This window comes from Alosa sapidissima, chromosome 7 (genome assembly GCF_018492685.1).
Source record: "Alosa sapidissima isolate fAloSap1 chromosome 7, fAloSap1.pri, whole genome shotgun sequence".
Taxonomy (NCBI): Eukaryota; Metazoa; Chordata; class Actinopteri; order Clupeiformes; family Clupeidae; genus Alosa; species Alosa sapidissima.
In genome coordinates this window covers 25,620,343-25,674,543 of record NC_055963.1, presented here as the reverse complement: position 1 = coordinate 25,674,543, position 54,201 = coordinate 25,620,343, and the positions used below count along the sequence as shown (strand labels likewise).

Genomic DNA, 54,201 nt, shown 5'->3' with positions numbered 1-54,201 from the left:
ATGTTTACAAAATGGGTTCGCCAAAGACAGTATAGTGCAAGACACAACTGGGTGTTTTTAGAGAAGAGGAAGACATCTGTCGAGATCAAGGTGCATGGAGAAGCGATCTATTGCCCTCAATTTCTGCAAGTGCTAAAATTGGTGTCAATGGCTTGGTCCTGAATGAATGATAAATATTCAATCATCTGGCTTTTAAATCATCTTGGCTTAAATAATCTCAGTAACTGATTTACTTCTGCTGATTGTATGTGACTTTTAAATTGTCTGATTGATTACTTACTACAAAAATGTAAATCCATATTTACATTTCAAGTCTCAGTTCTGACTATGTAGAGTCAGAACTGAGACTCTATGGGAAATTCCTTTAGTACACTCACATTAAATCAGCTGGATGTGTTTGGAAGAAGAATAATGGAAATACACCCCACACACAAACTTGTGCAACCCATAAACAGCTACATGGATGTCAGAGAATATGGTTAACACTTTACTTGATGGGTGAGTTCATAACACATTCATAGCAGCTGTCATAAACTGCACATAAAGCATTCATGACTGTTTCATGAGACATGACTCAACATACCAAACCTTTTATTGTGGAAGACAGAACGATGACAACTTGTCAAAATAAAAGTCCAACAATCGCAAAGCAGCATTGCCGTTTTTCTCTCCAGCCTTTGTAAATATTTCATGAATATTTTATTAAGTCTACATTGAATGTCACTTTACTATACAAGTTGTGAAGTATTCATAATCACTGAATTTAACACTGGGAGGTAAACTAGCCTACATTCAGCTGACCCATATTTGTGTACCCTGGAACGGTTGGACATTCCCAGTAGCAAAAGATAAGAAATCATCTGCAAAGGTGTCATAAAACAAATACATTTTTATGAAAAAAAAATTATTTGCTTGACCATGTTCTGTCTTTTTGGCACTGGAGTAGCCCATTGACTAGTGACGTGATCAGGTAAGAGGTTTGGAACAAAAACGGCAATGCTGCTTTGCAATTGTTGGACTTTTATTTTGACACATTTTTGTCGTTCTGTCTTCCACATTCATGAAAGGTTTGGTATGAATGTTGAGTCATGTCTCATGAAACAGTCATGAATGCTTTATGTGCAGTTTATGACAGCTGCTATGAATGTGTTATGAACTCACCCGTCAAGTAAAGTGTTACCGAGAATATCTTCAGTGGGAAGAAGTGTTTTTTCCTTATGTCCTTCACAAGCACATGCTCCTACATTGTCTTTAGCATCTTGAGAGATGGTAAGTAAGCCACAGCTGTTTGCGGTGAAGCATCACTCTCTCTCAACCTCTCTCTCTCTAACATTACCACTAGCCTTGCTAGAACTTCCATGACACTCCATTCCACCACATTTTATGGCAAGATTCCAAAAGAGTAACTCACCACTGTGTATCATCATTGTGATGGCTGCTGTCACGACTTCTGGATATATGGCAGTTTAATAAAGGGTTTTTGATTTTCTGGTTACTAGCCTAGCCCTCAAAACTATTTAGAAAACCGGATAGGCCTACTTGGAATGGCTTACCTGCGAAGTTGAATAGCGCGTGACCTCCTGAGGGTTTTTATGACTCGCGTGCTTTGAGGTCTAGCAGTTTTGGATGTGGATAACGTGAGAAATGCAATGCACCACTCAACTCTCCGTGCAAACTTTTCAGAGACTTGCGCATCCTGCCGTTCAGTCACTGGAAGATGACGGTTTCATCGGAATGCGGGGCTCCGTTTCAAAGGGATAAAGCTGTGATTACACGGATGGCAGAAGCATCCGAACTTTCCCAAGTAAGATCCAATAGGCCTACCGCGGCCTTACATAGGCTACACCGAGCTCATCAGAGCGAGGGCTCAGCCAGCACGTCTACTGTTCCTTTGCAGACAGACACAACAGCCCCAGCTTTCAACGACTTATTTGTTTAAGCTCCTTCAAAGCCAGAATTCGTTATATCCTGAGATTATTATTCAACAACAATTTCTTGTTTTTGTTATGGTATTTATTTTAAATAGCCAACTCATATTTGCTTGAACAACAAGTGAGCAGTTTTTTTTTTATTTATAATCAACGATTATCAAGATTGTGTGGCTGCCTAAGCCTATAGCTGTCTCTGTGTGTCGGTCTTTCTTTCTTTTTTTTCCTCAGGTAGGCTTGGCCTATGTAAGCTGTTACCGAGCATCCGAAGTGCACATAGCTTGTATGAGAGGAACAAGGGGTTGCTGACTGCTTTCTCTCTCAGTAGGTTTTTAGAGGTATGAGGAAGGATACATCTCCGCGAATAATAAGCATTTTTCTTCCTCACCAGTAATTTCTCCAAGGCTCCTTTGGGGCTTCAAAATTAGCCTTATCGGATAAGAGAACTACAAAAATAACTGCAGTTTCATGTGTTAAAACTGCAGTTCTTTCCTTGAAGTCCACATGCAGGAATGCCATATGTTAGATCGTTTTTGTCCCATAACAGTTTTTAAAAGGACGTCTTCAAAATAGTATCTCACAACTCAAATTAGGACCAATGCGATTCTAGAAAAAAACTAACTTCTAACATGTGAAAAGTAAAACAATATATATAAAAGTATTTGGTTTAATACTATATTACATAGTTATGCATTATTAACAACTGAACTGTTTATAGTATGTAAATGTTTATTTAAGAAGCATAGAACATAAGCAATTTGACATGTGAAGTAGCAAATAAATTAAATTTTCATTTCAACATCTGAAGCACATAGCTTTGGTAAATGCAATGCAACAAGAAAGAAAGTGTTTTCATCTAAAGCAGTAGCCAACTAGAATTATGTTTTCCACCATACAGGCTAGATGTGCATTGTGCATGTATAGAAAACTTCACTGGTTGGTTCTTGAGCCCATGACACAGGACATGCATTGCATTGTGTGCCCATAAATAGCCTAAATCTTTTGGCCAACATCAAATCATGTAAAATGCTTGTTTGGGCTAAGAAAGCAATTATTTTTAAGGTGTTTCGAGCTGACAAGCCATACTATCACAATCACCTCTCTGGTAGGGTGGCACTTGGGGTGGTCGATTGGATTCTTGGGGTGGCCTGTGCTATACCCTGTGTCCCCCATCTGGCTCTGCCCCTGATTAGGATGGCATACAAAAGATGCACTGGCCTACTGAGAGGAAGTGACAACTCTGTCATGTGTAGGCTACAGTCTCGCACCAATAGAATTGTCGTCTTTGGCTGTTTTTAGATTTTGTCCCTTTAGCCATCTCACTAGGCTACCTTCAAACTATGTCAGTAGGCCTAGTAAATTTATGCTCTGCCCTTAGGAAATATATCAAACATTTCATAGGACAGTCGGTCTCTGTTGGGCTAGTCTTATACAAGCACATTGGACCCAAAGTTATCAGTCACAGATGTTTGGCAGAATGGGATCACTTCACTTGTAATTTGATCTGCTTGAGTTGCAATACTGCCACCTCGTGGCTCTAGATGAGCCATTTTAAAACTCTGAAATACTTTTGAAAAAACACAATCAAAACACAATCATAATTATCAGCAATGTCCGTGGTTTGATTGATAGAATTATGTTCACCTCTTTAAAGGATTCCAGATTTCTTGCATATCAGCTGAACCATGGCTGTCTGAAATGTTTGCTCAGTTGTTTATGCATTTTGATTGCAAGGCATGGCACATAGCATTGTTTTTTTTGTTGAGAATTTCAAAATGCTCTATCAAATCACAGCCAGATGTCTCAGAGGCTACACATCACAGTTAATGCAAATCAATACAGGGGCTACATGCAAACAATGTATACTGCAGCCTAGGACTAAAGACAGGGGATGGATCTCCTTGAGGTACCTGAATTTGGTTTTACAACAAACACATGAGCATTTTGACATAATCACAGAGACCAGTGTTGGTTAATTCAATTTGTCTGTGACTGAACACCTCAAATGTATGACAAGCTGATGACATCTGCATGATGTGATGGGAAAGCAGAGCTTCAGCAGAATGGCTTAACGATATTTTCATTTTTGTGATTACAAACCATTACAATATGCAATTCACATTGATCATACAAAACAGAAATACATGAATAATGATTATTCTTTAATTCACCTCACATGTTTTGTACACACACAAAGCCATGGACAAGCACATGGTATTGCGCAAGCATTATGGCTTTAGAGGTGTGTTCAGTTCAAACCTGTTTGCATCTCTTTACTCTTCGATTACAGATATTCCCCTCTTTCTCAACAGCAGAACTACGCATACATAATGTTTCTCAGCAAGAAGCTCTGGGAATGATCTCTTATGGACTCTTCAGCTGGCTCTAAAGCCAGCACATCTGCTTCTTCTCAATTCTGGGCAGTTTCACTGATGCAACTGCATGTTTGAATTAGGGCTGTCAAGCAATTAAAAAATTGTGATCAATTAATCTGAATTAATAGCATGCATCCATTTGTATGAACATATTTTTAAAAATTATTCAATTCAAAATTTGGCAGATAAGTGAATCCATCCAAGTCAAACCAACATTATAGACCTTTTTTCTATTATGCCAATTTTTGTCTACATTGTCATATTCATAGTGAGGGACAGGGGCGGAGCTTGAGAGGATGCGGGGGGGGGGGGGGGGGGGTGCGGCACGCCCCCGGCCCGGGAGCTAATTTTTTTTTGTAGGGTGGTAGCGGAAGACTGTCTGTGATTGGCCAATACCGCCCTACTCTGTCTGTGATTGGCTGGGATATGCATGAGAATACGCCCTACTCTGTCTGTGATTGGCTGGGGTTATGCCTGATTGACAGTTGCTGCTAAATCGAACGAGAACGTTAAAAAATCAAAAGACAAAACAAACTGATGGGCTTCTATCACTAGTATCAGCCAGAAATTAAAAAAATAAATTGATATAAATAAAATTAGTTGGGGGGGAAACCCCCCAAACCCCCCTAATACAAACAACCTATTTTACAGTCTTTGGCTGACAACTTCAACTATTAAATTTAAAATTGTTAAAATTGTTCAACGTCCACGACCAGAATGATGATTTGATTACTACCCATCTGCATAGAAACGGACGAGGTAGTAGCCTTCTAGCCTCAGCTGGCCAATCACAGGGCGAGTAGGGCGGGACTCTTCCCCTACCACCCTACAAAAAAAAAATTTGCGGCCCCCGGGACCCGCAGGGGCCCGGTACGAGGGCGCCCCTCCCCCACCTCCGGGTAAGGTGGGACGGGCCTCTCCCACGGCACAAGGCCAGAGGAGCTAAGATCATGCAAACGGTTTCTTTTCAATCATTTTCATCAGAGTGGGACGTATTAGCCTTATATGTTGCCACAGTTAGGACGAGTTATGACTCAAGGTTGCTGAAAAGTTTTGAAATTTACTTTGATGATTTAGTAGGTGTAAAATATTGAATAAAATGTTCTGCTGTATGACTGGCTTTATTTTAACTCTCATATTGAACTTTACGACGTGCAAATTTACAAAATTGGATCAACGATATTGTCTCCTACAGGCGTCAATGAGAGAATACTTACATGATTTTGGTTTCGATTTTCTAATTGGAGTAAGTCTTTGTGACAACACGTCATGATACATTTGATAATGTTTGATCGTTGTTTTGGTATGAAGCATCTTGTACGTAGCCTAATGAATGCACTCTAGAAAGTGAAAGTAGCCTCTAGGCCTATATGCGCTCTGTGTCTGAGCTGTCTGTGCACGTCCGAAATTGATTACGTTTCTCAAATGGAGAACACATCAATCCCATGGTATTTTTGCCCTAAAATGCATGAAACATGCAAGTTCAAAATCCCGCCGGTAGCCACGTTAGGCCTACATCTCCGTTTCATACTTGCCTAGGCTACTAGCCTACAATAAATTGAACGAACTCAACTGACAACAGGTATATCTACTGATTCGGTCATTGAGACTACAGAATACAGACTACAGAATACAGTACAACAAACTTTCTGTCTTTCTGAAGTTTATTTTTGTATTCCGGGGTACAGTAGCCTAATTGCATAATGTCTTGACAATAGTTTTTCTATTTTTACGTTTATGACGTAAACCGCATCTCGGCTCTGGCATTGCCTAAACTCATCGTGTGGGAAATCAGATTATCTGTCAATATTGGACTTTGAAAGTAAGGGATATTTGCTCAGTAATAGTAGGCTACATTTTGTAACATTTATAGAGAAACCGAGGGGAAGAATAGTTGGAAATTGAAAACACATACAAAAAAAGATTCGGGGCTTGAGCCCCCGAAACCACCCCCTCGCTCCGCCAATGCAACCACCCAGCAGTAACTTCTGCATTTAGTGAGATTTGCACCGCCCTAATTTTATTGTTGACTCTTCCCGTCACCGTTGCAACCTCTGAGCGCTCATTCTCCAAGTTAAAGATCATTAAAAACCACCATAGAGAATGAGAGAGCAAAGAAAATGGACATACACAGAGCATCGTGGACGACGCAAGGCTCGTCGTATGCCCTTCAAATAGTGCTGCGTATTATTGTTGTTTTATTATTAGGGGTCATGTAGCCTAATGTTTTTGTTGTTGTTCTCTTCGTTACACTTCATGTACGTTCGATGGACTTCAGAATTACATAGTAGCTCTCCGTGGCGCTGACGCTTGTAAGACCCGCTGTTGCGGGCATGTGTAGCCTATGTTGTAAAATTATGTTATGATGAGTTTAATAAAGGGCCCGGTCATGTGCCCCGCCCCCGGCCCGGCTCTGACTTGTTCCGCCACTGGTGAGAGAAATAAGACATATCGTAACACCCATTGTAGGACAAGACTGCTAGTCATGACTAGTTTCTTACTGTACATTTTTGATGTCCATGTTTGATGAAGCAATATGGTGAACTGAATTATGGACTTCATCTTGCAGTCAGCAGTGCAGCTCTGCACTTATAGGAGTCATCAACCCATGCTCGGCTTCATCTGAACGCAGTCTCAATACCAAAGGAACTTTGTTTTTTACAAAGCATTGTTGTTGTCAGCAGACTTTGGCAATACATGTGCACTGTTGACATGGTGATAGCATCCTCATGGCTTCTGTTACACTTCACTTATCACTTCATCTCTTTCAGGGTATCCTTGGCTTGCTCATGTCAAAGTGGTTGCCAAGCAACTGAGAAGTCATTACCTAGCAACATCCCAAGAATACATGTGGCAAAGAGAAGTTATAGTTTATTCATCATTATAGAATAGGCATCTAACATTATTATAGAAAAAAGGTTATTAATTGCTTTGAAATTCAGCAATCCCTCCAAAATGACTATGTGTGTTGGCCATTAAATATCCTATGGCACTTATTGCACAGAGTAGGGGGTTCATGGGTGTCCTGGCTAAATTCCCAACCTCATTCAATCTGGCCCCCTAATCCTCCCCCAGTGTAATTGGCTTGTTTATTCATTCCCTCAGCCTCAAACTAGTGTGTGGTGAGCGTAATGGTTGCAGTCCATCACCTAGCTGTGTACTATGTGGTGGTTAATGAGATACCCCTTTCACTGTAAAGCAATTTAGGTGCCTTGAAAAGCACTAATGCAAGTTGTTGTTTCCTCAAGTTTGTACAATTTATCACCACTAGATGGCGATAAATACAAGACAAATGTTTGCTGTCAACATGAATGCTGAGTGAGGAAAAGAATGAGGTGCATAAATCCAACAGATTCATCATCTCACTGTTGAATTATTGTAAAGTGCACTAATATACCAGACATTACCTTTCTGAATAAAGGTTTACAATATTCAGTCAAGGGAGGGAATGTGTTATGCTTTATCCTGTACTTGTTTAAGCAGTTGTGCCATAGTAGGCTATTGAGTATAGCCTAGGACACCATACAAATCTTGAACAGAGCCTAAACAATTCAAGCAGGAGCAGACAGAGCTGTTTTGAAGCCCTTCTCCCTGGCTAAAGAGCATCTGCTTGTTCTCTGTACTGGCCTGACAGAAATGTGATTATGTGGTCTGTATTTATGAGAGAGGGCAATCTGTCTTGTGAGGGTAGGTCTGGCTTTGGGAACACTGCTGATGGCAGGAAGACCACTCTACTTAGCTTGATATGTTGCCCTGATATGTGTAGCTCAGCTCTGCTGAAGAGTCTGGGATGTCTGCTGTTTGCATTGTTCCCTGTGCTCTGCTTGAAGACGAAAATGGGTTGATGGACTGATGCAGACGCAATGGGTTGAAACATGTTGAACAGGGAACATATCGCACATCGATTTGGTGAACATAAAATTAAGAGTATCTAGCTTTTTTCCAGAGGAGTAGAGAAGTCCTATGAAGCCTCAGACTGATTCATCATGTTTGGGAAAGAACCCCAACATTACTCTTTGACATTCAAGTTCTACAATGACCCTGTGCATGTGTTTAAATGTACACTGACCTACCTTAATCATGACACACAGACTGTTTAAGTCTACCGGAGAAACATACACCTAAGGACTGCTATAGCATGCCAGAACATATATTACTCAAAACAATTTTGTACCGTATGTGCTGTTGTGTAGATCTATAAGTTAAATTCTGCAGGCTTTTCATATGAGCCAAAATGCCATTTACAGTAATGAAGGGCATGAAAAACAGACTACAGAGGACAACACAAAATGTATATCTGCATTTGTTTTTTCTGAATCATCTAGTACTATGAATATGTTAATATTCATGTAAACCCTGCCAAGAATCGACCTTCTGCTCTTCTGAAAGTTATTCTGCAATTCATAATGATATGACATAAATATCATTAAGTTTTTTTTCAAATGCATTAATTTCATTAATTGAAAATAACATACCTGGACATTTTTAATATAAAATCATTTGTGACTTCAGTCATTAACATTTAAGCATTAAACTATAAGCTATTTAAACTCTTTTGCAATAAAATTCAGGACATATATACAAATTTCTGCTGAAAGGTTCTTGACACTAAACCATAGCATAGGTTTTATACAATCCCCCAAACTTTGCATTGGGGGACTATATATAACAAAGGACAAACAGTTAGCAAAGTACTGTTCCATATCAGCAGTTATAGGAAGCATGTTTATTTGGAAGAGACTATGTTTCTTGTACCCTTGAATCTGTAAAAACGCATGATAGATTGCTGAACTGCTTTAATCTACTGGATCATTCAGAACATTTGGTTCCTAATGAAACTTGATTTCAAATAAGTGATATGTGGGTGGATGGGGGATAATATTGGATGTACTGCAGGCTTTATCACATAGTCACAGATCCCAAATTACTGGATATTTTACAATTAGTCTGATATTCTCACACTATTGTGGCTGAAGCTGACCTTTAGTTCACTATGCTGAGATATCACTTTGGTCATTTACTGTTAAGAGGGGTTGCTGAGTTCTCCAGAACAGCTACAAAACTGCACAGAGGTTAAGCAGGGATTCTTGGGGGCAGATGTCTTGTCTCAATAATCACATAATCACATACAGGCCTATATTTATAATCAAGATTTGATGTATAATACTGTAAAAAAAGAGCTTTTAGGTGCTTGTCAGTTTAGCTTCCCAATTGTAACTCACTAGCGTGGCAAAGGGGTTTACCTCACCATGTAGATTGTCCACTGTGATTAACTAAAGCACTGGCCTTCTTTAAAGGACATCTGGCAACACAGTATAGGTGCTTCAAACAATATTGTCCCTTGCCAGACATTACTTTGCATGCTAACCTCAGCTGACATTTGGAAAAGGAAAACCGTTCTCCATGGTTATTCTAAAAAAATATTATTGCACGACACCATTAAAAATTGGATTACTCTCATTTAGGAATTGAGAGGAGCCCAGGCAGAAGCACAAACTGTGACCCGTTAGTCAGCTCTCTTGACTTGGGCTGAAAGGAGAACTAAATATCTGGAGTAATAAGCAACTAAGAAATAAATTGAGTATTGTGTGTGTGTGTGTGGGGGGGTGTGCATCTCTAATTTCTGTATCTGCATTAGAGTTCTGTGCAGTGTCTTAGCTGTTCCTGTCACCATGCTTTCCTGGAAAGAGATCTTGAAAGTGCCCCCGGTCTTCTGAAGCCACTCTCTAGGTTTTTCAAGGTCATAACCCAAAGTGCTTCTGACAACTGAAGGCACTTTTGCCTTCACTTCAGATAATCTTCCTAATCCTGTTTCCTGTTTCTCTGATTTTCCATATTGTTCTTTCTGCTGCAATCACTTAAGGTTGCCATCACCACTGACATTCTCAAGTTATGTTTTATTATCATGAAGTGTGATCCATTGACCAGGACTGTCTTTTACTTATACAATCTTAGCCCTTCCAATTCCGCACACCTTCTGTATGCCCATTGGAGTCTTTGAGGATCACTCTCATGCTCAGGCGCTACAAAATATCTTCCTGCCATAGACTGTATAAGGTTCCCACCTGCATTTGTCATCCTGTCGCAATGCAATGCACTGGGACCTTCTCAAAGTTTGTGGCAACCTCAGCCGTAAAACAAAGTTGCCAGAAATTTACGAGTAACTCAAAGTTGTCAGAAGTTTACAACTAACTCAAAGTTGTTGGAAGTTTGCGGAGAACTCGAAGTTTGAGGAAAAACTTGAAGTTTGTGCCAAACTCAAAGCTGCTGCTGGAAGTTTGCAGCAAAACTAAAGTTTGAGGAAAAACTTGGAAGTATGTGGCAAATTCAACTTTTCTGGGAGGGTTGGACAAACTACTCCAACTCAAATGTCGATGGAAGTTTCAGTATTTCTGAAAGCTGTCCTCCTGTCCACCCTATTTTAACTCAGCCCTGCTGTCATTGCTATACATTTCATGGGCTTTTCTTCACATGGGAAAGCCCTTCCTATCACATCTGATATTGTCTGAGGATGCATCTGCATTATATCATGATCATTGATATGATATCCATTTCTCCTGAAGTGTTTAGTGTCTTTTCAGTTTTCTCTGTGACAGTGGTCTTGACACCAATACTTAGCCCTTCTCTTTCAGGTACCCTACACCATCTTTGGACACTATGGGGTGTAGGGGAATCCTTAATAACCTAACTCATGAAGACGATGAGCTGCTTCCAAGTGCTTTGGTCAGATATGTACCAGACAAAGACATGGTAAATGTATAGTTTTTATATGGACTATGTATTAGGCCTAATTATGTGTGTCATTTTCATTATTATTATTATTATTATTGTTGTTGTTGTTGTTGTTGTTGTGTAATTACGTTGTAGCAGGTGGTATGTTGTAGTGTGCATGTGCAGTTCAGTTGAATAGTGCAGTTCAGTTGAATAGTTCAACTGAACCGAACTACTAATAGCGACACACTGTAAGACTTCGCTCGCATTGCTGGTGAAATGCACGAAGAATCTAACTACATTCTCTCCTAAACATAACCTACACAAAGATGGAAGGAAAGAAATGGGCTGCATAGAATGCAAATGTTATCATGAAAAAATAATGAAAAAAATATTTCACCCAATGGACGCCCGCTGTACGCAAACAGCAAATCGCCGTATTGTATTTCACAAACCCCCCTTAATTCACCCCGACCATCATTTAAATGGGCGGTCCAGAAGGACTGAAAATCACCCGGTGTTGTTTAGCGCTGAAATTGACAGTCCTCGTGTCTCGTATTCAGCACATTAGATAGCCATTTAACTATTACTACAGTTGAAAGAAATAGTCCGGCTTCACGTATTTAAGACAACTGGTGCAGCAAACATGGGGAAAGTTGAAGGAGGAATGAAATGCGTAAAATATCTTCTTTTTATATTCAACTTCATATTTTGGGTAAGTGTTTAAGTCTTAATTGTAATTCAGTTTAGAATAAGAACTGGTGTGTTTGCTGTATTAAATAAAGGAGTGCCTAGTTTTCTTTAACCAAAACCCGGTTGTATGATGTACCTCAGAGCAAGTGCATGTCGATGCTGACTGAGTGTTTTGTGTTGGCGATGAAGCTCAAGTGAAGGAATTGCTTGCAGGAAGCACCCTATGGTAATGTCCGTATCTACATGTTTATGCCGTGAAAGAGTCGGCGGTATTCCTCAGTCTATTTTAATTTCAGTGTGTGAATTGTGCTGATTCTGGAAAGGATGGCAGGAGGGGGGAGGAAGGTTGAGTCCGGGCTCGTCCAGCTCAAATCAGATTTTCCATTGAGGAAAATCCGCCCCTTTTTCCTACTTGAAGCGTGTTTTGAAAAGGAAAGGCAGCCTAGGCTATACGGGCAGCATGGAAAACCAACTAAGCACTTGGCTCGGCGCTTTATGGGTGTTTTACCCTCAAAGACCGGATTGAGAAATGTGGCAAGTGTAGACAAGGCCATTAGACATAAGAAATGCCCCAATTATTTTTAACAGGATTGGGAGTGGAATCTATGCAATTATTTATTTGTACAGCATGTTGATTTACACAATGTGTTATATTATTTTAGGCCTATATTTCATATTCCAATAAACATTGGTGGCCTAAACATTTGTATTGCCTTAAGTAGGCCTATTAAGATGGTTCCAAACATAATCACTGTATCTCCATAGAATTATCCAGCATTTTCTCCATGGAATTGCTATTGCAAGTGCGAGGCAGATACTTAAAGGCAACTTGTGTTTTTGGTTGCTTTCTCGGCCAAGCATGTTCTTACTTCCTGTGTGTTCCCTCCACCATGTTGCACCTGCGCCACAGAGACAATTGACCCTCCATAACCCTTTTGTCTGTCCCCTGTGACTTACTGTGACATCCAGCACTGCCAGGCGTACATGAGAGGCGTGCTACAGCTCAATCCTATGGGAGCACTGGGCTGGCTAGCAACCAGTCCTGTCGCCAGAGAGTGTAGGATGGGGAAGAGATGTCTATAAATCTATAATACAGAGATGCTTTTTAAGGAATGAGAGCGTGTATGGTATCAGAGCTGCTTCTCACAGTAATTAGCATTTTATCCAAGGATTTCCCCACAATTACCACTTCTATGGGTTCTGGGTCAGCCAGAGCCTGGGAACAAAATTAAGTGCAATTCCATGTTACCTTATCAGGATGTACTTTTCAAGCTCATTTTGCAGTTGAGGAAATAAAGAAATCAGTACTATTAAGCAATTCTGTTGTAGTAAACCGTTTGTAAACAAAAACATGATGATTTAAAGGGCGGAGACCTTATCCAGTGTTGTAGGACATTTCTGCATGCGGTTCTCCTCTGATGGGGTGGTGGTGATGGTGGCGGATATGTAAGATGAAAGATAAGTGAAGTATGTGTGCAAGAGCAGTAAATGGCACTTCTAACACAAATGGTGACTTTTTGTCTCTTTCTCTCTCTCTCTCTCCCTCTCTCTTTTTCTCACACACACACACAGACACACACACACACACACACACACACACACACACAAACACACACACACACTCCTGTCTCTTTGCCCTAATACCCCACTAACCTTTGCCATGCCTGCATCTTCACTTCCCTTCTTTGCTGGCTCCACCACCTGATCGACTGTAACACACTAGGCTCTTGCCTGGGTTGCCGTTTCAGTGTGTGGAGATGCGGAGAGGTGTAAACCCAGGCAGTATGAAGATTTTGTTCCACTCTATATGTTCCATATTTACCACATGCACATGCCATGTAGCTATTCACAGCAAGCTTATAGTTATGGAAAAGTCAGCATATCCTCTTCCTCTTTTGTGCTGGGTGTTGCCTACAGAGTGCGCTATAAAAAGAACGTTTCTGTGTTGCTTTGTCTTGTTTATGTGTACTTTCCATTATAGCACCTGTGTTCTGAATTAAGTGTCGGGGGAAAGCCATTGTAAAGACAAAGACAAAAGAAAAGCTTTGATTTTGCATTGGCTGTATAGACTAGTTGTGGCAGCCAAATTCCCAGCAATCCAGAGTTGATGGTACTATAGTGAAACCCAGTGCTAAGATTGCAAGCACATTTTTAGTCTTACTGCAGCTTGGCGCTGCACAGAGAGTGTGTGAAAGCAACAACTGACACACTCCGTCATCATTGGCATGTGGATAGCATAGCGAGAGAGTGTCTGTGTGTGTGTGTGTGCACATGCTTGAATTTCCCCTTGGGGATCAATAAAGTATCTATCTATATATCTATCTATCTATCTATCTATCTATGCAGGTTTGTGTGTCAGTGAACTGTAAGAGAGTGTGAAATGCAGCAGGGATAAAAAACAAATAAACAAATAAAACAACTAACAAATAAAAGCAGGGATAAAAAAGGCTTTGCAAAAGATTGAAACGGGTGCTGTGTGTGTGTGTGTGCAGTGTGTACGTGTGCGTGCGGGTGTGTGGCAGTAAGCTAGCGCGAGAAACAGTTGGCATGATCCTGACCTAAATAGATGAGATAGCGGGAAAGAAAGAGAGCTGTTAGAGAGACTCGTTGTGATCACGTCCACTGTGACTGACTGCCAGGGCCATTCTCTAAAGCTGTCCCACAAAACTGCACAGGCGTTTTTAATAAATTCCTGTGTAGTATTTAAATGGCACAGGTTTTTTTCTAGCAGAGTAGATTTGCCCCTGTCACCCACACTACGTGGTCCTAGAGAAAATATTTTTGTCGCTACGCCAACAATGCCACCCTCCTTAAGTAATCCCTCATCTGAATTGCTTGGGCACGTTACTGTCTGTGCCTTTGGTCGGTCTAATGGACAGAGGCTGAGAGTGGAGTGGGGGAGGGGAGGTCCTAGGGGTGCTGTTGCTCTCAATCCGAGACAGTAGCAGCAGATTCTTCCGTGAGCTTGACCCTGAATGGCAGATTGATTCTGTATTCTCTGAATGGTTGATGGATGGTTGTATAGATTTGATAGATTTGATGTCTTCCCTCCTATGTAAGGCTGAAAACAATCAACTGTAAATGGTTGTTCATGATTGTATGACCAGAGTATTTACAGCAAATTATTTGAGTGTGTGTGTGTGTGTGTATGATGTTTAATTTAAAGCACACTAATCAGCCCTATAGAGTTTACATATCACACACTGAAAGGGTGCTCTACAAGGGGGAGGAGTTCAGCTGTTGATAAAAACACTATTGTTTGCATATCATAATGAATTTGCATGCCCTCTCGATTTCAGCCAGTTCCCAATATAAACAAACTGGAGTGATATTTACATAGCAAGAAACAGGTCCTTTTCTGTAAGAACATGCAGTATTTCTGTACTGCAACCAAAGCAATGACAATTCATGTACCCTATCACTGGTGTCCCCAAAGTACTAGTGTGCAGTACTGTGGATTTAAATACAGCTCTGTAACTTACGGGACTTGGAAAGCCCATGGAAACGTCTATGCTTTGGTGCCCATTGGAAAACCAGTCAGATCGTCAGTCTGCTGCACAGTGCACACGGTATGACCTTAGTTCTTTAGGGAAAACACGAGGTGTCGTGAAGACCTTTTTGTCTGTTCCAGCGCCTCGGGTGCACCTGTCACCACTCCATGGCCTCCACAGGCCTCGCTGGGTGTGTGCTGCAGACGACATTGCACATTCACCTGCTTGCCATGCACATATTTTGTTCACGCCACTCCATTAGAGAGGCGAACTGAGCGCCTCATAAATCTTTAACGATATCGTCAGGCGTTGTCAGTGGACCAGTGGAAGGAACAATAGACAGGAAGCCATTAACTCCAGGACCCTTCGCTGGAAGTCCCTGGCCTGTGTCAAGACTTCTGGAGGAGGAGGTGGTGGTGCTGGAACCAGGCTTTGCTGCCAAGGAGACGGCCACTGAGCCAGAAAATACCCAGGATCACGCTGAGTCCGGCTCAGCCTCTGCCTCCCCACAAAATCTCCAATATTAACTATCTGACGTGTAGCATTAGTGGACCAGGAGCTTTGGGTGTGTGTTTCGCTCACGTTTCAGACAGTTCAGTGGAGAAAACAGAACTCTGTTAAAACTGTTTTCACATGTTTAGCCTGTCTAGACTATTGTGTGTGCAATTAATTATTCATAAATCATTGCATCTTAGGGATTCGTTTTTTAATGTCTTCTGCTTGGCCTGCAGTTTGAGTGTTTTTTATTTCATTTAAGGAAACATCTGCACACAGAATTGACTGCAGTTTAAACAGGAGGCCTGAACAGCAGGTCTTTGTGAAGGGGATGCTTATGGATCTGATGAGACAGAAATGGTGGGAGGGTAGAGTAATTGTGTGTGCTGTGGTTGGGCTTTCGGGAACCCCATGTATTTCCCATGGAGCATTAGGCAGGGCACAGTCAATGCCTGAGCGTCTTTGTGCCCCCCAGAGTGCCCCCCCCCCCAACTCTCCAAACTCACTAACAATGAGATGCACACACACACACCACCACCACCATCTATTTTCCCGCCCCTTGAACTGTCCCACAGACTCCCTCTCCCTCTTTCCCTCCCACCTTCCCTCCATTGCTCTCTCTCTCTCTCTCTCTCTCTCTCTCTCTCTCTCCTTCTACCTCTACATCTTTCCACTCACACATACAATAAAAACAAAGGCAATCAAAGGACCTAATCCCTCATGCTCCAGAATACCAGGGAATGTGGAACAATGTGGAAGAGCACAAAAGAAAAATGCTTTGGAACAATGAGGAACTGTGGGCTGCACTGATCCAAGTATTAGTCACGGAGCGAAACCCGTTCATTATGCGAAGCATTTCTCATTGCTCCTGACATAGCGACTCTAATCCATTTATCTCTTTTCTCCCCTGGAGATGTTTTTTTTTTCTGTTTGAAGTCACAAGCATATTTCTTCTTCTCTGTCAACATCTATCATAACAGGAATAAGTTGAACTTGACCCAAAAATCGGACGGATTTTTGTTATTATATACTGTATACATTGTTATGTAAATTCAAAAAGGTTGCTTTCTTACGTGGTTTACTCCTACAGTTTCACTCAGCTTGCATTGTGTGACTACCTGAGTTGACACGACAGGTGGCACTGACAGCTGTTGATGTTTTCTCCTAGACCTCCTCTGCAGCTGCCAGACGCTATTTAACCTGCTCTCCCACGACAGGTCCCCTGCACTGATGGATAGTTTCCTTCAGTCCCTCGGTCAGCAGACAGTATGCAGATAGCCAATAGCCAACTGCACTGGTTCCTTTAGCAATCCCCTAACCTGACTTTTCTTCATCTCTCAGGCGTCTAAATAAACTGTATGGTTTATACTGTTGAAAACCCAAACCAGCTTTTGTTAGGTCTGGCTTTCTTCTAGCCATCGGGAAAATGAGTTAGTCAGATGTCGGTGTGAGAGTGTGACGTCATTAGTTTTAACTGAGGTTACTCATAATGTTGTTTGGGGTGCCCACACATATAAAACTAATGCCTGCCCCCACCTCTGTGTCTCCAAATTAGTGCCATGAAATTTACGTGGAAATTCCCTTAGTAATACAGCCTGTTTAATAGCGCTATGAAACCCTGTCAATAAATTTAAAAGGGCACAAGTATTTCCATACATGTAAGGAAAGAATTCTGAAAACCACACCAAGGTCTTCTTTGTCTAGAGAAGCATGCCACTACCTCAATGTTCTGAAACTCCCATTATCATTTATGGAGGAGCGTGAAGTGTGTTGTATTTTGGACTTAACAAGCAATGTTTATTATTTAATTTCTAAAGTTTAGAGCTTGGCTTGTTGGAACACAAGCTGTATGAGGTGGCATTTGGTGTCCTGCATGTGTCTGTGTGTGTATGTGTTTTTGTTTTTAGCAGCAATAATGAGTTGGTGACCATGAATGCATGTCCATCATAGTCTATACAGTTGAGCATATACAGTATAGTATGCACGCACACAGACAGACATAAACTCTCTCTCACTCATACATAGAGACATGCATGCATTCACACACACACACACACACACACACACACACACACACACACACACACACACACACACACACACACACACACACACACACACACACACACACAGCCAGCTATGTCAGTCATATATTCCCACTCATTGTCTCATTGTCAGACAGTGGCTCTTTTGTCTACGTTCTGAGGTACAGACTGGGTCATTGTTTTCGTGTGGTGAGGAGGAGGGACTCCGCTGGGGAGAGAGGGTGGATGGGAAGGGTCGCGGAGGAGTGGGATGAGGGTGGAGAGAGTCGAGGTTAAGGAAGGTGCTGGATGATGTGGTCTAGAGGCAGATGTGGGGGGGAACCTCCAGTGTTATTAGTGCAGTAGGCCTTGCAGGGCAGTGCAGTAGAAGCTACACTCCACTCTGTGTACTGCATAAAAACACATTCTTCTATCAGATCCATTCATTTGTTTGATGCTTTTCATGTTTCCATTACCTTATCTGACATTAAGATGTTTTTAAGTGTGCATTAATTTGTTTTTCTTGTGAATTAAAATTAAAATTAAAATGACCTTGGTCTTGTCAGCAACATGTTTTGTGCTACAAGAACACATGAAGGGGAGGGTTGTGTCAATTTGTTGTTAGTCTTGAAGTTGTGTTTGCCGGGTCAATCCCACACTCTGACCCTGTTTGACCTGCAATACTGCTGCAGGATCCGACCCTGTGCCATGTTTTTGAAATGCAACAATGTCTCTTTCTTTAACATCCACTCTTAAGAGTTTTAGTGCAGAACTCACAGAAGCCTGATGGTTGATACTTATTCACCTCCATTATTCAAGATTTAAAATGTACATTACTATCCCACAATGTCAGAAATTTGGAGTGGGTTTCCTTACAGAAAACATTCCACATAAGTAGCAAATAAATGACAGGGTAAGATAGCTAAGAACATACCTATCTAACATAATAATCAAAACACACAAAAAACAAACGCATGCAGTACGTGAAATGGGTAAAAACCTACAACGCTACAGACCAACACTAAACAGGGGCGCTAGAACTGGAAAATGGTCAAGAAGTAAAAATAATGCTCTTGGTTTTTTATATCAAATCCACCCCCATTATGTCTGCTTCCATTCAAAATTGTAAATGAATATAGGGATGAAAGAGTCTATGAGAATTGCTGCTTCCTGAGGGCAGTGCCTTGTACTCAGACTTTTTCCATCTGAAGCACCACAGCAATAATAGTATCAGTATGAGAATTCCTTTTATAAAAAAAATCTCCTTTAACTTTTAAGTGTATATCATCTATAAACTGGAGCAGCAGTAACTCCACATGTACTGTAGATCCACATACTCAGAGGTATGTAGCATGCTAGGTTGTGAACAAGTCAGCTCTTGTTGTGCCTGATTGTGAGTGATGTGAACTTATTGGTCACCTTGGTGAGACAGATGATTACTCAACAGATGATAAGTACTTTTTCCATTGCTGCATGCTAAATTTGTACAGTTTAACATTCTCAGCATTCTCATTGCAGGTCTGTGTAAGCAGAAACGTGTATGTGTTTGGATATGACTTATTGTCACAAAATGCTAAATGCTGAGCATTTTTAGCAGGCCTTAAATCTCTTTAAAGAGCATTTCTCTTTAAATCCCTATTTTTAAAATACAATCCTGACCATCAACACTTCATTTCCATTTTAAAAAATGGCTTGGAAAGACACAAAGACTTCTGAAAATATATGGCTCTCAAGCTGAGCAGAGAAGGCCTATTTAAATGTTTTAAATTCTTTCCTAAAACCTTTTCATGTAGCTCTGCGTAGAACTCTGTGGCAGCCAGAGTAAAGGCTATTCATTCCTGCCACTGACAGAGTGGCAAGACTCCAGACCTAAACGGTTCAGTCAATGGAAAAATCAGATTCTTGAAATAGATTACAGGGTCAAACCCATACTGCATCTCATAATAAATTCGCATCCAAAAATATACTATTTCATTTAAAATATCTTCCATTTATTTTTCCAATATTCTTTCTTTAAATATGTTTTCTAAATGTCTTTTTCTAGACAGTTTCACTAAGCTCGCATTTCTTCTTTCTGACATATTATCTAAACTGAACTAACATCAAAATAGCAAAAAGGTCATAGCAAAAGGTGTGCTTAAGTTCTAATCCACACTGTTTTCTAAGAGCAGCTGTATGTTTGTGTTTGTTCCTGCAGATGATGGGCTCTCTGGTCCTGGCCGTGGGTCTGTGGCTGAGGCTGGACCCAGAGGTGATCTCACTGCTCAGTGATGATAGAGCCCCAGACACCTTCTTCATCGGTGAGTAGTGGAACAGCGCTACTGCCTTGGGCTTCTGATACAATTTCTTGTTGTGGTTTCATTGTCATTACAGTCATTCATATAACTTTTGTAAATGCATCGGTTTGTAGTTGTTGATTTTTTTTTCGAATGCATCCAAAAAAAATGTCATGAGTTAAATAGATTAAAGGTACCATATGTAAGATTGTGGCCAAAACTTGTACTGCAATCACTTTCAAAATACTGAAGAGCGGTGTATCCCCTCCCCCTCCCCCCTGACTCGAGGTTGCACACGCGGATGGCGAAACACTACTGACTTCGTGATTAGTAGATAGATGGAGGGTGGCGCATCAGTTCAAAACACAACATGACATGACAAAACACAACATCAACAACAGTTGTGGGCTGCAACTTCACTTTTTAAAATGACAATATCCTGGCTGGACTACTGTTGTCAGTGATATAAGTATTTGAAATGAACATGATTTCTTAATGTCTAGTGACATATCAGGGGCATTTTATGATTAATTGAAATATTTTTCTTACATACGGTTCCTTTAAATGTATTGTTTCAACTCGGTATAACTGCAATAAATGTGTTCCCTGTTAAAAAAATAATTCTCGTGCAGTCACACCTAAATTTCCATGACCCCATAGGCCACATGTCTCCCATTAAGCTGCATGAAAGTAGCTGTTTCTCTGCACAACAGAAGAGGAGAAGATTGAGGGGCGGGGGGGTATCAAGCAACAAGCAATCCTCAGAGCGACATAGGGTTTTTTTCTTCTGAGGGCCTGGATGGTGGAGTGGAAACCTTCCACTCATCGGCTCTGAGGCGTTCTGTGTGGGTTCCGTTCCGTCCTCTCGGGTTGCCATGGTGAAGCGCGCCACAGACGTGGCCCCGGGTTGCCTCCGGTGTCCGCATGCCGTTTAGAAAAACAGGAAGCTGGGGGGTCTGTGGATATAAATACAGGAGGTGTGTGTGTGTGGGGGGGGGCAAGCTCTTTCCCTGTGGCACAGAGATACAGGCAGGCCTGAAAGGGCAACCTGTGTGGCTCCTTGCCTACCCCCAGACCCCCCAGTCTAACTCAGCCCAGCCAAGCCCAGCCTAACCCAGCCCAGCCCGAACCCAAGAGACAGATGGTACTCCAGGGAGCAGCAGACGCAGAGCACAGACGGTGTTATGATCACAAAAAAATGAACTGCAACTGCTGCAGCACTGGGAAAAGCAGGCAGTGAGTGACTAGAAAGACTATTTCCCCTTTGGTTTCCACCTCTCCTCTTTATCAAGTGTCAAAACTCAGATGTAAGAGTCTTTTTTTGCATCTCCTGATGTATTTAGCTTGGTGACATATAGGGTTGAGAGTTGATGTTATCCTAGACTGAGGGTGGAAAGAGCTGGGGGCTAAAGAAAGCAAGCTGTGAACACACTTTGATCTCTCAGGCATGCTGAGGAGACATGTTGCTTTCATCCCTCAGCAGCTGGGCTGTAGTGTTGCACCCCAGAGTAGAGATTGCAGCTGGATGGGTTAAGCAAAAATGCCTTCAAATATAATTACGGTGATGGTGGTAGCCCTTGACATCATCCAATGTCAAAGTTAGATCTACAGTGTTTTCGTAATGAGCTGAGTGTTGAGAGAATGAGTGTTTTCGAGTTCAGAGTTTATCTCACTCCATGACTCTGAAACTATTGCTTCACTGACCTGAGGCTGTTGCTCATGTTGGTTCATTCACTGAGCCAGTTTCTAAATCTTACTGTAACTGAAAGTGAATCGTGCCGGGTGAGGGGGTGTTCGACGTTTCTACCGGATGAGGAAGTTCGGAGTCTGCTCTGCACTCTACACTGCATCTGCACTCATCTCTACTGGATGGGGAAAGTGTAAAGCCTCTTATAAACTTGAGTCCACTCTGTGTCTGTGCTCATCTCAGCTGGACACAGAGCAGAGGCTTGTGCCCGTACATACAGTACAACTTTCACATATCTCACACTTCCTCCACGTCTGTCAACACTTTGGTTTGCAACACGGCACTGGATGCCAGAAATGTTGCGTCACCTATCCGCTTCCGTGGGTGAGGTGTTGATGTGTCTGCCTGAGTGTGGCCCTGCTATCCTAGATATGCCACTAACCCTTTAGTCGGCCCCATTGGAATGCTGTTGTATGTATCCACTCAGTCATTCAGATGTATTGGCATTCTTAGTTTGTTAGGATCAGGTTGGCCTCTTTGACCTTTTCAGGAACATGGTCTCTCAAGAAAACCTCAGTTAAATGCCATTTTTACTCTTAAGGTTGGGCTTTACATAGAGAGAGACAGAGGAGAGAGAGAGAGAGGATGTGTGTGTGTGTGTGTGTGTGTTTGTGTGTGTGTGTGTGTGTGTGTGTGTGTGTGTGTGTGTGTGTGTGTGTGTGTGTGTGTGTGTGTGTGTTTATTCAGGACTGGTGAGGAGTAGGCATCTGACAGTCACTTCACCTACACATTACGGCAGCACGCTCAGACAAAACAACAGAGTCAAGGATCAACAGCAGAGTACCCTCTCCACTGTCACCACGGCGACCATGTAAATATTGTCTGTCTGTGGCTGGCAGGGTTACTGGTGCAGGGATGACACAAGATGGCCTCGCAAACCCCTCACTTGTTTTGATTTCTCGAGAGGTTTAGTCATCCAAGGAAAATATCAGTGTTTCTTTATGAAATCAGTCTGCAGATTGCTCGCAAGAATAGTAGTTTACTGAATGAAGGCCTTACGGACAAGCTGTAATTCTGTGGGCTTAAAACTAAACCACAATCTTAAGTTGTAATGTCTCTTTATTAAAAACAAAAAATTCTAATAATTCTGTGTGTATTAGGTAGTAATAGATAAATAGCTGTGATTTGAGCCGGATGAAATGAAGATCCTCTCATTTCGGACACTGGAGCCCACTGTTGTGTAATGTCTATGACGTAAAGGCTTTTTTTTAAAGGGTCAGAGAAAGTTTGAGAGGCCTTGTTGCCCCCGGGGACATCTTTCTGTTTTTCAACAGGTAACAAGAGAAAATGCCTTGGAAATATCCGTCTTTTCCTATGAAAGATTTGAATTGTTCTCTTCCAAACCAAACTCTTCAATCCACAAGCAACAGAGAGGCCAGATTTCTATGCTTCAGCTGTCAAGGAAATTGGAGGTTGAAATGTATGTCCTTAGAGTTCACCATATTAGACATGTGTGGACTATGCAATATATAAGTTTTTCTTTAATATCATGCTCAGTTGGTCTTTGTTCAGTAATTGAAATCATCAGCCATCCTGTGCTAAAAGCTGAAGCCATGGTGCAACATGCTCTGATTGCACTGCTAAGAGACTGATTAAATTCAAATTTGAACGCTCAAGTTCCTTCGACAGCATGGGGTATGGAGAGATCATAAAACCAGTCGATGTAGTCAGATACCCGTCGATGTAGTCAGATAGTGGAAGAAAACAAGCAGGTCTGTGGGGGCCACTCCTAACCCCCCCCACCCCACACACACACACACACACCTCTCCAACCTCCCCTGCCTGACGCTGAGATGCCCCCACGGGGCCTGGTTTCCAGCCTCCGCTCCCTCATCTGGGGCGGGCAGAACAACAGTACCAGCACACCCCCCTGGTGGCTTCATTACACATGAGTAACAAGAGATGCTGCACCTCCCAGCCCCAAACCCTGCAACCCTGCCAACTCCCCTCTCAGCATATGCACTCACATAAACACACACACACACACACACACACACACACACACACGCTGACTCCCAGAAACAGACACATACAGCATCACCAATAAGCCTGCTCACTGAAGTAGCCAATGGGATTGGTTGAATCATTTGTGGTTGCCATGTGCATGTTGCTATGTTCTGGCAGCCTATGACCCGTCCCACCCCCCTCCGCGCCAGTCCCCCACCCAGCTCCCCCAGAGGTAATGAAGAGGATAATGAGGAAATTGGGGACCAGGCTTTTTGACATCATCTCTTACACCGGTGTGACCTCGCTGCTCCCTGGCAGATGTTTCCATGTCCTATCCCATTTTCGTCTTTTGTCCCAATCCCACAGAGAGAAACCCGTGAGAACACACTGCCACCTGCTGGAGTTTCTATGTACTACAGAGTGAAGTCTCAGGTTGGCTCATGTTGGCTCTATTGTTTTCTTCCAGGTGTGTACATCCTGATTGCTGCTGGAGGCCTGGTGATGCTTGTGGGCTTCTTTGGGTGCTGTGGGGCCGTCAGGGAATCCCAGTGCCTTCTGGGTCTGGTAAGTCAAAGCAATAGGATGGGAGCTAAACATTAATATTATAATATGCCTTAACTGAATCTGTGCGAATTATAAGTTATTCATTAGTAGTGCCAGTATGGTATATATTTTTTATTTTGTCTTCAGTTTTTTGCTAGTCTCCTGATCATCTTTGGAGCTGAGGTGGCTGCAGGTGTGTTTGGATTCTTGAGCAAAGACAAGGTAAATGTGCAGCCTTTGCAGTGAAATAATCAGTATAATTACACCAGTAGGGATCATGTTGTTGCAAATAATTGTTAGCAATGCTTAAGCTGCACTTCCTTTCTTTGCAGATCATTGAGGACATTCAGAATTACTACACAATGTCCCTCAATGAAAACAACAACAGCACAATGAGTGATTACAGCAAAGTTGTGAGTTCTTCATTTTAGAAAGATTTGTTTCATGCTCTCTGTTTTTTATGAAGACCTCCTGCTGTGACTCACACAAGAGTCCCTCATCTTTTGTGGTGAGTGAGTTTAAAAAGTAAAAGTAGTCAAAAAGGATAAGGAGAATATGGGATCAGGGAAAGTTAGGACAATTCCAACAGCCAGCAGGGGGCCCTCAATGACCATAAAGACTCAAAATATTATCATTGGGTGGCACAATATTATATTCTTTCAGAGAGCCCAAAATATCTTGAGGAAACACTCAGTTAATGAGTAGTGTGTCTCAATAGGGAATCTCAAGGGTGGATCTCCAGAGAGAGTTAATGCAGATACTGCACATACCGTTTCCTATCTGAAAACCCCACATATGACTATTTGAAAAAGCACTAAATAGCCTGATGCCACCTAGTGGTAAACAGTGTTGGTGAATTTGGAAAACAGTTGATTAAATTATTCCAGAGGGGTTTGTACAATAGTACAAATAGTGCTATCAAATTCAACAAAATTCAACAAAAATCCATTTTCCCACAAAATGGACCACATATTCTGAATAAACCAATGTATATTCTCCATAGAAAATCAAGGTTTGCTAAAATATTTTAATGAAATATGAACTAAATGAAAATGTATTCAGGTAATTCTAGGATACATTAGAATATGCTCTAGAACAGTGGTTCTCAAACTGGGGGTCAGGACCCTCAGGGGGTCGCCAACATTATGGGAGGGGTCGCACAATGATTTTTCTAAAAGTTTTTAGACAAACATGTTTAAGAACTGGAATATTCAGTAGCCCTAGACTTACAATTTACAGTGTTTCCGTAATGTTCCTCCAAAAGTAGATGCTCTGTTTATGCAAATCTTTAGGCCTACCTGCGCCTCTTGCAATTAATAGCTCGAAGATGCTGTGTGAGCTTACCAGTGACAGAACACAATGCAGCCTTCTTTTTCCACAGGAGCGCCAGTTACACATTGAATGAGTGCTAGTTATCCATTGGAAAATAATAAATCAGATTGTTAAAGGCTGCCATTGACAGTACCTTTGGTACATAGCCTAGCTATGAAAGAACACATTTTTTGCTTCTGCCAACAATGCCTCTCGCAACATTTTACAAAGTGAAACAAATTTTTGCCAGTTGGAGAGAAGGGGGTGATGAGACTTGGCCAATGTTTTTGGGGGAGTCGCCAGACAAGAAACTTTAAGAACCACTGCTCTAGGACACAGATAAATGATACCTTAGGCTAACTTGCTGAGAGCCTCATTGCGGTTCTTTTCTCAATCACCTGTCTCTTCCTCCCGTAGCTGGGCTGCTGTGGTACCCAGAGTTCCCCATGTTCAGACAGCACTGGCGACACTAAGGTAAAAACATGCCCTGTTCGACAGACATAGGCTACCTCTCTGCCATCTCTAACCAATCTCATGCATTGTAATATCTTACAATCTTTTGAACTTTCTTTGTTTTCTACTTCAGACCTGTGATGTGGCCATCAGTGAGTTTTTTAACAGTAAACTCTTCATTGTGGGATACGTTGGAATAGGAATCGCTGGTGTTATGGTAAGAAAGTCTCACTAGTAATCTCCCTCTATTTTTTCCCTAGAGGAAAGCATCCAAAGCTGACACTAGCCATGTTAAACTGCTTCTGCAAGCAAACCTAATACTTGTTTCAAAAGGATCTTGTTAATCACATTTACAACATTCTAGAAATTCCCTTTGACATAGGTCAAGCTTGAATTTGTCGCCGCCCCTCATGTCCATTAACGGTGTAACCCCTTGACCCCTACAGATTATTGGCATGATCTTCAGCATGGTTCTGTGCTGTGCCATACGGAACAGCAGAGAGGTGATCTAAGCCATGTGCACCACCACACACCACCCCACCCCAGAACCTCTGACTCTGTCCTGAACTCTTGTTGTATCATCACAAGAACCTTGACATGAAACCCACCAGCATGAAAGATCCCCACTTGCCATCAGAGGATCATGTGCCGTCCTGTTTCTAAAATCTTAAGAATGAGACTAGTGCTTGCTTTAGATGGCTCAAAGCCACCAGCACCTTTTTATACAGTATACATAGTTGGACTGGATTAGAGCATGGGACTCTTCTCTTGTGTGTTTGTTTTTTGTAATTTGTTTTTATATATTGTTGTTTTTGTTTTTGTTATATTGCTGTAAAATTAACATATCGTATTTATGGACATTTGTTTTACATGAAAACACACCACTGACTCATCTTAGTCACTGAAAACGGCCACATATCTACACTTACAACAGGAGTCCATGAAGGACTGTGCTCATGTTTTATTCCCATCCTAGATCAACTATTTACTCTGCTACGCCATTCAAGTCAACTCAGAAATTCATTCTCGGCTATATCTGGTGCCCTCTCTTTGGCCTCAGATGTCAGTTTAAAAATATGATGTAATGTGAAACCATGAAGTATCTAAAGTCTCATGGAGAAATATGATTGGTTGAGAGGGTAGTGGTTCTTCTGAGCAGAGAGACATACCCAACTGTACATACTGATACACATGTAAAGAGATACAGTACATACATGCTGTATGACTTCCCCTTACCAACACACTTTGTGTACATAACATGGTTAAATCTCAAAAGCATACCATGTAAAATCCTCACAGTTGGACCCGAACCCCAACCTTTAACCTTCACCCCCCCCAGCCCCCCCCTCCCCCCCGCCCCTTAGACTGGTCCCATAGAGGCCGTATGTGTGGTGAGTGACCCTTACTCTAGGTCACTGTGAGAAGAGTGAACTCTCCCCATGAAACGATCATCAAACCCAATGTCACGTAATCGCTTCCGGCAAGCATAACATACAGTATAATCTTACGGTTGCGTAAGAGCAGATCTGAAGTATACATTAGACCCTGGGACTGCAGCCATGTCTCATTTCTTATCTACTATATACATGTAACTTAAGTTGCCCTGGTTACATATGCTGAAAACACTGTGCTAATGTATCTCTCTTCATGTGAGAGTCACAATTTGCCCAGATGTTGTGCTTCTGAGTCTACAGCTGAATTAGCTTCAGGTTTATGATGCTCTGAGCAAAAGGGCACCTTGGTCTGTGCCTATTCATTGACTTAGCAACAGTCCCTGTCTCCAGTCCATCCACAAACCACCTTAACAAAAAAAGGAAAGAAAATATTTATATAGAACTGTTTGTACATTTCATTTTTTTATGTGACTGTTGCTTTTTTTGTTGCTTGCATGTGTAGCTAGCAGATCAGTAATGTGCTGTGTGATAGTTGCAGCTTAAGGCCAGTGTAAAGTAGTGTTTGATAATAATACTCAAAGGACACTACATCCATTTTAAAATGTGCCTTTCATTTTTAATAAGTTGTCCTTCTTGGCGTTGAATTACTCAACTTTGTTCATTCACATTTCATATTGGTTAGTGAGAAAGGCCATCTGGGACTGTGGGAACATGAAGTAACAGCCAACAGGTCACACAGTGAGTGAGATGAAGCCAGTGAGTGTGGCATTATATTGCGTCCACCTAGGTGCTGTTTTGCATTAGATCATGGCTAATGATGTGTTTGCTCATACGTGTCTTTGATAGGACTGCTTAGAGTCTGTAGGATAAGTTGTGCTGAAGTAGCAACCATCTCCAGTCAAAAGGTAGTGGGAATAAAAGTGAACATGAAGTAATTATCATGATAATTTGTGTACATGATGTTTTTGTACAGTACATGATAGACATGAACTGATTTCCTAGGAGTTTTTTGCTACAGTGCTTTCATAGTATAAACTAGAAAGCTAGTTGACTGGAGATTTTGTTAAAAAGGGAAAATAGTGTATCTTTAAACTTGTGTTCATGCAAGTGGACCAGACAATTTCCCTTGAGTTTGTTGATTTCTTTACACTGTGTTTGCAAGAACATAAATGAAGAGATTTTTTGTACTGTAAAATTTAAGCTGTTGTAGGTATTTTTTGTTACATCTTTTTATGTGTTAATTTATTTGATGAGTTCAAATGTCAATTACGCTTCTCAGGAAGATCAATGTACAAAAACCAATAAAGATTTTGGAAGTTTTGAGTGTTGTGTGGTTGCATTCTTACAGTAAAATACAGAAAAAAAGCTAAGGTTCCAAAAATATTTACTAATATATACTATTAAACTGCTGATACACAAGACAACTGTTTCAGTAATGTTGCTGGGCAGTGTTCCTGAGTATTGTTGTTCTGGCACATTCCTATGATATCGGGCAACATTTTGTTGTGAGGACTACATAAGTAGGAAAATGATCATGGTCATCCAATCAGAACACGTGGAACCAGTTATGTGGTTGCCCAGCCACATTTGCCCCATGTATCGCACCATTAACGTCATTCCAAGGGAAAAAATTATAGTGACACAGCTAAAATGTCAAATAAAGAGACGGAGATGAAACTCAAACTAGCTTCTTATGGAAGCTTCCTGTGTACATCATGTGTGTGTGCAATGCTGTTGTACACACTGATGTATACTGATACATTGAGATTGTGACAAACACAATCAGTATGGGTTTAATTACTTTGGTTTTTATTATAACATGGCTTTGAATTTGTAAGCAAATTTGAATAATTCAGTATGTGTGTGACAGTGTCTAAACATGTCTGTGAGTAGAACGTGTGTGACACTACTGGCATATGAATGTTAAAATAGGAACTGGCATCAGTACCTATGAGGGTCTCCTTTCTTGTATGACAGACACTGATCATAGGCACTGATCTCAAACCTCAAGCTAAAAGTGTCCATTTTCACGAAAGGGATGCCAGTCAACTGAATCACTGATACACCCGCTAGTCTAATTTTAACACCATGGTCTAATGTATCAGGAAATTCTTTTAAGTCACGATCCTAGGGCTAAGGTCAGGTACAGTAGCACACTGATTCCTGATGATATGACTTTTTAACACATTCATAAATTAAAAAGACTATTCGGCAAAAGTTAAGTCATACTGGAGAATACATCCATTTTCAGGGTTTGAGGTGTATGTCAGGAGTATTGAGATGGTAGCATACTTGGGGATCACCCCCTCAGCTCAAGCATGTGGTGTGAGGCTCATCTTTCCCTGTGTGGGAGTGTAGGAGCAAGCTGAAAAAGCTGGTGAGGCAGGAAAGAGCATTACTGAAAGCTGCCGGGGTGTAACCTTTCAGGCCCAGTGCATCGTGGGCACTTTTCTCTGTCACACATCCACCATCCGCCCAACGTGCATTTAAGCATTAAAAGGTCTACACCTTCTTGGACATCCAGCAATAATAGTAAACCAGTTTTACACAACAATATAGTTTCTTTATTCTGTCTAATTCATTTTCTTTTCACAATCACAGCTGAAGTCAGGGATAGTGGGGGTTCTGTCATGTAGCCTACCTGACATGTGATTAGACAAAGTGCACAGTAAATATTTTCCATCATGCGATAAACTGTGTCTTTTGTGCATCTTTGATTTTACAGTATCCACAGTGACAGACGGAAAAGTGAATTAAAGGTGCGGGAATGTTGGAAAATTAACATTCTAAAGAATATCTGGGTTAATTTAATTCAACATGGAATTTTAGCATAATCGATTGTTGCAGAATGGAATCTTTTGCTATGGTCAAAAAACTCACACCTTAGGGTAAGAGCCATTTCTATGGTGGTCAGAGCAATACAAATTAGGGATAAGATCATTTCTCACAAGTATAGTCTGTAAAAAATGTATAGTAATTATTTGTCCTCATAACTGTTGACTGGGGGTGGGGTGTGTATTGCACTGACAACAAAAAGAAACTCAGGATGTATCTCATAAGAAGTCAATGCAGGGGCGCTGCTAGATAACTTGGGCCCTATGACAGACAATAATTGTGGGCCCCCCGATAATATATAGTATTATTGGGGGGGATCTCTGGGGGCCCCCTGTCAGTGCTGGGCCCTTAGAATCGTCTTAACCAACACCCCCCACCCCACCCCGCCCCGCCCCAGCCGCGCCTCTGAGCCAATGGGTTCACTCATTTCCACAGTACAACAAAGAAAGAAACAGAGAAACAGAGAGAACTTTTTATTTTCTCCACATGTATATGAAATTCAAAAATTCAATTTACAATCTCTAAATTCATCCAAATCCAACAGGGGATGGGGGAGACAATGTACTTAATGAAACATCTGGTATAGTTATGCAACTGAAGCTGCAATCCATCATTACATAAGAGTAAGATATGTAGGATCCAAGGATACAAGGAAGTTTATTGTCACATACATATAGTTACTGGGGGTAAAAAGTGCAGTAGAAGAGGGGTTTAGTAGATTAAGTGGCAAGGGCTGCATAAGAAAAGTGGGGGAGGATTGGGATTGGGGGGGGGGCACCAACAAGGAGCACCCAAGAGCAACAGGGGCAAGGAAAAACTCCCTTACTAAGGCAGAAACCTTGGGCAGATCCACGGCTCAAGGGGCTAACCCAACTGCCAGGGGTCTTGGTGTGTGTGTTGGGGGATGACAAGGGAGATGGGATAGTGTGCTGTGTTTGTCATGTGTTGCGTGAAGAGTGTGTATTCCACCGAGATGAATGGATGTGGAGATGGGCGCAGAGAATAATTATTCAATCCCTTGAAGTTATTTTTCTCGCAAACTGTTTATCACAGCAAATAGTGGCTAGCTAGCACCGTTTAAAAGCTGAGAAAAGGCTCTTTCATGTGACACATGTGTGATGAGTAGCCTACTTCTCGAGGAGTTTAACAGAGAAGAATGGGTGAATTTAGTCTCACTTGCCGAAGTGAAGCTGAAGCGCTGCGCAATGCTGCGCAGGAGACTGCGGCTCACTGGTAGTTATAGGTAACTTCAGATCAGCGCGATTTACCCTTATAGGCTACTGCACATTACAACATCTGTACGAGATGATCCGCAGCACTGAAGTGAGAAATGATTTAACTCTTTGTGTAGCGCATGTGAGCGCTTTTCCCCCCATTTCAACCTGAATATTGGTGGGGACATTTCAGTCGTAATTTGACATTGGTGTGGACACGTCCTTCGGTCCCCACGCAAATCTACGCCCATGCATAAGAGTACAAGTCTAAACAGATAGTTGAGCATTCTATTTATAAATCCTACCTTACACCTGTACAATGTAGAATTTACACAGGAGGAAGTATTAAAAGATCACATTCCCATTCATAACATTGATTTCTTATAACTAATTTATAAGAACTGAATAAAAATAATTACAATGTTAAATACACCACAAAGCCATTGAAATGCTTAAAACCTTCCAGGAACACCAAAGAAAAACTTGGTCCTGTCCTAAAAAGACCAACCTTGCTCAACCTCACTTCATTCCCTGGTTTGATTCCAGCACGTAAAAGAGGATCCCAACTTGATCTGAGTATCTCGGTCCCTGGAATGATATGACTTGAACTTGCCTGTTGGCTACTTGTGCTAAGATGGACAGGAACCAGCTGAAACCTCACTGCAGTATTTTGCAAACGGCACATACAGTAGACTCTATTTGGATTGAGATTCCATTTGGCACCATGGTAACAAAAACTATAACAGTTTCACAATAATTACAATGGGCTATCAACATTCAATTTTTTCACACTGTTAATAAAATGTTCAATCTGCCTGAAAAAGTCACTAATGGGAGGTTATTTTTGATAATTTGATATGTGGCTAAGGGTTACTTCACATTATCTGTGACAGGGCTATATAAAAAAAATGTCCTGAGATGGTGATATACAGGAATCTTCCATCCCTCACAGAGGGAGCATTCTGGTACTGTTACCACATGCATCTAACATATTATTACACGACTCTTCAGAGTGCTGCAGAACGTTCCATTCACATGAATGGGCCCTCCAACGTTCGGGCCTATGTTATCTACATAAATCACCGGCAAAGCATTTAATCACTGCTGTCAGTGGCAACGGGTTTTGTGCTTCTGATTAATGTCTTTCATATCACTACGCAAGGACTGGAACTTCATTCAAACGTGAAAGCAGACGGTTGATCAGCTGTGTTCTAAAGAATGTTTGATTCAAGTTCAGCAGCGTGTGTTGCGAACTATTTGTTTCTCAGCAAATGCCACGATGAACGGTAACAAATAGGCTAGATTATGTAGGCTAAAGTCATATCGTGGGGAGTTTATTATTTCGTTTTGGCAAGTAGCCGTATAATAAGCGGGATAATGTATAGAACGCCGGTCATTACTGGGAAAATAAGTCCCTTCAGGGCGGAACAAGACCCCTCCGCTGCGCGTCGGGGTCCGGTTCGCCCTGTCGGGACTTATTTTCCCAGTAATGACCGGCGTTCTATACATTATCCCTAACAGATACTGGACAAGCACTGAGGCCCATAATAAAAGCCATTGTTATTATTTACAAAAAATGTACAAAGATTAAACAAGTCAGACTTTATCAAGTGTTCATTGACTTAATGCACTGGTGTCTCCAAGATGCCAAATACATCACCTGGTTACTGTTAGCTCAGTAACAGAAGAGTCCAAATAAACTCAACCTCTGCTCTGGGTCCAGTAGCCTACACAGAACTAATGAGTGAAAGGTGAGTTGTGATGGCCATTGAATTGGAATCACCACATCTCTCCCAGCCTTGTTATGTTTACAACAGAGCTCTAAGAATAGGTTTGTAGCTGCCTTAGTCAGTTGTTAATATCCCATTGAAAACAATGACGTTTCATGAGGTAGTCTAGGAAGAGTAGAGGTTAAAAGGACTTTGGCCCAGGACGAACTCCCCAACGCCGATGAAGTACACAACTTGTACGATGCCGAAGAGTGGCGCGATGATTAGCGCTCTGCAGCTAGCGCCTTTCAGAAAGGCGCCTGGCCCCTCCTTCTGCATGATCTTACTGCAGAACAGAAGACTCGTTTGAAACAGCCATGGTATGATGTCAAGGAAAACTAAATTGCACTCTAAAATGTCAACATGTCTAAATATTTTTCACATATTGGTCCGCAGCTGAAATCGTTGCTTACCTTACACAATCCACCACTCCACTGTAGGTCTCCTCAGATGTACTCTTCTTCAAAGATTGCAGTCTGGTCTTGATGACTATGAAAGAAGATAGAGTATCCATACATAAATTATTCTTTACTGGATTATGTTTTTCATGCTCTGTCTTTAAAATATTGATTGAATTCCTCACCATCACACGGGTTTACAGCCACAGCGGCTGTACAACCTGCCGCACAGCCAGAGATAAAGGACCAATAAAATGGCGCATTTTCCATCTCCGATGGTTGTCCGAGACGATTCAGATGAGCAAAGAGGGGGAAGTAAACCACTGAGAAGGGAATGTCTCTGCAGAGAAAAATGACAGAAACACTCCATTAGTCATTTGCCCAGCAGTTTATGAAGTGGCTGTCTGTTATGTCAAAGCAAAGATCAAACCAGAGACGTGTAGTACAGTACAGTACAGTATCTTTGTAAGTTTACAGTGAGAGTCTTTACAGTATGAGACCCACCTCATGAGTGTGGCTCCCAGGCCCGTGTAGAGCCCCTGTATCCCCCGCGTGCGCAGCAACTCCTGGGTGATCTGTGTGGCGGAGGTCCTGAGCATCGGCGCTGGGCCCCCACCGTAGGAGCAGCTGAGCACAGCGTTACCAGCCCCCAGCTTCATGGCAGGGAGTACCGTCAACTTCCTCTGCTGCGCAGCTGAAAAATAGACCTGAAAGTTCTTATTTACACATCATTTATGTCTATTTGTTATGATGGCTCAGGCTTCTGAGTTCACATCAAAGAAAGCACTAGACAATTTTACGCTGCTAAAAAAGCATTATCTCTTTTTGCTCACCGAGTCTGCCTGCATCCTGAAGTTGAATCTTCAGCATCTCCATTGGAGTAGTTATGATCACTTGACACATCCCTGCACCACACCCAGCCAACATTTCCTTCAATACAGTAAGCTTGGACCTGCAAAATGAAAAGATTCCTGAAGATTTAATATAATATAATGTAAATATGTAATATAATGTTACTTTTCATCTGTAATGACTAGTGCTCTCCGAAACAGCTACTCAAGAGAAAGGTGGAGTCCTTACCCATCCTGGCTAAGCTTGTGGCGGAAGAAGTCATTAGCTGCCAGTTTGATTGCTTTCTCTGGTGTAACCAAGGTAAGATTGACTGCTGCACCTGAAAACCAAGAAGAATTCATTTTCTGGTTTTGTGTTTCAGCTGAAAAAGTGTCTCACTGAAATGGATGACCTGAGTGGTCCAATTACAAATAAATCTCAGTGTGGTTGTTGTAATATATTTGTGGTTTGTATTTAAACTTTAAATGTTTAGATTCCATTTCCCATATCGGACCATAAGGTTTAATACAAAAAAGTTTTTCACTCTATATGGAAATGGGGTTTGAGAGAGACTGGTGGCAACCCACCTCTGTACATTCCAAAGTATCCCTCTGATCTGACAGTCTTGATGAGGCAATCCATCCTGATTAATCAGAACATGGACAGAGCATGTAAACAGGCATCATGAAAGCTCTAAAAAAGGACACGGCTATGGCAGTAAAAATGTCACTGGCAAAGAACAAGTGCCGGATCACGTGTTACTGTGAAGTATTTCAAAGTAACTGGAAATACCCCATTGCAGAAACAATAAATAACATGTTTCACACTGCAGACACACAACAGAGAAATAACAGAATATAACAGAGAAGGGTACATTTATTAATTTATTTAGTAGACACTTTTATCCAAATAACATTCAGTGCAGAGGAGACCCTAGGCAGGAATTACTGCTTCAGTCAATACTATTACAAGAGGATAAGAGAGGAAAGACAGCTGAAGTTCTGAGAGGTCATATTGCTTCTCAACACAGTCGCAATCTATTGCATCAGCCACTCTGCTCCCTAGGAGAGTATAGTACAGAAAGAACTTGTTCTCACATGTTCCTGTAGACCTGCTGGCCACTCCTCTGATTCTGGAGCCGGGTCTTGGCCAGGTCGATAGGAAACACACAGGTCACGCCAGCCATACCAGCAACACCACCATTGATGAGTTTGGCGGGCAGGCTATCAAAATAACAACAATGTAGTCAGACTAATTGCCGTCGCAGTCTCTCAGATATGGGCAGGGGAAAATGCATGCAAATGACATGCCAAAAAGTACAAACAAAGTATGTGCACATCTTAGTTAAATGAAATGAACTGAATGCAGTTAGAGATTACCCGTTTTACAAACAAAGGTTGCACATTTGAGGTGTGACTTTCATTGAAAACAAACAAGAAAAACCAGTGCTGTACATGCACTACTGCAACATTTAGAGGTACCATAATGCTTTTATCAAATAGCAGTATACAGCACCAAAAACATCTGTGAAAGCTCTCAAAGTATTGCGTCAGTTTCGCATGCATGTCATTGAGAAGTATGAGCAAAACCACATGTACTGTATCACAACAAACACATAATAATTCAAAATGTTCACAGACGTACCTGATTTGTTGTTGAGACATTGTAAGGCTCTGTATGTAAAGTAGCCGAGCTGCTGGCTTTGGTCAGTGAACCCGAGGTAGCAGTGAGGTATAGGAGGCCCAGGGCGTCACTGAGCCCAGCTTTTCAGCGGGTTTTTATAAGCTTGAGAGCTTCCCATGCATGCACTGCCCGCATGCACCTTGTCCCCGCCCTCTTCCCCTCTGGCCTAACCAACTGACATACTTACATACTCATGCACCAGCAGGCCTGAGACACCAGAGGATCCGCTTACAGATAATTCACACACACACACACACACACACACACACACACAAGCATATGGAAAGGGGCGTGTCTAGGGGGAGGCAGTACCTCACCAGAGATAAACCCTGCCTCCCTGGATTGCTCACAAAGTTCTAATCACACTGATATCACATGCATATCACCTTACAGAGGATGATCTTAGCTTTCTGATGGTATTAGATACTAGTTGCTGTGATAAACATGAATTAACATGAAATGTAATCATATTTACATTCCATCTCCAAACCTATTACTCTTGGTGGAATATCTCACAGGCTCTTCACTCAACCATGGCGAACCATATCAAAATAAGTGGCTGACCTTACTGAATATGAGGATATAAAGCATTAATTTGTAGGCTACAATAAAGCTATTCCCGAATAATCCAGTTTTTAAATTGCAGCAACTGGACTAATGTATTGGCCATTTCTACTTGGCTCGGGCTGTAATTCTAATGTAATACCACCCCAAATGAATGAGCTACTGCTTGAATATTTCCACTGGTTTGGTTTTTGAACATTTATTTAAACTAATTACAAAGAAAACATAATGAATTGCAACCACATTCGTATGCATTATGCCTATTTTCCACTAAAACCATGACTGAAGCCTAATTACTCTCACGTTCTTAAAGTGACAGGCACTCAATTTCACCTGCACTAGCCTACAGTGTAATGATGTAAAAGATAAATGTAGCCTAAGTCAATATGACAATTGTATAAAATGTAAGTTAAAATAAAAATCACTATGAATTAGTCAACTTACTATGTATTTTAGCCGGTAATTCGCAGCTCATAAATATTATAAACCACTGTCTTTATGCCTCACTGTTTGCGTGCTATATTAGCACATTAGCACATATGCATAACCCCCCCCCCCTCCATGCCACAGCCGAACTGTGGCCACAATTATACATTTTCTTTAAATAGTTAAATATAGTTATAAGAAACACAAGTGGTGCAGCTTGGACACATCCTCAGTGATGAACCCAGGGTCACAGGGTGTTTCGGGTCTCAGATTATCAGACACCCTCACCTGGGCGACCCAGCCAGGGCTGATCAGACCCCGACTTGTGTCTAAGCAGCGCACTAAGCCATGTGTCGCCCCTTTTGATCCATAGCCACCTAGAGGCTCTCTCAGCTGCCTCGCAGATGTTTCTGGTGGCTTTCCTTTCTTGAGCACCTCTAATTCCAAGCAGCCTGAGTGATCGGTGCAGGCTCTGTCCTGGGAATCCCCTGCAGCCAACCTCGATTGGCTCACAGCGGGCCCTCCACCCTTTCAGCCTGCAGTCCTCCACCAGTTCCAGATACTTCGCCCTTTTTCCGCTCAAACGCTTCCTCAATCCGGTCTTCCCAGGGGACTGTGAGTTCCAGTAGCACCACTTGCTTTGTACTCTCTGATGTTAGGACCATGTCTGGCCTGAGCTTGGTGCTGGTGATGTGCTCTGGAAACTTCAATTGTCTCCCCAGGTCCAGCTTCAGCTGCCAATCTCCTGCTGTGGATAGCAGCCCAGCTGGGACCTTTGGCTGTGACTGAGGCTTCTCGCCGGCCCTGACGAAAGCAATGTGTGGCCTTGCTAAGGGCTGGTGCTTGCTTTGCTGGATTCCCGCACGGATGGTGTCCGCTACGGATGGTGTCTGCTCGGACCTCGCCCTGAATCATCTCCCGTCTGTCCCTTCCCTGCGCTCTGTCATAGCGCAGTGCCTTGTGGCAGCCAAGTCCTGCTCGCCCAACTGCCACAGAGCCTACTAGCACACTGCGCCGCAATCTTGCCTCTGCCTGCTGGACTGCCTCCTGCGCCCTCCACTTCCGTCCAGTCCTGACCTCTATGCCTTCAGAGGAGACTCTGGTGTCGGCTGAGTCTCAGTAAAGTAACACCTCCCTGGCTCTGGTTACCTTGAATTCCTCTGTCAGGCCTGAGAACGGGAGCTGCATCTTGTTGGTGTGCCCATACAGGGCAATGCAGCTTAGGCTCTTCGGCAGGCCCAGCCACCTGCGCAGGAACTGGCTGATGTTTCTCTCCAAGGTCTCCACTGTTGTTACTGGGACCTGATACATCAGCAAAGGCCACAAAAGCCTTGGCAGGATGCCATGCTGATATATCCAGGCTTTAAATTTCCCAGGGAGGCCTGACCCGTCCACTGCTGCAAGCCAGCTTTTCAGCTTCGTGTGCATGGCCTGGATTGGCCCAAGCTCTTCACCGGCTTCTCTGTCAATGATGGGATTTGGAGACCATTCATGTGGAAGCGGAATTTGTCCTCCACTCTCCCCTTCCTCAGGACAAGGGATCGGCACTTAGCTGGCACACCAGGCACACCCTGTGACCCTGGGTTCATCACTGAGGATGTGTCCAAGCTGCACCACTTGTGTTTCTTATAACTATTCTTCTGGCACAGCCAGTGACTTCCGGGAAAGGCTGGATGACAACTACGAACAGTGTAGTGATGACTGGAGAGACAGGGGACAGCTCGGAGAGACGGCAACCGGGTTAGCACCCCAAGCTGCAGCTTCCGTGAGGGAGCACCCACCTAAGCTACGGAAAGCCCTAATGAAAGATACCCCCAGGGGTGCCCGAGAGGGGGGGAGGATGAGCACACGGCACCCCACACGGACGGACCTTCTGGTGCAGAACATGAGCAATGGATTAACGACAACGAGAGTGTGTATGTGTGGCAAAAGCTGCAAGAACCTAAAAGGTCTGAAGATCCATCAGACAAAGATGGGCTGTACGAGGAGGAAGCAGACAACTTATTCCACCAAAAATTTGACCTAACTTTTATGGTGTACACAACAGACCCTCATCAGAAGACCGCAATGGTTGGTTGGGTTAGCAGGTAACAGATCAAGTAAGTGTCCTATAGGCCAAGGTTAGAGATTTACATTTTATTCTGGCCACTGTAGGGAGCCAATGGAGAGTAACTAAGAAAGGAGTTACATGTCCTCTTTGGCTGATTGAAGACCAGACAAGCAGGCAGGCCAGCTAAAAGTAAATTACAGTACAATAGGCAGTTTGGAGATATCCATGACCTGTTCAAGAAGTTGTGTGGAATCTTGTGTCAGATAAGGTCTGATCTTCCTAATGTTTTAAAGGACAAACCATTATTGGCTGCAGTTATTACATTTTTCTATTTTTTTTAACCCAGCCGATAACGTAATCAGCCAATAATGTAATACATTATTGGCAAAACGTTATTGGTTCAGATATTGTATTACCTATTGGCTTTATTACATTTAAATTATTATGTTATTGGCAGTTATTATGTTATTGCAGGTGCGTAATTTGCACGGGGGTTACAGGGGTCATGACACCCCCAAAAATCAGATCCAGTTAATATAACCCCCACAATATCACATCATTCAGATTACTGTGCAACTCACCGAGTGGTTAGTGGTGTTCGTTGATTATTAAAAACAAATATATCGGCGCAATTTATGATTTCAATCCGTGTTATTTGCTATTGTGGGGTAATCGGGAGAATCGGGAGAACTCCCGGTGGGCCGCTTCACTTTTGGGCCGGTCAAGGAAAAACATATTGACATTTGTCACGTTAGTCTATCTTCTCTTAAAGTAGGCTACTCACGTTCCGCAATCTCTCCCAAAAAGAGTTGGTTGGGTCCATATAGCCATAACTTTTTTCCAAAAAGTTTTCTCAGATAGGCCTACCAATAGCCGGGCCGGCCTTAATAAGCGGCAGGGAGGATGGATGGTATAGGCCAGGAGGGACTGAAAAGGTCAGGTTAAAATAGAAAGGAAGGCATTGGAGGAGGACACTGGCAACTGGTAAGAGAGATAGCAATGATTAGCAACGTAATTATTGGGTAATATTGGATGTTAGGGTTGTCAACCTAATCGCAAGCAACTTATTAAATCAGCGGTCTCAAACTCAATTTACCTGGGGGCCGCTGGAGGTAGAGTCTAGGTAAGGCTGGGCCCACAAAAAAAGAGTTTCAAGTATTCAAAAAAAAAGTACAACTGATCCAATCTTCTCAATCTTTACTAATAACAAGTCACAAGCAAGAACAAGCAGAATATGAACAGTTCTTCAGAACATAGGTTTCTCTTACTTCCTCCTACTCTTTGCTGCCAGAGACTCGGGCGTGTGTGTGTGTGTGTGTGTGTGTGTGCTAGGGCATCCAGCAGGTATATAGGCATGTATGGAGTATGAATGGGTATGGGTGTCCTAGGTATATATAGGTGCATGGGTGTATGAGTAACAGAATGTGAATACCCAGATAGCAATTTCCTTTGGGCCGGATCCGCATAAAAGCCTTTAGATCTGCCTGTAGCGGACATACGGTATCTGACTGTGGGCCAGATCTGCTCCTGATAGAGGTTTCAGCTCTGCTAGTAATGCTGTTTTATCACCGGTTAACAGATTTGTCCCAGGTCCGATTTCCGCAACTCAACTGGAAGTCAGGAAATGCGTTTAAAATACAAAACACTGATTTGGCCCAAACCTGTGATACGGATATGAGCCGAAGGACCATTTTTTTCACAGCAGACCCAGGTGGTAATGATATTAATTAAGGTGCTGATTCTGCTAAATTGACTGTCCTTTCCCTACTTCATTGTCAACTGGCTGCTAAAGAAAAAAAAAGGTATTTTGGAATGGCACAAATGTAGAAACCATGGGGGTGCACTATGTTCCCATGGCCACTTCATTTCTACAGTAAGGCTGGAAAAGAAGATATAGTTGGCTCAATATTGATCATATGCTCGTTTCATTATTTTTATTATAACCTAGCAGTGGTAAAATTAGTGTTGTTTGTGTCAGATCAAACAGTGCTATGAGACAACCCCATATTCGTGCCACGCATGCAGAAGTCCAAGCAGTAACGTTAATCAAGGATCTTTGGTTTGCTCACATTTTTTGACATGATTTGCCAGCCTGGGGTTGGACTAGGACACAGCCCAACTTTTCAAGGTAGGCTATCTGCTTTTTATCTCTGTTGGTTTATTCAGAGACAACAACAAGCAGCCGAGCGATTGATAACTTTAGGCTACTGTAAGTTTATACTATTATTTTCCAGCAATATAGGCTACTAGCTTAGCTTGAGCAAAACAGCCATCACAATAACTAGAACCTATTTTGAAAAAACAAACAAAAAAAAAACAGTGATAACGCTAACAGGATCACTGATGATAAAAAAACAAGTGTAATTGTGACTTAGCCTATTTTCAAAAAGGAATAAATGGCTAACTGTTAATGTTTATTTTGTGTTGTTTCAGATTGACCATGGAGATGACTGAGACAGCCTGAATATTGATGGGAACACAATGGAATTAACACGACTTAAACTTTGTCTGGGATTGCACTTCTACTGCCAGGTTGTTGAATAAAAAAAATAATAAGACACTTATGTGTAAAGTTGTGTTTGTAGCCTAGCTTATGTTTATTAGTTGAGCTGTTGGGAAAACGTTACGAACTTTAGCCTGGGTGAACCTATAACGAACCTGTTAGCAAATGTGTAGCAAACGGATTTTTCAGGATAATTAATTACCAATCACATTTCACATGTCAAATAAAGCCAGCTGATATCTGATAAACGGGTCTGTACCACACACAATAAGCGGACCCGTATTGCATATGATAAGCAGATCTGGAACACGTCAGTAACACAGACTATCATACGGAACTGGGCCAGTCTTAGCCCTTATTGGAACCAGATCCGTCAAACGGATCCAGACCAGTTTTGGACCGATGTGCGTTTGGACGCCGGATCAGGTCCATTATGCATATCCGTGCCTGACGTTGTGGTAGTTGTGGCCCAGTTCCGTCCCAGTGTATGTCTGCTATCTGGGTACCATGCCTGAGTAGGATTGTAAATTGATAATAGTTAATATGTCTGTACTGGTATAAGCAATTTCTGTTACATGTACGAAATCAAATAAATATAATTATAAAAAATAAAAAAAAGAGACTTGGCAGCGCTTCCTCTCATACAGCTGAGCTAAATTTGGCTTGAGGGAGGAAGCAACTGAGACCCTCAGTATGGCTTTAAGATGCTCATCTTTAAGTGTGGACCTGAACTTTGACTTATTAAAGTTCATTGTGGAGAAGAGCTTTTCACACACATAGGTGCTGCCAACGAGGCACATGATCCGCTTGAACATCCTGGAAAGTTCAGGGAAGGAGGGGGGCAATTCTCTCAAAAATTGTCCAAGCTTGTCTGTTTTTCCACTCACCTCCCTGAACTTGGCTTTAAGTTCAGAATTACACTGCAGGTCAATTAGCTCCATCTGAAGCACAGGGGTGGCATCTTCCACATCGAAGGAGAAGGGGTCAGCAAAAATGTTAAAAGTGGCTCTGTGTCTCTTGAAATCTGCAAACCTGCTGAATTAAATGAATTAAAATATTAGCTTTTTTGTATCATCCAACATTGCAATTCATAGATTTTTACGAATATTATGCAAATATTGATAACAAAACCCAAGCTTGATCTGTGTGGCTATGCAATGAAAATTGTAGCCTCAGTAGATTAGCCAGTCCCTGATGATGAGCCCGAAATTTGCGAAGAGAAGGCTATAAGGGACAAGTAGAGAGGATAAAAGAGTAAACAATATGAATTAAAAGTATTTAATGTAAGAAAGATCAGTATATGACAGCAGTAATCTACATGATCAACCTATATTTGCTCAGAAGTGAGTGTAAAGGAATAGCCTACCTACTCCCTTAGCCTTAGCCTATCACCAAACACCAATATGATAGCCTACCCACACTGAAAAACATTAGTTCAATATGCCTCTTTGTGGAAGAGTGAATACATTTCAAATGCTTTATTTCTTTTTGTTTTTGGTAACTTATCAACCTATCCTTGTGGAATAGTGGAATATTTTTTGTTAACTTCTCAGTTTAAGTTATTAACCTTTACACATTTGTTGAACCATGATAAAAACTACAGGATAGTAAGAACTGAAGAACTGTTGTTGGGAAAGACCATAGATATTAGAAAGCTAGATACCGCATTGGGCTCCAGAACGTACGTAAATAGCGATGCCATCTTGGTGGGGGCAACAATCACTGGAGGAGCATGTGACTCTGACTGGAAATCAGACAGGTGTCTCTGATTGCCGGCAAGTGTTGTCCATAGACAGTAAAGGTTTTGCCCCCAGCAATATGGCGGCCGCGTTTACGATGCCACCTAATAGAACTCGACGGACAATGCGGTATCTAGCTTTCTAATATCTATGGGAAAGACTACGACCAAATATAAACAGACCTCCTTTCCGTTTCCGGTAGCGCAGTAATATCAACGAGCAATGAGTCTTCTAACAGAAATGAATAGGATTTTACAAAATGGCAAATAAAACACGACAGAAACTGTATTTCGCTACGCTACTTGTTTTGGAACATCAACAAACTTTATTTTTGTAATGTGGTTTGATAGTCTCTTGAACAATGTGTTTGCTTGACCGTTTTATTGTGAGCCCTGTATGTAATGACAAAATGACATTTCATGCAACAACAGTGAATTTTTCATGTAGGCCTAGGCTAGTTACTGTAATTGGGTTCGTGTACTTTTTCGTTCATTTGTAGAATGTAGCAGCTCGCTCAGTTTTGTTGCGAGTCCTGGCTCTCTCTCTGCTGACTGCCTCCCTGGCTCTCTCTCGCCACCTGCAATTTTAAACTGCGAGACTTAATACAAAAAAACATGGCTGACTTGGATGTGGGCTGGGCTTGATGTCAAGCCCGCCTTCCCGCAGGCTGCAGCGAGATGCTCCTCGGAAATGTGGTGGTGGTGATTGGTGCACGGGTTTTGGGCTCAGGTTTTTTAAACCATAGGCTTCAGTGCAAGAGGAGAGGAAATTGTTCACCCCTCGCCGAGTTAAGTAACCCTCCTGTACCTCGGGGTTTCCCTGAACGTTGACTGTCCGTATTGCCTGAGAAGAGAACACTTTTAAATGATTGAGTCGTTCCTGTGGCGTCCATTGTGTTTGCTCTCCCTCCTATTGCTTCTCCTCCCCTCTCTCGTGGCGGCCCACTTTCACGTGTGCTGTGATTGTGATTATAAGAAACTTCTGTTATCTCAAATGGGCCTAAGCAGCGGGGAGAATTTGCTGTGCATAGCATAATCAACACTCAAACACTTGCCCCCGCCTGTTTGGTGGGCCAGGATTCCACACGGGGCACCCTTCCATTCTCCAGCCGTCGTCCAATTAACTCCAAAGAGGACTGAGGTGGGGTCAGGAGCTCTAGACTTGTGTGCTGCCAATCTTGGTACTGCTACCTGGACTGCAATGTGGACTTGGACTCTGACTAGTACATTTTTAGCCTAAAAACAAATAAATATATATTTTATACTGATCTCTAGCCTCTGGCTTTATTGAAGGGTACAGCACGCTCCCCAGATCTGCATAGTTCTTCTTTAAAAACAAACGTAAAGGGTTGTTTTAAGGACATGTTTGTGCATGCCCATAGCCAGCCACTCTGAAACAGTCAAAGGCGATTCAAAACGAGTCAGAAAGTCGAGACAGGACCCATCATCAAAATGTCGGTGTCCACCACTCTAGTTCATCCAAAACAAACCAGAAAAGGGACTAAGGGGCTAAATACAGGAATTACGGAATTATCCTTTAAAAAACATATGAAATATTCTGAATGAATAACTTTTGTTTGTTTTCTTTATTTATTTCATTTGCCAGCAAGATAGTATCATGTTTTAAATCATCTGTAATGAACCCTCCCCCACGCCCACCGACTACTTGGTATTATCCAACTCGCTTTCTCTACCGAAAGTTTGTTTACTATTTTGCGCAGTCGCTGGGATGAATGCTGACATGTGCATGCTAACTGAATGTGGAAAGATGAAAAGGACCATGAAAGGCAGCCAGACAACAATTTTCCATTGTTGGTCGACACCAGCCAAAAAGAGCAAAAATCCTGACCAAACGGAGGTAAATACCCCTATTGTTAAGTTAGCTGATGATTTGTTGACTGGAGTTGGCTGGCTATGTTATTTGCCAGTGTCCTATGAGTTAAGCCAGAGGGTGCAAATAGTCAAGTGAACAGCTGCATTTACATTAAGTTGCCTAAATCAGTAAAAGTATCATAATGTATTTCTAATACAGGAACGGCAAATTAGCATGTTACACAAGAAAAATATTCAATAAATAAATAAATTAATAAATAACCCCCCCAATTGTAGACCCAAAGTTACGCCCTTGTGTTATTGGCTGCTACAGATTGATTTTGTTCTATGTGGACAACATCAAAGAGAAGCAGAGAAAGAAAACATAATGTCTGGACAAGGCAGAAAAACTGGCGTCACTGATGAATTATAGAGGCATTTCTTTGTCACTGAATCTGTGTATTATATTTTGGGATTTTTGGAAAGATGATTTATGTCATACCATATCACTAACAGCAATCTTATGTTTCTATTACAGGAAGTATGGAGTGTTCATAGTGTAGCACTCTATGAATATGGGGCACAAGAGCACATACTATTTTCTAAATTTCTTCACACTACATGTACTAGCTATTAATATGTACTGCTCAATAAAATTAAGGGAACACTTCAATCATACACTGGATCGGTACTCTGACACTGTTTGGCTCTGAGCACAAGTAAAACTTTTGAAGCGAGTGTTTTATTTTGCAAGAACTGTCAGACATTCTGTGAATGTAGTTTGAGAATAGAGAAAAGGTCGGAAGGTTTCAAAAATATTTATTGTGGAAAACTGTAAATAAGTGTTCCCTTATTTATTTTGAGCAGTATATTAACAATTACTTAATAATATTAACAACATATAAACCAACACAAAAAGGACTTATGACTCATTTCAGTGTTATCAAAACCTTCTATTAAAGTGCAGAGCATTTGAAGACAACACAAAGAAAAGCACATGCAGTCTAGGGGCTTTTTATTTAACATATTGTAGCCCATTCACACACATACTGAAATAGACTGAAATGAATACATTGGGGGATTAAAAGATCCTTTCTGGGACCTGTTACCGATGCCACTGAGGTCGTGCTCAGGTCAGACAGGGCGCAAGTGCTTTGAGCAGCGATTAGTATTTCTCCTGGTCACATGGACACACTCCATTCTTTTGGTGTTGCATTTAGCACAGTGGCATTGTCGGGCCACAGGGTAGAAGAACAAGGGATCAGTGCCAGTGGGGCAGCCGGGCATCTTAGCCGCTTGGTAGTCCACGGAGCGTTGTACGCAGCCTCGCTGGGTCAAGAAGTGCTTGCCCACAGACCCCCTCAGGTTGGTGTCCTGAAACAAACACATGACAGAAGGGCAGCTAATTAAGGCTGCGTAACAAGAGCCTCTGGAGCCACTGGCCTGAAACATCAAAGAAGTCATGAAAAAAAAAAAGATGAAGCCAAGATGTTTTATACTGACAGCAAAGATACCTTGAACTCAAAATAGATAGATAGATAGATAGTTGACATTTCCAATCGCTCAGTACCACTAACAGTAGGAAAGCACACCAGAAGATAAATAGTTAAAAAAAATAAAGAAAATAAAAAAACATATATATATATATATATATATATTATGTTTTTTTATGCATAAACTTATATATATGTTGTTTATCTATAAATGTATATATGTTGTTTATGCATAAATAGCTGATAGTATATATGTTTATTTATGCATAAACAACAGGATAGTGTTGTTTATGCATAAATATTTCTGTGGAGATGCATTATGAGAGAGGGCCATCACAAGGTCAATCATAAATTATAAATACTGGTAGTACTTGACTTTAGGTCATAGGTCAATCAGTCCCGCACACTTGCATTGTGTGCATGCTCAGGCCTTTCCTACCCCTCCACACACACACAAATGGAGTTGGACAGTCTGATGGCACAAGGGACAAAGTACATTTTGAGTCTCTCTGTGTTGCCCTCTACCACTATATCTAGTGCTGGATTATTAGTAATCAAGTAAGCATATAAGCATATATATGTTTCACATCTTGCTGATGTAAATCAAGGTGACCCAAGCCAATACACATTTCCAAATGTTTTAGTAAAAGATAAATCATATATTTTTAATATACAGCTGATGTTGAGACATATGTGTTTTGGGTGTTTACAAGTAGAACAAACAAAGAAAAATACAAAAAATAAACTGTTTTGTCTGATTGTTGTTAGCCTTTATCAGGCTGAAAGTAGTAGTATCAAACCTGAGCAGCCAACACTGAACCAAGAGAAAATGAAAACATTACGCTCTATAAACACTTAAGCACGGGAAGTAATTCTAATGCAGTTTGAATAATTCAAGCTGAATTCACCTACATCCCTATCTGTGATACATATGCCTAATTCAACTAATTTAAGAGCTACAATCAACCCCCTGGGCAACTTGCCTTTCAACATTACCTGGGTGTGGCAAAGGCCGCTGCAGATGGTGGTGTTGACAGCCATGCAATGCCCACATTCATGCATGTTCACATATAGGGTGATGTTCGTCATAAAGCACCCACAGCCCATGAGCACTCCAAATTGTAAACAGAAGATTGAGTTTGTAGACAATGTTAAGCCCATCCTCTGCATCTTAGTGCACAATGCAGATGCTAGACCAAACAAAGAATGCCTGGAAAAAATCAGAAGATGCTGAGATATCATTCACGTTGGAGTCACATACACGCTAACACAAAGGGAGGGAGGAAAGTAGTGCTGTGTTGTTTATTCCTTTTTTGTTACACCGACTCTTGATTTGTAAAAGTAAAAACATACCGTATACCTCCGGATGTGTCTCCTAAGGTGTGTGTTTGTCCCCTGCTTCCTCTTGGCCTACTGGTGATAGTCAGAGCCCACACTCATCTTTTATACTCTCCCTAATCCCTCACTGAGCCTGCACCTTCGCGCATCTTCCCCTCAGAGTGGGCACGAATCCTATACTGTCCCATTAGCTGGCTGAGTTTAAGCAAGCACGGGCTGTGAAAGCAGGTAGTTGACAAGTGTGAAATCTAATGCAGGTAGTTGACAAGTGTGAAATCTAATAACGCTCTGCAATTTGACAATAAGGGATACACATCACCTTTCTTTTACTTACTGTACATTATTTTTTATTATTATTTTTCATGTGTACTCCAATGACTTGTCTGGGCCAATCTGTAACCAAGAATCTATAAACATTCATTTTTCACAAACCTAATCTTCTGTGTAAGTTCCTTTGTGCACTGCTGACATGGTGAATGACTTCACAAAAGGCTAAATAAATACAGAAATAACCCCAAACTATTGTGATCAACTCCCCTGACTGATCATCCACAGGTAAAGGAAGAGCCCTCTAAGTTTCACTGTGTTTCAGATGTGCGATATGCTTTAGGAATTCCCTTTTCACGTTCTACTTGATGCCTATGTTGGTGTACCCTGGCTCATATTGATGATCACTAATCGGATCAATTAATTTTCTTAGCTTCAGAGAAGACACACGATATCAGGGCAAGTGTGTGTGTGTGTGTGTGTGTTCGTGTGTGTGTCTGTGTGTGTGTGTGTGTTATGCAGCACTTGACATAATGCTGCTGCCGTTTCACGTGTTCTTGGTCCACCTGGATGGCGGGGATCCTATATTTTCGAACTCTAATCCTTTTAATTCCCCTACCCCGCCTCCTTGCCACTCCTAATGTTCAACGGTCCATGTGCCTGCTGGAGCTTGTGTATGCCTGGACATCTTGGTGACACAAAGCAGCAGGCTCACAGGGCTTTGCAGCTCATCAGGGAAAGCTTGTAATCTGGAAAAAGTTATTAGTTTAACAAACTGCTCAACGAGCAGCGCGAGTACCTGTGTGTGACATGCTCGCACACCTGCTTTTCATTTGCCACTCATGTGCTGTGTCCCTTTCCTTGTCCCACGTTGCCTCTGTTATGTGGGTATAAATCCAGTGTGCATTTAGTTTTTGAGATGGCACATGAATTAAGGTAAAACTGAATAAGTCTCTCAGAGGAAATCACTTTCTTTAAATGTCATTCCATTTTTAATGTGAAAACAATCACTTGACCTACTGGGAGGAAATTACTGACATTATTACATTTTTTGGAGAGTGCTTAAAGTGTAATTCCAGCAGAAATTGACCCAAGGGTGTTTTTCTGCATTAAAACACATCAAACTAGATGTACCGCATAGCTTGTCAATTTGTCTCCATCTTCTACTCCACCCCCTACTCTTGCAACTTTTGTTGTGCGTGCCTGTGCGTGTGTGCCTGTGTGTGTGTGTGCCAGTGTGCTTGCGCGTGCGTGTGTGTGTCTAATTGTGTGGGTGTATGTGGATGTGTGTGTGTGTGTGTGTATTTGGTGAGTGTATGTCAATTTGTCTCCATCTACAATAGAGCCTGACCAATAGGGAATTTTGAAGGCTGATAACCTACCTATTTAGATATTTGAGTTATTCAAAAACTGATATCCGGTATATTGGCCGAAAAAATTAAAAAATTAAAAATGTAAAAATGTTCTAAAAACAAGGTTCTAATCAAGGTGGGGCATTATGTATTTGAATAGGCCTAACTATCTAGATTACTAATAAAAAGGCTCTTATACAGTTATTTATTTAAGAAATAAAAGAGTGTATAAAATAGAAAGAATAAGAATAAAATAGGTCTTTTTTGTCTGTAGTTGTGTGGCATACTGAAACGGCCTTAAATTCGGTACCATTAGCATATCGCTCGTTTTAATTTGGCACCTTGCAGACGGAATTTGTTTATTCAAAGTCTCAAGTACAAAATAGCCTGGGCTATTCCAATTGTCATTTTATTGCTTATCATTTTTTCATCATTTTGAATAGACACAGCATACCCGTTGTTGGCGTGTTGTTGCAAAAAATCCGCGGAATCATTTTATGCAAGCACACTGCACACAGGGAGCCTTAACTGTTGATGTTGGACATGATAATCATCCAAACATCTTGCATTTTTCAGTGCTGCCAAAACTTCGCTACCCCCTCAGTCTCTGGTCCCACGCGCTGTGCTGCTGTGTAAGATGGGTAGTAGAGCGAAGAAAGCCAATGTGTGCTGCTTTTACTGATATATTTAATGATACATGCATTAGGCCTACTAATCCAAACAACGTCAACCTTGGCACTGCACGTAGTCTAGTGAGTGTTTGGGAATGAAAGCTCAGTTGCTCACATTTATTTCGTTTTGACTTTTTGTGGTCTTAATGCATTTTACATAGCAGCTGACAGGGCCACCAAGGACTGTGGGCGAGTCAACAGCAGAAAACCCTAATTAGCAAGCAGAAATATCCTAGCCTGGTGTTTAGGGTGGGTTGTAATACGGGCCGGGGTGGGTAGAGTAGGATTGAAAAGCAGTCACTTCCAATCCATTGCCAGCTGATTCTTCTGCTTTGCATTGCTAGAGGTCTGGGTATATCTTAACCATACAGACAATGTAACCTAAAAACAATGGCTATATTATGGGTAGACCTATTTAAGCTACAGTACATATAGCCTAGGCATATCCACTGGACAGAGCTTTTCACAGCCGACCGTCTCATGTCATGTCCTGCAACATTGAGGCTACATAAACAAATGCTAGGTTTTTTCTAACTTGTGATTTCCAATGCATTTGCTTTGCTTGTAAATTAAATTGTAGGATTACTTTCCTTGTCCAATGTGATCAGGCCCGTCGTGGTGGTTGTCCCCTTAGTAGACATTCTCTGGTTAAAACGGAGCGAGAGGCGCAAACATTCGACAACTTCCGCATTCGATTATTGCAGGGGGGGGGGGGGGGGAAATCACACTTTATGCAGACCAGAGTAAGCCCTCGCTGCACTAGAACTAATGTCAATGGGACACTTGTGGAATTTTACCAATAAATTGGTCATTATGTCATTCTGGATTTGTTAAGGGTTTTTTGGAAACTTGTCATAATCTGTAAGTGTTTAGGATCATTTCAAGCCTAATAGTGTAATTTTTAGGGTTCGGATTTGTAAAAAAAATATCAGACCATGCTGCTGTCAGTTACTGCCCGGTTGTTAGCAAGCTAGCTAGCCTCCTAGCTAAGGTAACATTTTAAATAGAGAAGTGTAATTTCTTTGAAATGACAACTAGCTGAATATTACTGACATTAGTTAAAGTGGATAGTTTATACTCAAGTGAACTTGCAATAGTATATTAAGTTTAAGCGAAGTCCTTCAACTAGGCCTAGTCACTTGTTAGCGCATACAGAGAATGTCTAATAAGGGGGAGAACTGCCACTCTCGGAAAACTTCTGGTTTCTGAACTGGTTGCAGTTCCTTTTGTAGTTCCACATGAGGGTGCTCGTTCACGAGTGCAGAATGAATGGAGGTCTATGGAGCTGTACCCCTCAAAATCCACTTTTCTCGGGATATAATTTTTGTAATTAAGTAATTTGAATATTGTATTCGAAAGTGGAGGCAAAGAAAATACACTTGGTTGAGTATTATATATTTTAAAGTCACTTAATTGTTCTAAAAAGCCTTTTAAACGTGTCGATGACATCATTCATTAGCACAATGCTAGCGTGTTATGGGCAACAACGACCCAACCTGTAAGGACATAAGTACTCGTTCATTCAATTATTGACCTATAACCCATGTTGAAGTTATACAAACTACAATCAAATCTGAGATTTGTCAACGGCAATCAGGTGAAAGAGACAAATTTAGCCGTCTAGCTCCATTGACCACCATTAATTCTGCACTCATGGCGATCGCCCCCAGTGGAACTCTGGTGGAACTGCAACCAAAATTCGGTACAATGGGACTTAATACGGAGTGGCCAGGCTAAATACATAGCTGAAGTCACCTAAGTAAGACCTACGCAACACAGTTTGAACAAAGTTTCTACGTCAAACGGTTGAAGCTGAATTAAACGCACAAATACGTAGAAGAAAAATAATAAGAAGAAATCGGATAACAGTAGAGTGCATTTTCATGCCCTCTAATAAGAATAAATCGGATAACAGTAGAGTGCATTTTCATGCACACTAATAATAACTAGAAATGCAATTCCAAGGAATTACCAGTGCATGAAAATGCTAAAGTTGTGATGTAAAATATCATGTATAGTTAAAACAGATAATACAGAGATGGTTACTACGGTGATGCTAGGATAGACATGGTGGTTGCATACTGTAGCTTAATAAAAGTTGATCGTTTAAAAGTAGACTGTTTAAAAGCTGAATGTAGATAGTTTAAAAGTTGTTGATAGACAGTAGATAGTTTAAAAGTTGTTGATAGACAGCTAGTTTAACCCTTTACTCGCCAAAGTCGCAAAATTGCGACAAACAACGTCACTGATTAAAACAGACGATAGATCCATGTACGGAGACAAATCTCATTTGTACTCTCAACCACTAGTTGGCAGACACCCAGAGCTTCGATTCAAGCTCAACCTTTTTTTCAAAATGTTCAGGAAGCACGGGAGAAACACGTGAGAAACACACGAAGAAGGCGTGCATTTCCTCCATAACGCGGAAGCGATGCGGGCCATAGCTTTGCACAAATGCACAAATTGAAGCAGAAATACACCAAATGTTGAAAAAAAAATTCACGTGTGATGAAGTCTCGGGTCTTTTATTCATCTATTCTGATTCTAAAGGATAAAATCTGAATTTTGGAGGATATGATCGATCGTCTATTGGCAGTGATAGTCACGGAGCGTCTGTGAATGGAGGTGCGTCATTTGCGTCTTTCCGACAGTGTTCACTAAGCATACAATGCTTATTTCGACCCTCTGCCCAACATAGCTGTAGGTGCCAGTGGTAATAGTGATGATAGTGTCCGTAATGGACGTGGTATTACACGCGATTACACACGAGAAACACATAAGAAGACGTGCATTTCCTCCATAACACGGAAGCAATGCAGGCCATAGTTTTGCACAAATTGAAGCAGAAATACACCAAATGTTGAAGAAAAAGTTAACATGTGATGAAGTCTTGGGTCTGTTATTTACCTAGTCTGATTCTGAAGTAGAATATCTGCCTTTTGGAGAATATGAGCGATCGTCTAGTCACGCTGCGTCTGTGAATGGAGGTGCGTCATTTGCGTCTTTCCGACAGTGTTCACTAAGCATACCACGCTTATGTCGACCCTCTGCCCAACGTAGCTGAAGGTGCCAGTGGTAAAGGTGATGATAGTGTCCGTAATGGACGTAGTAAAGACAGCATAGTAAAGACAGCAGGGGTAGTAAAAATAGGGCTCTGAAGAACTACAAAGTCACCCGCGATAGGAACTGATTTGACCAGGCTACTTTATTGTATAGTAGAATAAGGTTTGTGGTAATAGTAATAGTTTACTATTGTTGGTTTACATGTGACTGCTTTTCTGTTCAGGTGTTATGTGGGTGAAATGACAAAAAAGTAAGCAAAACCCCCCTCTCCCTCGGCTAAGGAGCAATATATGTTCAACATCCAGTATTTACTGAAATGTGCATAATTCGAGGTGGTTGTCATCCAGTGACGTCATAATATGCAAATTAGATGTGTAAATTTACCCCCTTCATAAACTTTTGTTCATACTCAATGATTTTCACATTTACAGTAGGACTTTATCTCTGACCACTTTCAAGCCATGGCCTTTTGAAATTTTGATGTAAAAATCGAATGATGTTTTTTTTTTAAAACCTGGCGCCTAAAGGGTTAATAGATAGTTTAATGATAGTTTAAAAGTAGACCGTTTAAAAGTTGTTGACAGACTGGAAGTTTAATGAATGTTGATATTCAAATAGTTTAATGGCTGTGTATAGGTAGATATTTGACGATAACTGAAAGTTGGAATGGCTCTAATGTTTGCTAGCAGTTATGCTAAGATTTTTAACTATGCTAACATGCTACTTAGCTAATGTTTTATAGTAGTGCTAGCAATGCTAACATGCTAACCATGCTACTTAGCTAACTTAACTAACGTTTTCTAGCA

The 54,201-nt window shown here is 41.6% G+C and overlaps 3 protein-coding genes and 1 pseudogene across 3 annotated transcripts; 1 reads left to right on the top strand and 3 right to left on the bottom strand.

The window, feature by feature from the left end:
- Positions 1-11,523: 11,523 nt before the first annotated feature.
- Positions 11,524-28,708, top strand: tspan2b (tetraspanin 2b). The gene is made up of 8 exons (XM_042098632.1): positions 11,524-11,729; positions 19,915-20,017; positions 24,154-24,251; positions 24,378-24,452; positions 24,563-24,643; positions 25,959-26,015; positions 26,128-26,211; positions 26,441-28,708. The coding sequence occupies exons 1-8, from the start codon at positions 11,661-11,663 to the stop codon at positions 26,504-26,506; spliced, it is 633 nt and encodes a 210-aa protein (XP_041954566.1). The 5' UTR covers positions 11,524-11,660; the 3' UTR covers positions 26,507-28,708.
- A 4,194-nt stretch (positions 28,709-32,902) lies between these two features.
- Positions 32,903-36,237, bottom strand: slc25a55b (solute carrier family 25 member 55b). Its single transcript, XM_042098631.1, has 9 exons — positions 36,080-36,237; positions 35,533-35,658; positions 35,023-35,078; positions 34,685-34,775; positions 34,438-34,556; positions 34,109-34,298; positions 33,790-33,944; positions 33,620-33,695; positions 32,903-33,492 (listed from the first exon to the last, which is right to left on the bottom strand). Exons 1-9 carry the CDS (start codon positions 36,097-36,099, stop codon positions 33,333-33,335), a joined length of 993 nt encoding a protein of 330 aa, XP_041954565.1. The 5' UTR covers positions 36,100-36,237; the 3' UTR covers positions 32,903-33,332.
- Positions 36,238-37,382: 1,145 nt separating this feature from the next.
- LOC121713373 lies at positions 37,383-38,697 on the bottom strand (annotated as a pseudogene).
- Positions 38,698-46,103: 7,406 nt separating this feature from the next.
- Positions 46,104-48,064, bottom strand: LOC121713690 (thyrotropin subunit beta). The gene is made up of 2 exons (XM_042098522.1): positions 47,701-48,064; positions 46,104-46,585 (listed from the first exon to the last, which is right to left on the bottom strand). The coding sequence occupies exons 1-2, from the start codon at positions 47,944-47,946 to the stop codon at positions 46,346-46,348; spliced, it is 486 nt and encodes a 161-aa protein (XP_041954456.1). The 5' UTR covers positions 47,947-48,064; the 3' UTR covers positions 46,104-46,345.
- Positions 48,065-54,201: the final 6,137 nt, after the last annotated feature.

Coding starts and splice junctions, on each gene's coding strand:
- tspan2b (XM_042098632.1), top strand. CDS start 11,661: ATGGGGAAAGTTGAAGGAGGAATGAAATGCGTAAAATATCTTCTTTTT. Junction 20,018..24,153: donor CCCAGACACCTTCTTCATCG/GTGAGTAGTGGA, acceptor GTTTTCTTCCAG/GTGTGTACATCCTGATTGCT. Junction 26,016..26,127: donor ACAGCACTGGCGACACTAAG/GTAAAAACATGC, acceptor TTTCTACTTCAG/ACCTGTGATGTGGCCATCAG.
- slc25a55b (XM_042098631.1), bottom strand. CDS start 36,099: ATGTCTCAACAACAAATCAG. Junction 35,659..36,079: donor ATGTCTCAACAACAAATCAG/GTACGTCTGTGA, acceptor TTATTTTGATAG/CCTGCCCGCCAAACTCATCA. Junction 34,776..35,022: donor ATACTTTGGAATGTACAGAG/GTGGGTTGCCAC, acceptor CTTGGTTTTCAG/GTGCAGCAGTCAATCTTACC.
- LOC121713690 (XM_042098522.1), bottom strand. CDS start 47,946: ATGATATCTCAGCATCTTCTGATTTTTTCCAGGCATTCTTTGTTTGGT. Junction 46,586..47,700: donor GCGGCCTTTGCCACACCCAG/GTAATGTTGAAA, acceptor TGTTTGTTTCAG/GACACCAACCTGAGGGGGTC.